Below are 70,594 nucleotides of genomic sequence, written 5' to 3'. Positions count from 1 at the left end.
CTACACCACAACGCACACGCAGGCTGGAGCTGCCCTGCCCGGCACACGCTGGCATCGCACGGTAAAGGTCCCCGGGCCCTTCACCCGCGCCAAGGGCACGGTTCCTGGACGGCCCTTGCCCTTAGCAGAGCTAAACCCCCCGTCCCTGCGATTCCCAGCCCCTTCCCAGCCCTCGCGCCTCCACTTAGCTTTCAGAGGGCCGAGGGACCGAACCCATCTTCAGCAGAGGAAAACGCCACGTGTGCCAACGGGCGTCTTCCCGCGTCGCCGGGTTCCTCTTCAGCGCCTGCAGAAACACGAGAAAGCACACGCTCGCTAAGCCGCGCTGGCACACGGCGCCGCGGGGCAAACGCCGACCCCTTCCGCAACACCCACCTCCTGCTGAGTTCCAGGGCGGTCCGGTCAGCGTGTCGTGGCGCGGGCGCGGTCACAAACCCTCATCGCCTGTGACGCCTAAGACGGCGAGAAACAAAGAACTGTAGCTCTTTGAACGAAACCCTGGCCCCACGCTCCTCCTCGCCCCTACCACGGCTCCGTGCTCACCTTGCCAGAGGAGCTGCGCTGCCGATACCCAGCTTTCCACTTTGCTTCACGCCTAGAAAGGAGAGAAACGACCAAACTTAGCTAGAGCCACACAGCACAGCTTCCTGCTCCCACCACGCACAGACCCACTTGCTTCCGGCGCTCGGCTCGCCTCCGCCGTCGCTCTTTCGTGCCAAGTTGTACCTCTGCATCTGAAACCAAGGTATTCAACAAGTTACCCAGGAGCTCATCAACAGCTTGACCATTCCACAGGTCTGCTTTCTATTCAGGAATCCCACAAGAAGGTCTAATTGAGTCCCAAAGACCACTGGGGAACGGACTGTCCGCTCCCCTGCCCACGGCTACTCCGTCCCAGATGACCGCACAACCTCTGCCTACGCAGGATAACATGTCCACAGATCAATCGTGGACTCCTAAACTCAGTCCGCCCGCTCCTAACTCTACACCTCCGGGCAGAGCAGCTCCGAGCCAAACGCGCACGTGCTTAGACAGACGCTCCACACAACATTATAGACGACCCCACAGCAATAACACCAAAAATGCTCCACAACAAAAATGACTCCGAACCAGAGACGGCAACAGCAAAAATAACCTGCGGGGAGGCAGTGGTGAGGCGAGGAGCCTCTACTGCAACCCCAGAAAAAAAAGGAGCCGAACGTCACGGCCCCTTACGAGAGGGCAGCTCTGGCGCAAACACGCAGAGACGGCGCAAATCTGAGAAGCTGCTACAAGACCTAAAACCTTCAAGATGCTGGGAAGAAGTGCCAGTCCCTTAGACTGGATGGGTAGAGAGCACAGCTGCCGGCACAGCCCAGGACAACGCCACAAACACCCCTGACCAGAAGCGGCCGAAAGGCAAGAACCCGCCACGCTTTCGGCTGCCGACACCAGAAAACCAGCGCCCAATCGGCGCTACGGCGATCGGCACCGGCGTTCCAGATGCCGGGATGGCACCCGAGATGCCTTTCGTGCCCCTTGAACGCAACGAGACCCCAGGATCGTCTGACAGGCGCAAGGCAGGCGTCCCGAACTACACCACAACGCAGACGCAGGCTGGAGCTGCCCTGCCCGGCACACGCTGGCATCGCACGGTAAAGGTCCCCGGGCCCTTCACCCGCGCCAAGGGCACGGTTCCTGGACGGCCCTTGCCCTTAGCAGAGCTAAACCCCCCGTCCCTGCGATTCCCAGCCCCTTCCCAGCCCTCGCGCCTCCACTTAGCTTTCAGAGGGCCGAGGGACCGAACCCATCTTCAGCAGAGGAAAACGCCACGTGTGCCAACGGGCGTCTTCCCGCGTCGCCGGGTTCCTCTTCAGCGCCTGCAGAAACATGAAAAAGCACACGCTCGCTAAGCCGCGCTGGCACACGGCGCCGCGGGGCAAACGCCGACCCCTTCCGCAACACCCACCTCCTGCTGAGTTCCAGGGCGGTCCGGTCAGCGTGTCGTGGCGCGGGCGCGGTCACAAACCCTCATCGCCTGTGACGCCTAAGACGGCGAGAAACAAAGAACTGTAGCTCTTTGAACGAAACCCTGGCCCCACGCTCCTCCTCGCCCCTACCACGGCTCCGTGCTCACCTTGCCAGAGGAGCTGCGCTGCCGATACCCAGCTTTCCACTTTGCTTCACACCTAGAAAGGAGAGAAATGACCAAACTTAGCTAGAGCCACACAGCACAGCTTCCTGCTCCCACCACGCACAGACCCACTTGCTTCCGGCGCTCGGCTCGCCTCCTCCGTCGCTCTTTCGTGCCAAGTTGTCCCTCTGCATCTGAAACCAAGGTATTCAACAAGTTACCCAGGAGCTCATCAACAGCTTGACCATTCCACAGGTCTGCTTTCTATTCAGGAATCCCACAAGAAGGTCTAATTGAGTCCCAAAGACCACTGGGGAACGGACTGTCCGCTCCCCTGCCCACGGCTACTCCGTCCCAGATGACCGCACAACCTCTGCCTACGCAGGATAACATGTCCACAGATCAATCGTGGACTCCTAAACTCAGTCCGCCCGCTCCTAACTCTACACCTCCGGGCAGAGCAGCTCCGAGCCAAACGCGCACGTGCTTAGACAGACGCTCCACACAACATTATAGACGACCCCACAGCAATAACACCAAAAATGCTCCACAACAAAAATGACTCCGAACCAGAGACGGCAACAGCAAAAATAACCTGCGGGGAGGCAGTGGTGAGGCGAGGAGCCTCTACTGCAACCCCAGAAAAAAAAGGAGCCGAACGTCACGGCCCCTTACGAGAGGGCAGCTCTGGCGCAAACACGCAGAGACGGCGCAAATCTGAGAAGCTGCTCCAAGACCTAAAACCTTCAAGATGCTGGGAAGAAGTGCCAGTCCCTTAGACTGGATGGGTAGAGAGCACAGCTGCCGGCACAGCCCAGGACAACGCCACAAACACCCCTGACCAGAAGCGGCCGAAAGGCAAGAACCCGCCACGCTTTCAGCTGCCGACACCGAAAACCAGCGCCAAATCGGCGCTACGGCGAGCGGCAGCGGCTTTCCAGATGCTGGGATGGCACCCGAGATGCCTTTCGTGCCCCTCGAACGCAACGAGACCCCAGGATCGTCTGACAGGCGCAAGGCAGGCGTCCCGAACTACACCACTACGCAGACGCAGGCTGGAGCTGCCCTGCCCGGCACACGCTGGCATCGCACGGTAAAGGTCCCCGGGCCTTTCACCCGCGCCAAGGGCACGGTTCCTGGACGGCCCTTGCCCTTAGCAGAGCTAAACCCCCCGTCCCTGCGATTCCCAGCCCCTTCCCAGCCCTCGCGCCTCCACTTAGCTTTCAGAGGGCCGAGGGACCGAACCCATCTTCAGCAGAGGAAAACGCCACGTGTGCCAACGGGCGTCTTCCCGCGTCGCCGGGTTCCTCTTCAGCGCCTGCAGAAACACGAGAAAGCACACGCTCGCTAAGCCGCGCTGGCACACGGCGCCGCGAGGCAAACGCCGACCCCTTCCGCAACACCCACCTCCTGCTGAGTTCCAGGGCGGTCCGGTCAGCGTGTCATGGCGCGGGCGCGTTCACAAACCCTCATCGCCTGTGACGCCTAAGACGGCGAGAAACAAAGAACTGTAGCTCTTTGAACGAAACCCTGGCCCCACGCTCCTCCTCGCCCCTACCACGGCTCCGTGCTCACCTTGCCAGAGGAGCTGCGCTGCCGATACCCAGCTTTCCACTTTGCTTCACGCCTAGAAAGGAGAGAAACGACCAAACTTAGCTAGAGCCACACAGCACAGCTTCCTGCTCCCACCACGCACAGACCCACTTGCTTCCGGCGCTCGGCTCGCCTCCTCCGTCGCTCTTTCGTGCCAAGTTGTCCCTCTGCATCTGAAACCAAGGTATTCAACAAGTTACCCAGGAGCTCATCAACAGCTTGACCATTCCACAGGTCTGCTTTCTATTCAGGAATCCCACAAGAAGGTCTAATTGAGTCCCAAAGACCACTGGGGAACGGACTGTCCGCTCCCCTGCCCACGGCTACTCCGTCCCAGATGACCGCACAACCTCTGCCTACGCAGGATAACATGTCCACAGATCAATCGTGGACTCCTAAACTCAGTCCGCCCGCTCCTAACTCTACACCTCCGGGCAGAGCAGCTCCGAGCCAAACGCGCACGTGCTTAGACAGATGCTCCACACAACATTATAGACGACCCGACAGCAATAACACCAAAAATGCTCCACAACAAAAATGACTCCGAACCAGAGACGGCAACAGCAAAAATAACCTGCGGGGAGGCAGTGGTGAGGCGAGGAGCCTCTACTGCAACCCCAGAAAAAAAAGGAGCCGAACGTCACGGCCCCTTACGAGAGGGCAGCTCTGGCGCAAACACGCAGAGACGGCGCAAATCTGAGAAGCTGCTACAAGACCTAAAACCTTCAAGATGCTGGGAAGAAGTGCCAGTCCCTTAGACTGGATGGGTAGAGAGCACAGCTGCCGGCACAGCCCAGGACAACGCCACAAACACCCCTGACCAGAAGCGGCCGAAAGGCAAGAACCCGCCACGCTTTCGGCTGCCGACACCAGAAAACCAGCGCCCAATCGGCGCTACGCCGATCGGCACCGGCGTTCCAGATGCCGGGATGGCACCCGAGATGCCTTTCGTGCCCCTCGAACGCAACGAGACCCCAGGATCGTCTGACAGGCGCAAGGCAGGCGTCCCGAACTACACCACAACGCAGACGCAGGCTGGAGCTGCCCTGCCCGGCACACGCTGGCATCGCACGGTAAAGGTCCCCGGGCCCTTCACCCGCGCCAAGGGCACGGTTCCTGGACGGCCCTTGCCCTTAGCAGAGCTAAACCCCCCGTCCCTGCGATTCCCAGCCCCTTCCCAGCCCTCGCGCCTCCACTTAGCTTTCAGAGGGCCGAGGGACCGAACCCATCTTCAGCAGAGGAAAACGCCACGTGTGCCAACGGGCGTCTTCCCGCGTCGCCGGGTTCCTCTTCAGCGCCTGCAGAAACACGAGAAAGCACACGCTCGCTAAGCCGCGCTGGCACACGGCGCCGCGGGGCAAACGCCGACCCCTTCCGCAACACCCACCTCCTGCTGAGTTCCAGGGCGGTCCGGTCAGCGTGTCGTGGCGCGGGCGCGGTCACAAACCCTCCTCGCCTGTGACGCCTAAGACGGCGAGAAACAAAGAACTGTAGCTCTTTGAACGAGACCCTGGCCCCACGCTCCTCCTCGCCCCTACCACGGCTCCGTGCTCACCTTGCCAGAGGAGCTGCGCTGCCGATACCCAGCTTTCCACTTTGCTTCACGCCTAGAAAGGAGAGAAACGACCAAAGTTAGCTAGAGCCACACAGCACAGCTTCCTGCTCCCACCACGCACAGACCCACTTGCTTCCGGCGCTCGGCTCGCCTCCGCCGTCGCTCTTTCGTGCCAAGTTGTCCCTCTGCATCTGAAACCAAGGTATTCAACAAGTTACCCAGGAGCTCATCAACAGCTTGACCATTCCACAGGTCTGCTTTCTATTCAGGAATCCCACAAGAAGGTCTAATTGAGTCCCAAAGACCACTGGGGAACGGACTGTCCGCTCCCCTGCCCAAGCCTACTCCGTCCCAGATGACCGCACAACCTCTGCCTACGCAGGATAACATGTCCACAGATCAATCGTGGACTCCTAAACTCAGTCCGCCCGCTCCTAACTCTACACCTCCGGGCAGAGCAGCTCCGAGCCAAACGCGCACGTGCTTAGACAGATGCTCCACGCAACATTATAGACGACCCCACAGCAATAACACCAAAAATGCTCCACAACAAAAATGACTCCGAACCAGAGACGGCAACAGCAAAAATAACCTGCGGGGAGGCAGTGGTGAGGCGAGGAGCCTCTACTGCAACCCCAGAAAAAAAAGGAGCCGAACGTCACGGCCCCTTACGAGAGGGCAGCTCTGGCGCAAACACGCAGAGACGGCGCAAATCTGAGAAGCTGCTACAAGACCTAAAACCTTCAAGATGCTGGGAAGAAGTGCCAGTCCCTTAGACTGGATGGGTAGAGAGCACAGCTGCCGGCACAGCCCAGGACAACGCCACAAACACCCCTGACCAGAAGCGGCCGAAAGGCAAGAACCCGCCACGCTTTCGGCTGCCGACACCAGAAAACCAGCGCCCAATCGGCGCTACGCCGATCGGCACCGGCGTTCCAGATGCCGGGATGGCACCCGAGATGCCTTTCGTGCCCCTCGAACGCAACGAGACCCCAGGATCGTCTGACAGGCGCAAGGCAGGCGTCCCGAACTACACCACAACGCAGACGCAGGCTGGAGCTGCCCTGCCCGGCACACGCTGGCATCGCACGGTAAAGGTCCCCGGGCCCTTCACCCGCGCCAAGGGCACGGTTCCTGGACGGCCCTTGCCCTTAGCAGAGCTAAACCCCCCGTCCCTGCGATTCCCAGCCCCTTCCCAGCCCTCGCGCCTCCACTTAGCTTTCAGAGGGCCGAGGGACCGAACCCATCTTCAGCAGAGGAAAACGCCACGTGTGCCAACGGGCGTCTTCCCGCGTCGCCGGGTTCCTCTTCAGCGCCTGCAGAAACACGAGAAAGCACACGCTCGCTAAGCCGCGCTGGCACACGGCGCCGCGGGGCAAACGCCGACCCCTTCCGCAACACCCACCTCCTGCTGAGTTCCAGGGCGGTCCGGTCAGCGTGTCGTGGCGCGGGCGCGGTCACAAACCCTCCTCGCCTGTGACGCCTAAGACGGCGAGAAACAAAGAACTGTAGCTCTTTGAACGAGACCCTGGCCCCACGCTCCTCCTCGCCCCTACCACGGCTCCGTGCTCACCTTGCCAGAGGAGCTGCGCTGCCGATACCCAGCTTTCCACTTTGCTTCACGCCTAGAAAGGAGAGAAACGACCAAAGTTAGCTAGAGCCACACAGCACAGCTTCCTGCTCCCACCACGCACAGACCCACTTGCTTCCGGCGCTCGGCTCGCCTCCGCCGTCGCTCTTTCGTGCCAAGTTGTCCCTCTGCATCTGAAACCAAGGTATTCAACAAGTTACCCAGGAGCTCATCAACAGCTTGACCATTCCACAGGTCTGCTTTCTATTCAGGAATCCCACAAGAAGGTCTAATTGAGTCCCAAAGACCACTGGGGAACGGACTGTCCGCTCCCCTGCCCAAGCCTACTCCGTCCCAGATGACCGCACAACCTCTGCCTACGCAGGATAACATGTCCACAGATCAATCGTGGACTCCTAAACTCAGTCCGCCCGCTCCTAACTCTACACCTCCGGGCAGAGCAGCTCCGAGCCAAACGCGCACGTGCTTAGACAGATGCTCCACGCAACATTATAGACGACCCCACAGCAATAACACCAAAAATGCTCCACAACAAAAATGACTCCGAACCAGAGACGGCAACAGCAAAAATAACCTGCGGGGAGGCAGTGGTGAGGCGAGGAGCCTCTACTGCAACCCCAGAAAAAAAAGGAGCCGAACGTCACGGCCCCTTACGAGAGGGCAGCTCTGGCGCAAACACGCAGAGACGGCGCAAATCTGAGAAGCTGCTACAAGACCTAAAACCTTCAAGATGCTGGGAAGAAGTGCCAGTCCCTTAGACTGGATGGGTAGAGAGCACAGCTGCCGGCACAGCCCAGGACAACGCCACAAACACCCCTGACCAGAAGCGGCCGAAAGGCAAGAACCCGCCACGCTTTCGGCTGCCGACACCAGAAAACCAGCGCCCAATCGGCGCTACGCCGATCGGCACCGGCGTTCCAGATGCCGGGATGGCACCCGAGATGCCTTTCGTGCCCCTCGAACGCAACGAGACCCCAGGATCGTCTGACAGGCGCAAGGCAGGCGTCCCGAACTACACCACAACGCAGACGCAGGCTGGAGCTGCCCTGCCCGGCACACGCTGGCATCGCACGGTAAAGGTCCCCGGGCCCTTCACCCGCGCCAAGGGCACGGTTCCTGGACGGCCCTTGCCCTTAGCAGAGCTAAACCCCCCGTCCCTGCGATTCCCAGCCCCTTCCCAGCCCTCGCGCCTCCACTTAGCTTTCAGAGGGCCGAGGGACCGAACCCATCTTCAGCAGAGGAAAACGCCACGTGTGCCAACGGGCGTCTTCCCGCGTCGCCGGGTTCCTCTTCAGCGCCTGCAGAAACACGAGAAAGCACACGCTCGCTAAGCCGCGCTGGCACACGGCGCCGCGGGGCAAACGCCGACCCCTTCCGCAACACCCACCTCCTGCTGAGTTCCAGGGCGGTCCGGTCAGCGTGTCGTGGCGCGGGCGCGGTCACAAACCCTCATCGCCTGTGACGCCTAAGACGGCGAGAAACAAAGAACTGTAGCTCTTTGAACGAGACCCTGGCCCCACGCTCCTCCTCGCCCCTACCACGGCTCCGTGCTCACCTTGCCAGAGGAGCTGCGCTGCCGATACCCAGCTTTCCACTTTGCTTCACGCCTAGAAAGGAGAGAAACGACCAAAGTTAGCTAGAGCCACACAGCACAGCTTCCTGCTCCCACCACGCACAGACCCACTTGCGTCCGGCGCTCGGCTCGCCTCCGCCGTCGCTCTTTCGTGCCAAGTTGTCCCTCTGCATCTGAAACCAAGGTATTCAACAAGTTACCCAGGAGCTCATCAACAGCTTGACCATTCCACAGGTCTGCTTTCTATTCAGGAATCCCACAAGAAGGTCTAATTGAGTCCCAAAGACCACTGGGGAACGGACTGTCCGCTCCCCTGCCCAAGCCTACTCCGTCCCAGATGACCGCACAACCTCTGCCTACGCAGGATAACATGTCCACAGATCAATCGTGGACTCCTAAACTCAGTCCGCCCGCTCCTAACTCTACACCTCCGGGCAGAGCAGCTCCGAGCCAAACGCGCACGTGCTTAGACAGATGCTCCACACAACATTATAGACGACCCGACAGCAATAACACCAAAAATGCTCCACAACAAAAATGACTCCGAACCAGAGACGGCAACAGCAAAAATAACCTGCGGGGAGGCAGTGGTGAGGCGAGGAGCCTCTACTGCAACCCCAGAAAAAAAAGGAGCCGAACGTCACGGCCCCTTATGAGAGGGCAGCTCTGGCGCAAACACGCAGAGACGGCGCAAATACGAGAAGCTGCTCCAAGACCTAAAACCTTCAAGATGCTGGGAAGAAGTGCCAGTCCCTTAGACTGGATGGGTAGAGAGCACAGCTGCCGGCACAGCCCAGGACAACGCCACAAACACCCCTGACCAGAAGCGGCCGAAAGGCAAGAACCCGCCACGCTTTCGGCTGCCGACACCAGAAAACCAGCGCCCAATCGGCGCTACGCCGATCGGCACCGGCGTTCCAGATGCCGGGATGGCACCCGAGATGCCTTCCGTGCCCCTCGAACGCAACGAGACCCCAGGATCGTCTGACAGGCGCAAGGCAGGTGTCCCGAACTACACCACAACGCAGACGCAGGCTGGAGCTGCCCTGCCCGGCACACGCTGGCATCGCACGGTAAAGGTCCCCGGGCCCTTCACCCGCGCCAAGGGCACGGTTCCTGGACGGCCCTTGCCCTTAGCAGAGCTAAACCCCCCGTCCCTGCGATTCCCAGCCTCTTCCCAGCCCTCGCGCCTCCACTTAGCTTTCAGAGGGCCGAGGGACCGAACCCATCTTCAGCAGAGGAAAACGCCACGTGTGCCAACGGGCGTCTTCCCGCGTCGCCGGGTTCCTCTTCAGCGCCTGCAGAAACACGAGAAAGCACACGCTCGCTAAGCCGCGCTGGCACACGGCGCCGCGGGGCAAACGCCGACCCCTTCCGCAACACCCACCTCCTGCTGAGTTCCAGGGCGGTCCGGTCAGCGTGTCGTGGCGCGGGCGCGGTCACAAACCCTCATCGCCTGTGACGCCTAAGACGGCGAGAAACAAAGAACTGTAGCTCTTTGAACGAGACCCTGGCCCCACGCTCCTCCTCGCCCCTACCACGGCTCCGTGCTAACCTTGCCAGAGGAGCTGCGCTGCCGATACCCAGCTTTCCACTTTGCTTCACGCCTAGAAAGGAGAGAAACGACCAAAGTTAGCTAGAGCCACACAGCACAGCTTCCTGCTCCCACCACGCACAGACCCACTTGCGTCCGGCGCTCGGCTCGCCTCCGCCGTCGCTCTTTCGTGCCAAGTTGTCCCTCTGCATCTGAAACCAAGGTATTCAACAAGTTACCCAGGAGCTCATCAACAGCTTGACCATTCCACAGGTCTGCTTTCTATTCAGGAATCCCACAAGAAGGTCTAATTGAGTCCCAAAGACCACTGGGGAACGGACTGTCCGCTCCCCTGCCCAAGCCTACTCCGTCCCAGATGACCGCACAACCTCTGCCTACGCAGGATAACATGTCCACAGATCAATCGTGGACTCCTAAACTCAGTCCGCCCGCTCCTAACTCTACACCTCCGGGCAGAGCAGCTCCGAGCCAAACGCGCACGTGCTTAGACAGATGCTCCACACAACATTATAGACGACCCGAAAGCAATAACACCAAAAACGCTCCACAACAAAAATGACTCCGAACCAGAGACGGCAACAGCAAAAATAACCTGCGGGGAGGCAGTGGTGAGGCGAGGAGCCTCTACTGCAACCCCAGAAAAAAAAGGAGCCGAACGTCACGGCCCCTTATGAGAGGGCAGCTCTGGCGCAAACACGCAGAGACGGCGCAAATCTGAGAAGCTGCTACAAGACCTAAAACCTTCAAGATGCTGGGAAGAAGTGCCAGTCCCTTAGACTGGATGGGTAGAGAGCACAGCTGCCGGCACAGCCCAGGACAACGCCACAAACACCCCTGACCAGAAGCGGCCGAAAGGCAAGAACCCGCCACGCTTTCGGCTGCCGACACCAAAAAACCAGCACCCAATCGGCGCTACGCCGATCGGCACCGGCGTTCCAGATGCCGGGATGGCACCCGAGATGCCTTTCGTGCCCCTCGAACGCAACGAGACCCCAGGATCATCTGATAGGCGCAAGGCAGGCTTCCTGAACTACACCACAATGCAGACGCAGGCTGGAGCTGCCCTGCCCGGCACACGCTGGCATCGCACGGTAAAGGTCCCCGGGCCCTTCACCCGCGCCAAGGGCACGGTTCCTGGACGGCCCTTGCCCTTAGCAGAGCTAAACCCCCCGTCCCTGCGATTCCCAGCCCCTTCCCAGCCCTCGCGCCTCCACTTAGCTTTCAGAGGGCCGAGGGACCGAACCCATCTTCAGCAGAGGAAAACGCCACGTGTGCCAACGGGCGTCTACCCGCTTCGCCGGTTTCCTCTTCAGCGCCTGCAGAAACATGAAAAAGCACACGCTCGCTAAGCCGCGTTGGCACACGGCACCGCGGGGCAAACGCCGACCCCTTCCGCAACAGCCACCTCCTGCTGAGTTCCAGGGCGGTCCGGTCAGCGTGTCGTGGCGCGGGCGCGGTCACAAACCCTCATCGCCTGTGACGCCTAAGACGGCGAGAAACAAAGAACTGTAGCTCTTTGAACGAAACGCTGGCCCCACGCTCCTCCTCGCCCCTACCACGGCTCCGTGCTCACCTTGCCAGAGGAGCTGCGCTGCCGATACCCAGCTTTCCACTTTGCTTCACACCTAGAAAGGAGAGAAATGACCAAACTTAGCTAGAGCCACACAGCACAGCTTCCTGCTCCCACCACGCACAGACCCACTTGCTTCCGGCGCTCGGCTCACCAGCTCCGTCGCTCTTTCGTGCCAAGTTGTCCCTCTGCATCTGAAACCAAGGTATTCAACAAGTTACCCAGGAGCTCATCAACAGCTTGACCATTCCACAGGTCTGCTTTCTATTCAGGAATCCCACAAGAAGGTCTAATTGAGTCCCAAAGACCACTGGGGAACGGACTGTCCGCTCCCCTGCCCACGGCTACTCCGTCCCAGATGACCGCACAACCTCTGCCTACGCAGGATAACATGTCCACAGATCAATCGTGGACTCCTAAACTCAGTCCGCCCGCTCCTAACTCTACACCTCCGGGCAGAGCAGCTCCGAGCCAAACGCGCACGTGCTTAGACAGATGCTCCACACAACATTATAGACGACCCGACAGCAATAACACCAAAAATGCTCCACAACAAAAATGACTCCGAACCAGAGACGGCAACAGCAAAAATAACCTGCGGGGAGGCAGTGGTGAGGCGAGGAGCCTCTGCTGCAACCCCAGAAAAAAAAGGAGCCGAATGTCACGGCCCCTTATGAGAGGGCAGCTCTGGCGCAAATACGCAGAGACGGCGCAAATACGAGAAGCTGCTACAAGACCTAAAACCTTCAAGATGCTGGGAAGAAGTGCCAGTCCCTTAGACTGGATGGGTAGAGAGCACAGCTGCCGGCACAGCCCAGGACAACGCCACAAACACCCCTGACCAGAAGCGGACGAAAGGCAAAAACCCGCCACGCTTCCGGCTGCCGACACCAGAAAACCAGCGCCAAATCGGCGCTACGCCGATCGGCAGAGGCGTTCCAGATGCCGGGATGGCACCCGAGATGCCTTTCGTGCCCCTCGAACGCAACGAGACCCCAGGATCGTCTGACAGGCGCAAGGCAGGCGTCCCGAACTACACCACAACGCAGACGCAGGCTGGAGCTGCCCTGCTCGGCACACGCTGGCATCGCACGGTAAAGGTCCCCGGGCCCTTCACCCGCGCCAAGGGCACGGTTCCTGGACGGCCCTTGCCCTTAGCAGAGCTAAACCCCCCGTCCCTGCGATTCCCAGCCCCTTCCCAGCCCTCGCGCCTCCACTTAGCTTTCAGAGGGCCGAGGGACCGAACCCATCTTCAGCAGAGGAAAACGCCACGTGTGCCAACGGGCGTCTTCCCGCGTCGCCGGGTTCCTCTTCAGCGCCTGCAGAAACACGAGAAAGCACACGCTCGCTAAGCCGCGCTGGCACACGGCGCCGCGGGGCAAACGCCGACCCCTTCCGCAACACCCACCTCCTGCTGAGTTCCAGGGCGGTCCGGTCAGCGTGTCGTGGCGCGGGCGCGGTCACAAACCCTCCTCGCCTGTGACGCCTAAGACGGCGAGAAACAAAGAACTGTAGCTCTTTGAACGAGACTCTGGCCCCACGCTCCTCCTCGCCCCTACCACGGCTCCGTGCTCACCTTGCCAGAGGAGCTGCGCTGCCGATACCCAGCTTTCCACTTTGCTTCACGCCTAGAAAAGAAAGAAACGACCAAAGTTAGCTAGAGCCACACAGCACAGCTTCCTGCTCCCACCACGCACAGACCCACTTGCTTCCGGCGCTCGGCTCGCCTCCTCCGTCGCTCTTTCGTGCCAAGTTGTCCCTCTGCATCTGAAACCAAGGTATTCAACAAGTTACCCAGGAGCTCATCAACAGCTTGACCATTCCACAGGTCTGCTTTCTATTCAGGAATCCCACAAGAAGGTCTAATTGAGTCCCAAAGACCACTGGGGAACGGACTGTCCGCTCCCCTGCCCAAGCCTACTCCGTCCCAGATGACCGCACAACCTCTGCCTACGCAGGATAACATGTCCACAGATCAATCGTGGACTCCTAAACTCAGTCCGCCCGCTCCTAACTCTACACCTCCGGGCAGAGCAGCTCCGAGCCAAACGCGCACGTGCTTAGACAGATGCTCCACACAACATTATAGACGACCCGACAGCAATAACACCAAAAATGCTCCACAACAAAAATGACTCCGAACCAGAGACGGCAACAGCAAAAATAACCTGCGGGGAGGCAGTGGTGAGGCGAGGAGCCTCTACTGCAACCCCAGAAAAAAAAGGAGCCGAACGTCACGGCCCCTTATGAGAGGGCAGCTCTGGCGCAAACACGCAGAGACGGCGCAAATACGAGAAGCTGCTACAAGACCTAAAACCTTCAAGATGCTGGGAAGAAGTGCCAGTCCCTTAGACTGCATGGGTAGAGAGCACAGCTGCCGGCACAGCCCAGGACAATGCCACAAACACCCCTGACCAGAAGCGGCCGAAAGGCAAGAACCCGCCACGCTTTCGGCTGCCGACACCAGAAAACCAGCGCCCAATCGGCGCTACGGCGATCGGCACCGGCGTTCCAGATGCCGGGATGGCACCCGAGATGCCTTTCGTGCCCCTCGAACGCAACGAGACCCCAGGATCGTCTGACAGGCGCAAGGCAGGCGTCCCGAACTACACCACAACGCACACGCAGGCTGGAGCTGCCCTGCCCGGCACACGCTGGCATCGCACGGTAAAGGTCCCCGGGCCCTTCACCCGCGCCAAGGGCACGGTTCCTGGACGGCCCTTGCCCTTAGCAGAGGTAAACCCCCCGTCCCTGCGATTCCCAGCCCCTTCCCAGCCCTCGCGCCTCCACTTAGCTTTCAGAGGGCCGAGGGACCGAACCCATCTTCAGCAGAGGAAAACGCCACGTGTGCCAACGGGCGTCTTCCCGCGTCGCCGGGTTCCTCTTCAGCGCCTGCAGAAACACGAGAAAGCACACGCTCGCTAAGCCGCGCTGGCACACGGCGCCGCGGGGCAAACGCCGACCCCTTCCGCAACACCCACCTCCTGCTGAGTTCCAGGGCGGTCCGGTCAGCGTGTCGTGGCGCGGGCGCGGTCACAAACCCTCATCGCCTGTGACGCCTAAGACGGCGAGAAACAAAGAACTGTAGCTCTTTGAACGAAACCCTGGCCCCACGCTCCTCCTCGCCCCTACCACGGCTCCGTGCTCACCTTGCCAGAGGAGCTGCGCTGCCGATACCCAGCTTTCCACTTTGCTTCACGCCTAGAAAGGAGAGAAACGACCAAACTTAGCTAGAGCCACACAGCACAGCTTCCTGCTCCCACCACGCACAGACCCACTTGCTTCCGGCGCTCGGCTTGCCTCCGCCGTCGCTCTTTCGTGCCAAGTTGTACCTCTGCATCTGAAACCAAGGTATTCAACAAGTTACCCAGGAGCTCATCAACAGCTTGACCATTCCACAGGTCTGCTTTCTATTCAGGAATCCCACAAGAAGGTCTAATTGAGTCCCAAAGACCACTGGGGAACGGACTGTCCGCTCCCCTGCCCAAGCCTACTCCGTCCCAGATGACCGCACAACCTCTGCCTACGCAGGATAACATGTCCACAGATCAATCGTGGACTCCTAAACTCAGTCCGCCCGCTCCTAACTCTACACCTCCGGGCAGAGCAGCTCCGAGCCAAACGCACACGTGCTTAGACAGATGCTCCACACAACATTATAGACGACCCGACAGCAATAACACCAAAAATGCTCCACAACAAAAATGACTCCGAACCAGAGACGGCAACAGCAAAAATAACCTGCGGGGAGGCAGTGCTGAGGCGAGGAGCCTCTACTGCAACCCCAGAAAAAAAAGGAGCCGAAAGTCACGCCCGCTTATGAGAGGGCAGCTCTGGCGCAAACACGCAGAGACGGCGCAAATACGAGAAGCTGCTACAAGACCTAAAACCTTCAAGATGCTGGGAAGAAGTGCCAGTCCCTTAGACTGCATGGGTAGAGAGCACAGCTGCCGGCACAGCCCAGGACAATGCCACAAACACCCCTGACCAGAAGCGGCCGAAAGGCAAGAACCCGCCACGCTTTCGGCTGACGACACCAGAAAACCAGCACCCAATCGGCGCTACGGCGATCGGCACCGGCGTTCCAGATGCCGGGATGGCACCCGAGATGCCTTTCGTGCCCCTCGAACGCAACGAGACCCCAGGATCGTCTGACAGGCGCAAGGCAGGCGTCCCGAACTACACCACAACGCACACGCAGGCTGGAGCTGCCCTGCCCGGCACACGCTGGCATCGCACGGTAAAGGTCCCCGGGCCCTTCACCCGCGCCAAGGGCACGGTTCCTGGACGGCCCTTGCCCTTAGCAGAGCTAAACCCCCCGTCCCTGCGATTCCCAGCCCCTTCCCAGCCCTCGCGCCTCCACTTAGCTTTCAGAGGGCCGAGGGACCGAACCCATCTTCAGCAGAGGAAAACGCCACGTGTGCCAACGGGCGTCTTCCCGCGTCGCCGGGTTCCTCTTCAGCGCCTGCAGAAACACGAGAAAGCACACGCTCGCTAAGCCGCGCTGGCACACGGCGCCGCGGGGCAAACGCCGACCCCTTCCGCAACACCCACCTCCTGCTGAGTTCCAGGGCGGTCCGGTCAGCGTGTCGTGGCGCGGGCGCGGTCACAAACCCTCCTCGCCTGTGACGCCTAAGACGGCGAGAAACAAAGAACTGTAGCTCTTTGAACGAAACCCTGGCCCCACGCTCCTCCTCGCCCCTACCACGGCTCCGTGCTCACCTTGCCAGAGGAGCTGCGCTGCCGATACCCAGCTTTCCACTTTGCTTCACGCCTAGAAAGGAGAGAAACGACCAAACTTAGCTAGAGCCACACAGCACAGCTTCCTGCTCCCACCACGCACAGACCCACTTGCTTCCGGCGCTCGGCTCACCAGCTCCGTCGCTCTTTCGTGCCAAGTTGTCCCTCTGCATCTGAAACCAAGGTATTCAACAAGTTATCCAGGAGCTCATCAACAGCTTGACCATTCCACAGGTCTGCTTTCTATTCAGGAATCCCACAAGAAGGTCTAATTGAGTCCCAAAGACCACTGGGGAACAGACTGTCCGCTCCCCTGCCCACGGCTACTCCGTCCCAGATGACAGCACAACCTCTGCCTACGCAGGATAACATGTCCACAGATCAATCGTGGACTCCTAAACTCAGTCCGCCCGCTCCTAACTCTACACCTCCGGGCAGAGCAGCTCCGAGCCAAACGCACACGTGCTTAGACAGATGCTCCACACAACATTATAGACGACCCGACAGCAATAACACCAAAAATGCTCCACAACAAAAATGACTCCGAACCAGAGACGGCAACAGCAAAAATAACCTGCGGGGAGGCAGTGGTGAGGCGAGGAGCCTCTACTGCAACCCCAGAAAAAAAAGGAGCCGAATGTCACGGCCCCTTATGAGAGGGCAGCTCTGGCGCAAATACGCAGAGACGGCGCAAATACGAGAAGCTGCTACAAGACCTAAAACCTTCAAGATGCTGGGAAGAAGTGCCAGTCCCTTAGACTGGATGGGTAGAGAGCACAGCTGCCGGCACAGCCCAGGACAACGCCACAAACACCCCTGACCAGAAGCGGACGAAAGGCAAAAACCCGCCACGCTTCCGGCTGCCGACACCAGAAAACCAGCGCCAAATCGGCGCTACGCCGATCGGCAGAGGCGTTCCAGATGCCGGGATGGCACCCGAGATGCCTTTCGTGCCCCTCGAACGCAACGAGACCCCAGGATCGTCTGACAGGCGCAAGGCAGGCGTCCCGAACTACACCACAACGCACACGCAGGCTGGAGCTGCCCTGCCCGGCACACGCTGGCATCGCACGGTAAAGGTCCCCGGGCCCTTCACCCGCGCCAAGGGCACGGTTCCTGGACGGCCCTTGCCCTTAGCAGAGCTAAACCCCCCGTCCCTGCGATTCCCAGCCCCTTCCCAGCCCTCGCGCCTCCACTTAGCTTTCAGAGGGCCGAGGGACCGAACCCATCTTCAGCAGAGGAAAACGCCACGTGTGCCAACGGGCGTCTTCCCGCGTCGCCGGGTTCCTCTTCAGCGCCTGCAGAAACACGAGAAAGCACACGCTCGCTAAGCCGCGTTGGCACACGGCGCCGCGGGGCAAACGCCGACCCCTTCCGCAACACCCACCTCCTGCTGAGTTCCAGGGCGGTCCGGTCAGCGTGTCGTGGCGCGGGCGCGGTCACAAACCCTCCTCACCTGTGACGCCTAAGACGGCGAGAAACAAAGAACTGTAGCTCTTTGAACGAGACTCTGGCCCCACGCTCCTCCTCGCCCCTACCACGGCTCCGTGCTCACCTTGCCAGAGGAGCTGCGCTGCCGATACCCAGCTTTCCACTTTGCTTCACGCCTAGAAAAGAAAGAAACGACCAAAGTTAGCTAGAGCCACACAGCACAGCTTCCTGCTCCCACCACGCACAGACCCACTTGCTTCCGGCGCTCGGCTCGCCTCCTCCGTCGCTCTTTCGTGCCAAGTTGTCCCTCTGCATCTGAAACCAAGGTATTCAACAAGTTACCCAGGAGCTCATCAACAGCTTGACCATTCCACAGGTCTGCTTTCTATTCAGGAATCCCACAAGAAGGTCTAATTGAGTCCCAAAGACCACTGGGGGACGGACTGTCCGCTCCCCTGCCCAAGCCTACTCCGTCCCAGATGACCGCACAACCTCTGCCTACGCAGGATAACATGTCCACAGATCAATCGTGGACTCCTAAACTCAGTCCGCCCGCTCCTAACTCTACACCTCCGGGCAGAGCAGCTCCGAGCCAAACGCGCACGTGCTTAGACAGATGCTCCACACAACATTATAGACGACCCGACAGCAATAACACCAAAAACGCTCCACAACAAAAATGACTCCGAACCAGAGACGGCAACAGGAAAAATAACCTGCGGGGAGGCAGTGGTGAGGCGAGGAGCCTCTACTGCAACCCCAGAAAAAAAAGGAGCCGAACGTCACGGCCCCTTATGAGAGGGCAGCTCTGGCGCAAACACGCAGAGACGGCGCAAATACGAGAAGCTGCTCCAAGACCTAAAACCTTCAAGATGCTGGGAAGAAGTGCCAGTCCCTTAGACTGCATGGGTAGAGAGCACAGCTGCCGGCACAGCCCAGGACAACGCCACAAACACCCCTGACCAGAAGCGGCCGAAAGGCAAGAACCCGCCACGCTTTCGGCTGCCGACACCAGAAAACCAGCGCCCAATCGGCGCTACGGCGATCGGCACTGGCGTTCCAGATGCCGGGATGGCAACCGAGATGCCTTTCGTGCCCCTCGAACGCAACGAGACCCCAGGATCGTCTGACAGGCGCAAGGCAGGCGTCCCGAACTACACCACAACGCAGACGCAGGCTGGAGCTGCCCTGCCCGGCACACGCTGGCATCGCATGGTAAAGGTCCCCGGGCCCTTCACCCGCGCCAAGGGCACGGTTCCTGGACGGTCCTTGCCCTTAGCAGAGCTAAACCCCCCGTCCCTGCGATTCCCAGCCCCTTCCCAGCCCTCGCGCCTCCACTTAGCTTTCAGAGGGCCGAGGGACCGAACCCATCTTCAGCAGAGGAAAACGCCACGTGTGCCAACGGGCGTCTTCCCGCGTCGCCGGGTTCCTCTTCAGCGCCTGCAGAAACACGAGAAAGCACACGCTCGCTAAGCCGCGCTGGCACACGGCGCCGCGGGGCAAACGCCGACCCCTTCCGCAACACCCACCTCCTGCTGAGTTCCAGGGCGGTCCGGTCAGCGTGTCGTGGCGCGGGCGCGGTCACAAACCCTCATCGCCTGTGACGCCTAAGACGGCGAGAAACAAAGAACTGTAGCTCTTTGAACGAAACCCTGGCCCCACGCTCCTCCTCGCCCCTACCACGGCTCCGTGCTCACCTTGCCAGAGGAGCTGCGCTGCCGATACCCAGCTTTCCACTTTGCTTCACGCCTAGAAAGGAGAGAAACGACCAAACTTAGCTAGAGCCACACAGCACAGCTTCCTGCTCCCACCACGCACAGACCCACTTGCTTCCGGCGCTCGGCTCGCCTCCGCCGTCGCTCTTTCGTGCCAAGTTGTACCTCTGCATCTGAAACCAAGGTATTCAACAAGTTACCCAGGAGCTCATCAACAGCTTGACCATTCCACAGGTCTGCTTTCTATTCAGGAATCCCACAAGAAGGTCTAATTGAGTCCCAAAGACCACTGGGGGACGGACTGTCCGCTCCCCTGCCCAAGCCTACTCCGTCCCAGATGACCGCACAACCTCTGCCTACGCAGGATAACATGTCCACAGATCAATCGTGGACTCCTAAACTCAGTCCGCCCGCTCCTAACTCTACACCTCCGGGCAGAGCAGCTCCGAGCCAAACGCGCACGTGCTTAGACAGATGCTCCACACAACATTATAGACGACCCGACAGCAATAACACCAAAAACGCTCCACAACAAAAATTACTCCGAACCAGAGACGGCAACAGGAAAAATAACCTGCGGGGAGGCAGTGGTGAGGCGAGGAGCCTCTACTGCAACCCCAGAAAAAAAAGGAGCCGAACGTCACGGCCCCTTATGAGAGGGCAGCTCTGGCGCAAACACGCAGAGACGGCGCAAATACGAGAAGCTGCTACAAGACCTAAAACCTTCAAGATGCTGGGAAGAAGTGCCAGTCCCTTAGACTGCATGGGTAGAGAGCACAGCTGCCGGCACAGCCCAGGACAATGCCACAAACACCCCTGACCAGAAGCGGCCGAAAGGCAAGAACCCGCCACGCTTTCGGCTGCCGACACCAGAAAACCAGCGCCCAATCGGCGCTACGGCGATCGGCACCGGCGTTCCAGATGCCGGGATGGCACCCGAGATGCCTTTCGTGCCCCTCGAACGCAACGAGACCCCAGGATCGTCTGACAGGCGCAAGGCAGGCGTCCCGAACTACACCACAACGCACACGCAGGCTGGAGCTGCCCTGCCCGGCACACGCTGGCATCGCACGGTAAAGGTCCCCGGGCCCTTCACCCGCGCCAAGGGCACGGTTCCTGGACGGCCCTTGCCCTTAGCAGAGCTAAACCCCCCGTCCCTGCGATTCCCAGCCCCTTCCCAGCCCTCGCGCCTCCACTTAGCTTTCAGAGGGCCGAGGGACCGAACCCATCTTCAGCAGAGGAAAACGCCACGTGTGCCAACGGGCGTCTTCCCGCGTCGCCGGGTTCCTCTTCAGCGCCTGCAGAAACACGAGAAAGCACACGCTCGCTAAGCCGCGCTGGCACACGGCGCCGCGGGGCAAACGCCGACCCCTTCCGCAACACCCACCTCCTGCTGAGTTCCAGGGCGGTCCGGTCAGCGTGTCGTGGCGCGGGCGCGGTCACAAACCCTCATCGCCTGTGACGCCTAAGACGGCGAGAAACAAAGAACTGTAGCTCTTTGAACGAAACCCTGGCCCCACGCTCCTCCTCGCCCCTACCACGGCTCCGTGCTCACCTTGCCAGAGGAGCTGCGCTGCCGATACCCAGCTTTCCACTTTGCTTCACGCCTAGAAAGGAGAGAAACGACCAAACTTAGCTAGAGCCACACAGCACAGCTTCCTGCTCCCACCACGCACAGACCCACTTGCTTCCGGCGCTCGGCTCGCCTCCGCCGTCGCTCTTTCGTGCCAAGTTGTACCTCTGCATCTGAAACCAAGGTATTCAACAAGTTACCCAGGAGCTCATCAACAGCTTGACCATTCCACAGGTCTGCTTTCTATTCAGGAATCCCACAAGAAGGTCTAATTGAGTCCCAAAGACCACTGGGGGACGGACTGTCCGCTCCCCTGCCCAAGCCTACTCCGTCCCAGATGACCGCACAACCTCTGCCTACGCAGGATAACATGTCCACAGATCAATCGTGGACTCCTAAACTCAGTCCGCCCGCTCCTAACTCTACACCTCCGGGCAGAGCAGCTCCGAGCCAAACGCGCACGTGCTTAGACAGATGCTCCACACAACATTATAGACGACCCGACAGCAATAACACCAAAAACGCTCCACAACAAAAATGACTCCGAACCAGAGACGGCAACAGGAAAAATAACCTGCGGGGAGGCAGTGGTGAGGCGAGGAGCCTCTACTGCAACCCCAGAAAAAAAAGGAGCCGAACGTCACGGCCCCTTATGAGAGGGCAGCTCTGGCGCAAACACGCAGAGACGGCGCAAATACGAGAAGCTGCTCCAAGACCTAAAACCTTCAAGATGCTGGGAAGAAGTGCCAGTCCCTTAGACTGCATGGGTAGAGAGCACAGCTGCCGGCACAGCCCAGGACAACGCCACAAACACCCCTGACCAGAAGCGGCCGAAAGGCAAGAACCCGCCACGCTTTTGGCTGCCGACACCAGAAAACCAGCGCCCAATCGGCGCTACGGCGATCGGCACTGGCGTTCCAGATGCCGGGATGGCAACCGAGATGCCTTTCGTGCCCCTCGAACGCAACGAGACCCCAGGATCGTCTGACAGGCGCAAGGCAGGCGTCCCGAACTACACCACAACGCAGACGCAGGCTGGAGCTGCCCTGCCCGGCACACGCTGGCATCGCATGGTAAAGGTCCCCGGGCCCTTCACCCGCGCCAAGGGCACAGTTCCTGGACGGTCCTTGCCCTTAGCAGAGCTAAACCCCCCGTCCCTGCGATTCCCAGCCCCTTCCCAGCCCTCGCGCCTCCACTTAGCTTTCAGAGGGCCGAGGGACCGAACCCATCTTCAGCAGAGGAAAACGCCACGTGTGCCAACGGGCGTCTTCCCGCGTCGCCGGGTTCCTCTTCAGCGCCTGCAGAAACACGAGAAAGCACACGCTCGCTAAGCCGCGCTGGCACACGGCGCCGCGGGGCAAACGCCGACCCCTTCCGCAACACCCACCTCCTGCTGAGTTCCAGGGCGGTCCGGTCAGCGTGTCGTGGCGCGGGCGCGGTCACAAACCCTCATCGCCTGTGACGCCTAAGACGGCGAGAAACAAAGAACTGTAGCTCTTTGAACGAAACCCTGGCCCCACGCTCCTCCTCGCCCCTACCACGGCTCCGTGCTCACCTTGCCAGAGGAGCTGCGCTGCCGATACCCAGCTTTCCACTTTGCTTCACGCCTAGAAAGGAGAGAAACGACCAAACTTAGCTAGAGCCACACAGCACAGCTTCCTGCTCCCACCACGCACAGACCCACTTGCTTCCGGCGCTCGGCTCGCCTCCGCCGTCGCTCTTTCGTGCCAAGTTGTACCTCTGCATCTGAAACCAAGGTATTCAACAAGTTACCCAGGAGCTCATCAACAGCTTGACCATTCCACAGGTCTGCTTTCTATTCAGGAATCCCACAAGAAGGTCTAATTGAGTCCCAAAGACCACTGGGGGACGGACTGTCCGCTCCCCTGCCCAAGCCTACTCCGTCCCAGATGACCGCACAACCTCTGCCTACGCAGGATAACATGTCCACAGATCAATCGTGGACTCCTAAACTCAGTCCGCCCGCTCCTAACTCTACACCTCCGGGCAGAGCAGCTCCGAGCCAAACGCGCACGTGCTTAGACAGATGCTCCACACAACATTATAGACGACCCGACAGCAATAACACCAAAAACGCTCCACAACAAAAATGACTCCGAACCAGAGACGGCAACAGGAAAAATAACCTGCGGGGAGGCAGTGGTGAGGCGAGGAGCCTCTACTGCAACCCCAGAAAAAAAAGGAGCCGAACGTCACGGCCCCTTATGAGAGGGCAGCTCTGGCGCAAACACGCAGAGACGGCGCAAATACGAGAAGCTGCTCCAAGACCTAAAACCTTCAAGATGCTGGGAAGAAGTGCCAGTCCCTTAGACTGCATGGGTAGAGAGCACAGCTGCCGGCACAGCCCAGGACAACGCCACAAACACCCCTGACCAGAAGCGGCCGAAAGGCAAGAACCCGCCACGCTTTCGGCTGCCGACACCAGAAAACCAGCGCCCAATCGGCGCTACGGCGATCGGCACTGGCGTTCCAGATGCCGGGATGGCAACCGAGATGCCTTTCGTGCCCCTCGAACGCAACGAGACCCCAGGATCGTCTGACAGGCGCAAGGCAGGCGTCCCGAACTACACCACAACGCAGACGCAGGCTGGAGCTGCCCTGCCCGGCACACGCTGGCATCGCATGGTAAAGGTCCCCGGGCCCTTCACCCGCGCCAAGGGCACGGTTCCTGGACGGTCCTTGCCCTTAGCAGAGCTAAACCCCCCGTCCCTGCGATTCCCAGCCCCTTCCCAGCCCTCGCGCCTCCACTTAGCTTTCAGAGGGCCGAGGGACCGAACCCATCTTCAGCAGAGGAAAACGCCACGTGTGCCAACGGGCGTCTTCCCGCGTCGCCGGGTTCCTCTTCAGCGCCTGCAGAAACACGAGAAAGCACACGCTCGCTAAGCCGCGCTGGCACACGGCGCCGCGGGGCAAACGCCGACCCCTTCCGCAACACCCACCTCCTGCTGAGTTCCAGGGCGGTCCGGTCAGCGTGTCGTGGCGCGGGCGCGGTCACAAACCCTCCTCGCCTGTGACGCCTAAGACGGCGAGAAACAAAGAACTGTAGCTCTTTGAACGAAACCCTGGCCCCACGCTCCTCCTCGCCCCTACCACGGCTCCGTGCTCACCTTGCCAGAGGAGCTGCGCTGCCGATACCCAGCTTTCCACTTTGCTTCACGCCTAGAAAGGAGAGAAACGACCAAACTTAGCTAGAGCCACACAGCACAGCTTCCTGCTCCCACCACGCACAGACCCACTTGCTTCCGGCGCTCGGCTCGCCTCCGCCGTCGCTCTTTCGTGCCAAGTTGTACCTCTGCATCTGAAACCAAGGTATTCAACAAGTTACCCAGGAGCTCATCAACAGCTTGACCATTCCACAGGTCTGCTTTCTATTCAGGAATCCCACAAGAAGGTCTAATTGAGTCCCAAAGACCACTGGGGGACGGACTGTCCGCTCCCCTGCCCAAGCCTACTCCGTCCCAGATGACCGCACAACCTCTGCCTACGCAGGATAACATGTCCACAGATCAATCGTGGACTCCTAAACTCAGTCCGCCCGCTCCTAACTCTACACCTCCGGGCAGAGCAGCTCCGAGCCAAACGCGCACGTGCTTAGACAGATGCTCCACACAACATTATAGACGACCCGACAGCAATAACACCAAAAACGCTCCACAACAAAAATGACTCCGAACCAGAGACGGCAACAGGAAAAATAACCTGCGGGGAGGCAGTGGTGAGGCGAGGAGCCTCTACTGCAACCCCAGAAAAAAAAGGAGCCGAACGTCACGGCCCCTTATGAGAGGGCAGCTCTGGCGCAAACACGCAGAGACGGCGCAAATACGAGAAGCTGCTCCAAGACCTAAAACCTTCAAGATGCTGGGAAGAAGTGCCAGTCCCTTAGACTGCATGGGTAGAGAGCACAGCTGCCGGCACAGCCCAGGACAACGCCACAAACACCCCTGACCAGAAGCGGCCGAAAGGCAAGAACCCGCCACGCTTTCGGCTGCCGACACCAGAAAACCAGCGCCCAATCGGCGCTACGGCGATCGGCACTGGCGTTCCAGATGCCGGGATGGCAACCGAGATGCCTTTCGTGCCCCTGGAACGCAACGAGACCCAAGGATCGTCTGACAGGCGCAAGGCAGGCGTCCAGAACTACACCACAACGCAGACGCAGGCTGGAGCTGCCCTGCCCGGCACACGCTGGCATCGCATGGTAAAGGTCCCCGGGCCCTTCACCCGCGCCAAGGGCACGGTTCCTGGACGGTCCTTGCCCTTAGCAGAGCTAAACCCCCCGTCCCTGCGATTCCCAGCCCCTTCCCAGCCCTCGCGCCTCCACTTAGCTTTCAGAGGGCCGAGGGACCGAACCCATCTTCAGCAGAGGAAAACGCCACGTGTGCCAACGGGCGTCTTCCCGCGTCGCCGGGTTCCTCTTCAGCGCCTGCAGAAACACGAGAAAGCACACGCTCGCTAAGCCGCGCTGGCACACGGCGCCGCGGGGCAAACGCCGACCCCTTCCGCAACACCCACCTCCTGCTGAGTTCCAGGGCGGTCCGGTCAGCGTGTCGTGGCGCGGGCGCGGTCACAAACCCTCATCGCCTGTGACGCCTAAGACGGCGAGAAACAAAGAACTGTAGCTCTTTGAACGAAACCCTGGCCCCACGCTCCTCCTCGCCCCTACCACGGCTCCGTGCTCACCTTGCCAGAGGAGCTGCGCTGCCGATACCCAGCTTTCCACTTTGCTTCACGCCTAGAAAGGAGAGAAACGACCAAACTTAGCTAGAGCCACACAGCACAGCTTCCTGCTCCCACCACGCACAGACCCACTTGCTTCCGGCGCTCGGCTCGCCTCCGCCGTCGCTCTTTCGTGCCAAGTTGTACCTCTGCATCTGAAACCAAGGTATTCAACAAGTTACCCAGGAGCTCATCAACAGCTTGACCATTCCACAGGTCTGCTTTCTATTCAGGAATCCCACAAGAAGGTCTAATTGAGTCCCAAAGACCACTGGGGGACGGACTGTCCGCTCCCCTGCCCAAGCCTACTCCGTCCCAGATGACCGCACAACCTCTGCCTACGCAGGATAACATGTCCACAGATCAATCGTGGACTCCTAAACTCAGTCCGCCCGCTCCTAACTCTACACCTCCGGGCAGAGCAGCTCCGAGCCAAACGCGCACGTGCTTAGACAGATGCTCCACACAACATTATAGACGACCCGACAGCAATAACACCAAAAATGCTCCACAACAAAAATGACTCCGAACCAGAGACGGCAACAGCAAAAATAACCTGCGGGGAGGCAGTGGTGAGGCGAGGAGCCTCTACTGCAACCCCAGAAAAAAAAGGAGCCGAACGTCACGGCCCCTTATGAGAGGGCAGCTCTGGCGCAAACACGCAGAGACGGCGCAAATCTGAGAAGCTGCTACAAGACCTAAAACCTTCAAGATGCTGGGAAGAAGTGCCAGTCCCTTAGACTGGATGGGTAGAGAGCACAGCTGCCGGCACAGCCCAGGACAATGCCACAAACACCCCTGACCAGAAGCGGCCGAAAGGCAAGAACCCGCCACGCTTTCGGCTGACGACACCAGAAAACCAGCGCCCAATCGGCGCTACGGCGATCGGCACCGGCGTTCCAGATGCCGGGATGGCACCCGAGATGCCTTTCGTGCCCCTCGAACGCAACGAGACCCCAGGATCGTCTGACAGGCGCAAGGCAGGCGTCCCGAACTACACCACAACGCACACGCAGGCTGGAGCTGCCCTGCCCGGCACACGCTGGCATCGCACGGTAAAGGTCCCCGGGCCCTTCACCCGCGCCAAGGGCACGGTTCCTGGACGGCCCTTGCCCTTAGCAGAGCTAAATCCCCCGTCCCTGCGATTCCCAGCCCCTTCCCAGCCCTCGCGCCTCCACTTAGCTTTCAGAGGGCCGAGGGACCGAACCCATCTTCAGCAGAGGAAAACGCCACGTGTGCCAACGGGCGTCTTCCCGCGTCGCCGGGTTCCTCTTCAGCGCCTGCAGAAACATGAAAAAGCACACGCTCGCTAAGCCGCGCTGGCACACGGCGCCGCGGGGCAAACGCCGACCCCTTCCGCAACACCCACCTCCTGCTGAGTTCCAGGGCGGTCCGGTCAGCGTGTCGTGGCGCGGGCGCGGTCACAAACCCTCATCGCCTGTGACGCCTAAGACGGCGAGAAACAAAGAACTGTAGCTCTTTGAACGAAACCCTGGCCCCACGCTCCTCCTCGCCCCTACCACGGCTCCGTGCTCACCTTGCCAGAGGAGCTGCGCTGCCGATACCCAGCTTTCCACTTTGCTTCACGCCTAGAAAGGAGAGAAATGACCAAAGTTAGCTAGAGCCACACAGCACAGCTTCCTGCTCCCACCACGCACAGACCCACTTGCCTCCGGCGCTCGGCTCGCCTCCTCCGTCGCTCTTTCCTGCCAAGTTGTCCCTCTGCATCTGAAACCAAGGTATTCAACAAGTTACCCAGGAGCTCATCAACAGCTTGACCATTCCACAGGTCTGCTTTCTATTCAGGAATCCCACAAGAAGGTCTAATTGAGTCCCAAAGACCACTGGGGAACGGACTGTCCGCTCCCCTGCCCAAGCCTACTCCGTCCCAGATGACCGCACAACCTCTGCCTACGCAGGATAACATGTCCACAGATCAATCGTGGACTCCTAAACTCAGTCCGCCCGCTCCTAACTCTACACCTCCGGGCAGAGCAGCTCCGAGCCAAACGCGCAGGTGCTTAGACAGACGCTCCACACAACATTATAGACGACCCGACAGCAATAACACCAAAAATGCTCCACAACAAAAATGACTCCGAACCAGAGACGGCAACAGCAAAAATAACCTGCGGGGAGGCAGTGGTGAGGCGAGGAGCCTCTACTGCAACCCCAGAAAAAAAAGGAGCCGAACGTCACGGCCCCTTACGAGAGGGCAGCTCTGGCGCAAACACGCAGAGACGGCGCAAATCTGAGAAGCTGCTCCAAGACCTAAAACCTTCAAGATGCTGGGAAGAAGTGCCAGTCCCTTAGACTGGATGGGTAGAGAGCACAGCTGCCGGCACAGCCCAGGACAACGCCACAAACACCCCTGACCAGAAGCGGCCGAAAGGCAAGAACCCGCCACGCTTTCGGCTGCCGACACCAGAAAACCAGCGCCAAATCGGCGCTACGGCGATCGGCAGAGGCGTTCCAGATGCCGGGATGGCAACCGAGATGCCTTTCGTGCCCCTCGAACGCAACGAGACCCCAGGATCGTCTGACAGGCGCAAGGCAGGCGTCCCGAACTACACCACAACGCAGACGCAGGCTGGAGCTGCCCTGCCCGGCACACGCTGGCATCGCACGGTAAAGGTCCCCGGGCCCTTCACCTGCGCCAAGGGCACGGTTCCTGGACGGCCCTTGCCCTTAGCAGAGCTAAACCCCCCGTCCCTGCGATTCCCAGCCCCTTCCAAGCCCTCGCGCCTCCACTTAGCTTTCAGAGGGCCGAGGGACCGAACCCATCTTCAGCAGAGGAAAACGCCACGTGTGCCAACGGGCGTCTTCCCGCGTCGCCGGGTTCCTCTTCAGCGCCTGCAGAAACACGAGAAAGCCCACGCTCGCTAAGCCGCGCTGGCACACGGCGCCGCGGGGCAAACGCCGACCCCTTCCGCAACACCCACCTCCTGCTGAGTTCCAGGGCGGTCCGGTCAGCGTGTCGTGGCGCGGGCGCGGTCACAAACCCTCCTCGCCTGTGACGCCTAAGACGGCGAGAAACAAAGAACTGTAGCTCTTTGAACGAAACCCTGGCCCCACGCTCCTCCTCGCCCCTACCACGGCTCCGTGCTCACCTTGCCAGAGGAGCTGCGCTGCCGATACCCAGCTTTCCACTTTGCTTCACGCCTAGAAAGGAGAGAAATGACCAAAGTTAGCTAGAGCCACACAGCACAGCTTCCTGCTCCCACCACGCACAGACCCACTTGCTTCCGGCGCTCGGCTCGCCTCCTCCGTCGCTCTTTCCTGCCAAGTTGTCCCTCTGCATCTGAAACCAAGGTATTCAACAAGTTACCCAGGAGCTCATCAACAGCTTGACCATTCCACAGGTCTGCTTTCTATTCAGGAATCCCACAAGAAGGTCTAATTGAGTCCCAAAGACCACTGGGGAACGGACTGTCCGCTCCCCTGCCCAAGCCTACTCCGTCCCAGATGACCGCACAACCTCTGCCTACGCAGGATAACATGTCCACAGATCAATCGTGGACTCCTAAACTCAGTCCGCCCGCTCCTAACTCTACACCTCCGGGCAGAGCAGCTCCGAGCCAAACGCGCAGGTGCTTAGACAGACGCTCCACACAACATTATAGACGACCCGACAGCAATAACACCAAAAATGCTCCACAACAAAAATGACTCCGAACCAGAGACGGCAACAGCAAAAATAACCTGCGGGGAGGCAGTGGTGAGGCGAGGAGCCTCTACTGCAACCCCAGAAAAAAAAGGAGCCGAACGTCACGGCCCCTTACGAGAGGGCAGCTCTGGCGCAAACACGCAGAGACGGCGCAAATCTGAGAAGCTGCTCCAAGACCTAAAACCTTCAAGATGCTGGGAAGAAGTGCCAGTCCCTTAGACTGGATGGGTAGAGAGCACAGCTGCCGGCACAGCCCAGGACAACGCCACAAACACCCCTGACCAGAAGCGGCCGAAAGGCAAGAACCCGCCACGCTTTCGGCTGCCGACACCAGAAAACCAGCGCCAAATCGGCGCTACGGCGATCGGCAGAGGCGTTCCAGATGCCGGGATGGCACCCGAGATGCCTTTCGTGCCCCTTGAACGCAACGAGACCCCAGGATCGTCTGACAGGCGCAAGGCAGGCGTCCCGAACTACACCACAACGCAGACGCAGGCTGGAGCTGCCCTGCCCGGCACACGCTGGCATCGCACGGTAAAGGTCCCCGGGCCCTTCACCTGCGCCAAGGGCACGGTTCCTGGACGGCCCTTGCCCTTAGCAGAGCTAAACCCCCCGTCCCTGCGATTCCCAGCCCCTTCCAAGCCCTCGCGCCTCCACTTAGCTTTCAGAGGGCCGAGGGACCGAACCCATCTTCAGCAGAGGAAAACGCCACGTGTGCCAACGGGCGTCTTCCCGCGTCGCCGGGTTCCTCTTCAGCGCCTGCAGAAACACGAGAAAGCCCACGCTCGCTAAGCCGCGCTGGCACACGGCGCCGCGGGGCAAACGCCGACCCCTTCCGCAACACCCACCTCCTGCTGAGTTCCAGGGCGGTCCGGTCAGCGTGTCGTGGCGCGGGCGCGGTCACAAACCCTCATCGCCTGTGACGCCTAAGACGGCGAGAAACAAAGAACGGTAGCTCTTTGAACGAGACCCTGGCCCCACGCTCCTCCTCGCCCCTACCACGGCTCCGTGCTCACCTTGCCAGAGGAGCTGCGCTGCCGATACCCAGCTTTCCACTTTGCTTCACGCCTAGAAAAGAAAGAAACGACCAAAGTTAGCTAGAGCCACACAGCACAGCTTCCTGCTCCCACCACGCACAGACCCACTTGCTTCCGTCGCTCGGCTCACCAGCTCCGTCGCTCTTTCGTGCCAAGTTGTCCCTCTGCATCTGAAACCAAGGTATTCAACAAGTTACCCAGGAGCTCATCAACAGCTTGACCATTCCACAGGTCTGCTTTCTATTCAGGAATCCCACAAGAAGGTCTAATTGAGTCCCAAAGACCACTGGGGAACGGACTGTCCGCTCCCCTGCCCAAGCCTACTCCGTCCCAGATGACCGCACAACCTCTGCCTACGCAGGATAACATGTCCACAGATCAATCGTGGACTCCTAAACTCAGTCCGCCCGCTAACTCTACACCTCCGGGCAGAGCAGCTCCGAGCCAAACGCGCACGTGCTTAGACAGATGCTCCACACAACATTATAGACGACCCGACAGCAATAACACCAAAAATGCTCCACAACAAAAATGACTCCGAACCAGAGACAGCAACAGCAAAAATAACCTGCGGGGAGGTGTGGGATGTCTGAATTTAGAGTTGATGAGTTAGTTTTCTGTATTTGGAGTTAATAGCCTAGTTTGCTGTATGAATAAAGTTAAGTGTTGCTGTAGTTGTGAGGCGACTTGGAGGCGGGGAGCTTGTGGTCGGTGGGGGTGCATGCGCCCTGGAGCGGGGGACAGCTTGTGACTACGAGATAACGATCTTGTTACCATGCGAACACTGCCTGACTAAGATTCCCGCCTTAGCTAGCTTAATGTCTGTTAAAGTGATTAGCCTATCAGCATGAAACATGTGTGCCTTAGACTATATAAATGTATGTTTGTCATACAATAAAGCGGACACCTTGCTTGCATCAAGCTGCGTCCCCGTCTCTCAATCGCGTCAAATTGGTGACCTCCAACGTGATCGTCAGCGACGAAACCACCGAGGATTGAAAAACCACCTACCTGGTGGCATGTCGTGAGTCCCGCAGAACGTGGAATGAGCTGCTGAAAGGAAGCAGGATAAGCCGGCCGGCCAAACAATCCCTCCGTCTGGAATGAGAGGTGAGCTGCGGGAAACTAGCAAAATGGCGAATCAAGAGTCTTCCCCTGAGAGAGACGTTTATGAGCTTATGAAAGCTCTACTTAAGAAGCATGGGAAAAAGACTCTTTCGGAACAAGATCTTAAGTTAATCCTTAAATGGGTGCAGGTTAAGATCCCCACGGTGACTGCTTCTTCTATTTTTACGTGTGAACTTTGGGACGATGTGGGGGTAAAGTTATGGGACGCCGCTATCTCAGGAGATGAGGAAGCGCAGTATATGCTCCCCAGTTGGAGAAAAATCTTTGAAACCATAAAGGCACAAGAGCAAAATCAGCGAGGCTCCGAGGAGGGAGCTCAGTCACCTCCCCCCTGCCCTTCTAAAATCGCTGGTGGGGTGGAACCCTCTGCGCCACCGTTAGCTTGTGCTGCTGGATATCCCCCGGAGGGTGATCCCTTTGACCCGGGTCCGATTGACCCTGAAAAGGAACCTGATCTTTTTCCCCCTGATCCTCATGAGGTTTGGGGAAAGATTAAGCGCCAAGCGATAAACGAGGGGGAGTTGGAAATAGCCAGAACTATAGTAGCCCCCGTTATATACCAAGGACGAGGGGGGGCTCGGTAATTAAGGAGTTGCGCCGTACAGTTACTGAGCATGGGTTGTCTTCCCCTTATTTTACAAGCCTCTTATCTTCTGTATTCGATACATATGTCATGACCCCACATGATTTAAAATCTCTCGCACGATTGTTATTAACCCCAACACAATATACAATGTGGGAGTCTCAATGGAGAACGGGATTGCAGACAGTTTTGCTGGGTTATGCAGGACATGCTAATGCCGCCTTAGCTGCATTGACTATAGAGCACCTCACAGGAACAGGGCAGTTTTCGGACCCGGCAGCCCAAGCTAGGGACATTCCTCGGGAGGCTTTGGAAGCAGGCAGAGAAGAAGCGAAAAGGGCCTTGTTGAGAGTTCCTGACTCTGGCAGACCCCAAAAAGCATTCACTAGTATCACTCAGGAACCCCGTGAGCCGTATATGCAGTTCATAGATAGATTAAAACAAGCCTTAGAGCGGCAAGTTGATAACGTACAGGCTCGGGAGATTTTACTCCTTAAACTGGCTGTGGAAAACGCTAACGCCGATTGTAAAAAGCTCTTAAAGTCTCTCTCAAATCAAAACCCTACCTTAATTGAAATGGTAGAAGCCTGTAATAGAATTGGCACTATGGATCATAAATATGAGGCCATGGTTGCTGCTTTTGCGGCCATGCACGACCCGATGGGCGCCGACCCACAGCGAAACTGCTATGGGTGTGGAAAACCGGGACACCTTAAAAAAGATTGCTTTAGTGCCAATGCTGGGAAACGACCCCAAATACCTGGAGTTTGTCCTAAGTGCCAAAAAGGGCGCCACTATGCTAGCCAATGTAGATCTAAATATGATTCCCAAGGACTCCCCATACAGGGAAACCAATTGCAGAGCGCGGGACCGCGGCGCGCACAGACACAAGTTCCGCGACCAGCGCCCCCACAAACGCCGGGGGGGGAAACAGGAGTGTTTCCAGTCTCCACCCAGCAACAGCAGGGAGCGCCGGCCTGGACCTGGCAACCGCCCACACAGTAACGCTACTTGATTCCTCTGTTCACTTACTACCTACCAAAATTGCAGGTCCTTTGCCCCCTCGAGCGCAGACTTTATTATTAGGAAGATCGTCCACCACTCTGTCAGGACTTTTTGTATTGCCTGGAGTAATCGATCCTGACAGTAATTCAGAAATTAAAATTATGGCCTGGACCCCGTTTCCTCCTTGCACAGTGCCAGAGGGAAGTTGTATCGCTCAATTGATACTGATCCCTAAGGAGGACTATGTCCCAATCCCTGACCAATTGCTCCCACAGAGACAGGGAAGTTTTGGATCTACGGGAGAACCACTAATTTTATGGGTTCAAGCCATCTCACAAAAACGTCCTATATGTCAATGCACCCTTATTCGCAGAGGTCAGCAAGTCATGTTAAGTGGAATTATTGATACAGGTGCAGATGTTACCGTTATTTCTCAAGCAAAGTGGCCTTCTAGGTGGCCTTTAGCTGATGTCTCTCAGACATTAGCAGGAATTGGGGGGTATGGAGCTAGCCGCCAAAGCGCAGAAATAATACAAGTTCAAAATTCAGAAGGACAAGTTGCCTCAGTCAAACCGTTTATCTTACCAGTACCTATGGTCTCATGGGGGCGTGATGTGTTGTCTCAGTGGGGGATGTCTATCCAGACACATTTTTAGGTGGGGCCATTGAGGGGCGTGAAACCCTAAAGTTAACTTGGAAAACAGATACTCCTATTTGGATTGATCAATGGTCCCTGCCGCTGGAAAAACTTCACGCCCTCCAAGAAATAGTTAATGAACAACTATCTATGGGACATATTGTACCCTCTACGAGTCCTTGGAACTCGCCTGTTTTTGTTATTAAAAAACTGACTGGCAAGTGGCGCTTGCTCCATGACCTCAGAAAAATTAATGACGCTATGGAAGACATGGGGGCCCTGCAACCTGGGCTTCCGTCACCCGCCATGATCCCTAGAGCCTTTAACCATCATAGACCTCAAAGATTGTTTTTTCAACATTCCATTGCATCCAGATGATGCTCCTAAATTTGCCTTTTCGGTTCCTAGCGTCAACATGCAAGCCCCTTTGCAAAGATACCAGTGGGTTGTGCTACCGCAGGGAATGAAAAATAGCCCTACAATATGTCAGTGGTATGTAGCAAAAATACTTAGTCCTGTCAGAACTCTAGTACCTGCTGCATTGTTATATCATTATATGGATGACATTCTAGTGGCAGCACAGCACCATGAAGTCATGGAGGAAGCTGTAGCCCTTGTCATGGCTGCTGTAAAATCAGCAGACCTCTGTATTGCACCAGAAAAAATTCAAAAAATACCACCTTGGAAATACTTAGGATGGCGTATAAGAGCTCAGACTATTGCTCCGCAACCTTTACAAATACAGGCGAATGTAAAGAATTTACATGACGTGCAAAAACTGTTAGGAACAATCAATTGGGTCAGACCATTGTTAGGAATCACTAATGCGGATCTTCGTCCCTTATTCGAAATGCTTAAAGGAAGCTCGGACTTAAACGCTCCGTGAACTCTTAGTCCTGAAGCCATAGCTTCCTTGCATAAAGCTGTGGCAGCGATTACCTCCAGACAAGCGCATCGATGGGAACCAGAATTGCCTTTTCAATTAATCATCCTTAACCCTGTTCGACAGCCTCATGCACTTATTTTCCAATGGGACTGCCAGAAAACGGACCCTTTACTGATCATTGAATGGATTTTTCTGCCTAACCAAGCCACAAAGACGATTTCTACCCAACATGAGATGTTTGCATCTTTAATCATCAGGGCCAGACAGCGATTACTTACCCTGGCGGGCACGGACTTTATCCTTATATGTATGCCAGTAACAAGTGTTTACCTGCAATGGTTACAACAACAATCAGATGCACTAGGCATAGCTCTAACTGGCTATGCAGGCCAACTCACTTCTCATCCGCCTTCTCACAAACTGTTAAGCGTTGATTTTCACCTTTTACCTATTCCAAAGCGGAGTGACCAGCCTTTACAAGCCCTCACTGTATTCACGGATGGGTCTGGCAAATCTCACAAGTATGTTATCCTTTGGTGGAATGACCATCGGGAACAGTGGAACTCAGATGTAGAGACTGTACAGGGTTCTCCTCAAATAGTAGAATTGTCTGCAGTTGTTCGAGTGTTTCGAAAATGGTCTATTCCTCTCAATATAATCACTGATTCTGCTTATGTTGCAGGAATTGTTAGCCGAGCAGAGACTTCTGTGCTATGAGATGTTTCTCATACGGCACTGTTTAATTTGTTACAAGAACTCATCTTTCTGTTAAATTCCCGTCTTCACCCTTATTTTATTATGCATGTTCGATCTCACACTTCTCTACCTGGTTTTATTGCAGAAGGGAACCGACAAGCGGATTTGCTTACGTTACTGGTGCAGGTGTTACCAGATCGATTAGCGCAAGCTAGACTCAGCCACTCCTTTTTTCATCAAAACGCTGCAGGCCTTAAGCGTCAATTTGACCTCACTATACAACAAGCCCATAATATCATTGCGGTGTGTCCTGATTGTCAAAGGCACTCTTTCCCTTCTATAGCAGAAGGAGTCAACCCCAGAGGGCTACAGAGCCTTCAACTCTGGCAAACAGATGTCACTCATTTTGCTGAATTTGGTCGTTTAAAGTTTGTTCATTGCTCTATTGATACATTTTCGGGAATGTTATTTGCCTCCTGTCATATAGGAGAAAAAGCACGTGATGTGCAAAAACATCTAACGTGCGCTTTTGCTACTTTAGGGGTACCCTCTCAAATTAAAACTGACAATGGCCCCGCATATGTATCTAAAACCTTAACAACCTTTTTTGCCTCTTGGGGTATATCACACATTACAGGTATCCCTCACTCTCCTACGGGACAAGCTTTAATAGAACGTTCCCACCAAACCTTAAAATGTCTGTTATTAAAACAAAAAGGGGGAATAGGAGCCGCTACGCCAGAGGAGCGAATACAGAAAGCCTTGTATGTTTTTAACTTTTTGAATTGTTCCCTATTAGACAGCAATCCTCCAGTAGTTCGTCATTTTAGCACAAACACCCTTTTTGAACACAAGATTAAGCCGCCAGTATTGATCCGGGACCCCGAAACAGGTAAGATAATGGGACCCTATCCCCTTGTCACGTGGGGAAGAGGCTATGCTTGTGTTTCCACAGAAAGAGGCCCCCGCTGGATCCCAGCTAAAAACGTGAGACCTTTTCGAGAGACACTGCAGCAGCCTCCTGAAGACATTCCTGGTCCTGATCCTGTGACTGATATAGAAGACACTACCGATCAATAATTGAATGAACTCTGTTCCAGAGGTTAACGAATGGGAGCTTAAATGTCTCCAATGTGAAAAATGTAATCCGTGGATTTGTAGAATTTGTGCTAATTGTGGAAAATCACAGTGGCTAAATCACCATACAGTAGGACACTGGTGTGATAACTGCCTAACAATTGAGTGGAATACAGTTCAGGTGTTATTGATAACAGGTAGAGAGACAGAATATTCTCCCCGGTATGATTATTATTCTAACGATTGGGGGAAAATTGTAGCACAAAGGTCTGGGGACATTTTATATTCTAAGATTGAATGCGCCAAAGACATTCAAATGAGTTTCTGTTCTTTTAATGATTTGTGCATTATTAATAGTAATCCCATGTGTGTTACAATGCTTGCAAAAATCAATAACTGCTTCAATGAACAAGATTTTCCTTGTGCAGCAAGGAGCGGACCAAGATCAGAAAGAAATTACAAAAACCCCCAGTACGGAGCTGTTAGTGAAACAAGATGTCCTCGAGTTGGTCGTTCGCCGACCTTGGGAGGGTCAGTTAATTAAAACAAAAAGGGGGAGATGTGGGTTGTCTGAATTTAGAGTTGATGAGTTAGTTTTCTGTATTTGGAGTTAATAGGCTAGTTTGCTGTATGAATAAAGTTAAGTGTTGCGGTAGTTGTGAGGCGACTTGGAGGCGGGGAGCTTGTGGTCGGTGGGGGTGCCTGCGCCCTGGAGACCTGGAGCGGGCGACAGCTTGTGACTACGAGATAACGATCTTGTTACCATGCGAACACTGCCTGACTAAGATTCCCGCCTTAGCTAGCTTAATGTCTCTTAAAGTGATTAGCCAATCAGCATGAAAATTGTGTGCCTTAGACTATATAAATGTATGTTTGTCATACAATAAAGCGGACACCTTGCTTGCATCAAGCTGCGTACCCGTCTCTCAAACGCGGCAGGGAGGCAGTGGTGAGACGAGGAGCCTCTACTGCAACCGCAGAAAAAAAAGGAGCCGAACGTCACGGCCCCTTATGAGAGGGCAGCTCTGGCGCAAACACGCCGAGACGGCGCAAATACGAGAAGCTGCTACAAGACCTAAAACCTTCAAGATGCTGGGAAGAAGTGCCAGTCCCTTAGACTGGATGGGTAGAGAGCACAGCTGCCGGCACAGCCCAGGACAATGCCACAAACACCCCTGACCAGAAGCGGCCGAAAGGCAAGAACCCGCCACGCTTTCGGCTGCCGACACCAGAAAACCAGCGCCCAATCGGCGCTACGGCGATCGGCACCGGCGTTCCAGATGCCGGGATGGCACCCGAGATGCCTTTCGTGCCCCTCGAACGCAACGAGACCCCAGGATCATCTGACAGGCGCAAGGCAGGCGTCCCGAACTACACCACAACGCAGACGCAGGCTGGAGCTGCCCTGCCCGGCACACGCTGGCATCGCACGGTAAAGGTCCCCGGGCCCTTCACCCGCGCCAAGGGCACGGTTCCTGGACGGCCCTTGCCCTTAGCAGAGCTAAACCCCCCGTCCCTGCAATTCCCAGCCCCTTCCCAGCCCTCGCGCCTCCACTTAGCTTTCAGAGGGCCGAGGGACCGAACCCATCTTCAGCAGAGGAAAACGCCACGTGTGCCAACGGGCGTCTTCCCGCGTCGCCGGGTTCCTCTTCAGCGCCTGCAGAAACACGAGAAAGCACACGCTCGCTAAGCCGCGCTGGCACACGGCGCCGCAGGGCAAACGCCGACCCCTTCCGCAACACCCACCTCCTGCTGAGTTCCAGGGCGGTCCGGTCAGCGTGTCGTGGCGCGGGCGCGGTCACAAACCCTCATCGCCTGGGATGTCTAAGACGGCGAGAAACAAAGAACTGTAGCTCTTTGAACGAAACCCTGGCCCCACGCTCCTCCTCGCCCCTACCACAGCTCCGTGCTCACCTTGCCAGAGGAGCTGCGCTGCCGATACCCAGCTTTCCACTTTGCTTCACGCCTAGAAAAGAAAGAAACGACCAAACTTAGCTAGAGCCACACAGCACATCTTCCTGCTCCCACCACGCACAGACCCACTTGCTTCCGGCGCTCGGCTTGCCTCCTCCGTCGCTCTTTCGTGCCGAGTTGTCCCTCTGCATCTGAAACCAAGGTATTCAACAAGTTACCCAGGAGCTCATCAACAGCTTGACCATTCCACAGGTCTGCTTTCTATTCAGGAATCCCACAAGAAGGTCTAATTGAGTCCCAAAGACCACTGGGGAACGGACTGTCCGCTCCCCTGCCCACGGCTACTCCGTCCCAGATGACCGCACAACCTCTGCCTACGCAGGATAACATGTCCACAGATCAATCGTGGACTCCTAAACTCAGTCCGCCCGCTCCTAACTCTACACCTCCGGGCAGAGCAGCTCCGAGTCAAACGCGCACGTGCTTAGACAGATGCTCCACACAACATTATAGACGACCCGACAGCAATAACACCAAAAATGCTCCACAACAAAAATGACTCCGAACCAGAAACGGCAACAGCAAAAATAACCTGCGGGGAGGCAGTGGTGAGGCGAGGAGCCTCTACTGCAACCCCAGAAAAAAAAGGAGCCGAACGTCACGGCCCCTTATGAGAGGGCAGCTCTGGCGCAAACACGCAGAGACGGCGCAAATACGAGAAGCTGCTCCAAGACCTAAAACCTTCAAGATGCTGGGAAGAAGTGCCAGTCCCTTAGACTGGATGGGTAGAGAGCACAGCTGCCGGCACAGCCCAGGACAACGCCACAAACACCCCTGACCAGAAGCGGCCGAAAGGCAAGAACCCGCCACGCTTTCGGCTGCCGACACCAGAAAACCAGCGCCCAATCGGCGCTACGGCGATCGGCACCGGCGTTCCAGATGCCGGGATGGCACCCGAGATGCCTTTCGTGCCCCTCGAACGCAACGAGACCCCAGGATCGTCTGACAGGCGCAAGGCAGGGTTCCCGAACTACACCACAACGCAGATGCAGGCCGGAGCTGCCCTGCCCGGCACACGCTGGCATCGCACGGTAAAGGTCCCCGGGCCCTTCACCCGCGCCAAGGGCACGGTTCCTGGACGGCCCTTGCCCTTAGCAGAGCTAAACCCCCCGTCCCTGCGATTCCCAGCCCCTTCCCAGCCCTCGCGCCTCCACTTAGCTTTCAGAGGGCCGAGGGACTGAACCCATCTTCAGCAGAGGAAAACGCCACGTGTGCCAACGGGCGTCTTCCCGCGTCACCGGGTTCCTCTTCAGCGCCTGCAGAAACACGAGAAAGCACACGCTCGCTCGCAAATGAACTGTAGTGCTTGGGACAAACCAGAAAGTTGCCACTTTCCCCTTCATCACCCACAACACAAAAACACATACACAATAATAAGCACTCATAATGGTTGTCCGTCGTAGTTCCCTAGCCATTGCTCTCCTTGACTGAGTTCTGGGAGTTAGATTTGAATGATCTACCAGGGTTCACCGCATACTGCAAAGGTTCTGTGGACAACACACTGTTCTGTGGGTGATCAGGGAGGCCATGAGCCACCCTGTAGCTTGAAAGACACTCTGCGTTATGGTCCTGCTGCTTCCTTCAGAAACGCTAAAACTCCACCTACAGATACGAGATGCTCATCCTAACCCCTGGTAGATAACCTGAGCATCCTAGGAGGAGAGATTATATCATTAACTTGTTACACACCAATACAAACCAAGAATTAACACCCCATCTCCATTGCAATCAGGAATTTAGGGAAAATAACAAGTACCAGGAATTGATTCAATAAATGAAAAATAGTTACAAACATACTTTCAACTACATCTGCTATTGAAACTTTTCTGATCCTGAAGGTCCTACCTCAAACAGACATCTCCACTTCTCCAAACACACCCACCCACGTAGCTTAAACAGCTCAAAAGCTGCTGACTGCTAAAGGAGCAGCAGAGAACCAGCACCCAAGCAACCCAGGAGCAGAATGAGCTTCCCTACCTAGGGACTGGGGCTCAAATACCCTGAGGCCCGCCCACCCCTTCCCACAATCCCCTGGGAAAGGGGAGGGGTCAATCACCCCAGGCCCCACCCACCACCCTTATCAAATCACCTGGACCCTCACTGGAAGTGACAGCACCTGCACTTCTGTCGGGCTCTGTCAGACACTGTTGGTTTTTGTGAAGCCCTGTGAGACCTCTTTGGGGTCTGTCAGGCTCTATCAGGTTTTGATGGGCTCTGTAGGGCTCTGTGGAGACCTGTTGGGGTCTGCTGAGCCCTGTCAAGATTTCTCAGGCTCTGTTGAGACCCCCAGGGCTCCGTCATACACATTGAGGCTCTATCAGGAACTGACAAGATTTGTCAGGCCCTGACGGGTCCTGTTGGGCTCTTCCAAGCTTTGTCAGGCTCTGTGAGGATCCGTCAAGCTCTCTCGGGCCCTGTCGGGCTCTGTTGGACTTTCTCAAGCTCTCTCAGGCCCTGCCTGGCTCTGTTGGTCTTTCTTGAGCTTTGTCTGCCCCTGTCATGCCCTGTCAGGTACATGGCTCGGCAGCGGAGGGGAAGGAGTTGTAGGTCTGTAGGCCACACCCCCTGCAGGGAGCCCACCAATGGGGGTGGAAGTGTGGGTCAAGTGGGAGGAGCCCAGCTGGGAGGGTGGGGTGCTTGGAAAGGGGGTGGGCCTGGTTGGGGCACACCCCTTCAAGAAGGCACATTGGGGAGAGCTTGGGAGGGAGGTGGGGTTGGCAGAGGCCCCGCCCACATCTTCAGCCCCACCCTCAACCCTAAACCCCACCCCCAAATCCTTCACTGGAAATGGAACAAACCACATGCTTAAGGTTTTTTTACATTATTTAATTTTATTGGGTGAGAATTGGCCCCAAAACCAGGTTAAATATCCCCCAACATGGCCCTGGGGGAGCAATGTCAGGATGGCAGCGGCACAGCGCTGATCTTTTCCAAGATGGCCATCAGGGGTAAACAGAGTCACAGGCCCCACCACCCACCTTGGGCCCCACCCCAGAATGGCTGCCCTAGGCAGGCCCCGCCCACCTCAGCCCCACCCTTCCAGCACAGGCTTAGCAGCCATGACAGTCATGGCCCCGCCCACCAGCAGGGACACAGCAGCCGAGATGGCCACGCCCATCAGGGCAGCCATCTTCTTCCCATGGGCAGGGTGCAGGGCCACAGGGCCAGCCATTGGGAGCAGCCAATACAGCCGGGAGCTGCCGCCTGAGCACGGCGCAGACCTACAGCCCCTCCGGCAGTGCCAGCATGGCTGCCAGCCCTCCCCCCCCCCCAAACCATCTTGGATTCCAAGCAGGGTGGAGCCCAGCAGCCATGCTGTCCTCATTTTGTTGTGCACAGGGCCCCGTGCAGCATCGTAACCCAGGACATCTGGTGGGGTGAGGGGACCCAGGAATGTCGATCTATGGGCAGAATGCAGAAGCTGTGGGATGCTACATATCAATGGGGCAGAGTGCTGAAAGTATATGGTGCTGCAGAGCAGTGCTGTGGATGTATAGGGCAGACCAGATGTGTGGGGCACTGTGGGACACTGCTGTGGGTCTATGGGGCAGGGTGCAGGAGCTACAGTGTGCTATAGGGCAGAACTGCTGGCCTATGGGCTAGTGGGAAGAAGCTATGGTGTTTTCTGGGACAGTGTTGTTGATCTATAGGGCAGAGGAACTATGTGGTGCTGTAGGGTTACACTGTGGGTCTATAGGGCAAAGTGAACAAGATATGGGGTGCTGTGGGACAGCACTGTGTGTCTACGGGGCAGAGTGGAGATACAGGGTGCTGTGGAGCAGTGCTGTCCATTTATGTGGCAGAGTAAAAGCAGCTATGGGGTGCAGTGACTCTATAGGGCAGAGGGGCTATGAGCTGCTGTGGGTCACTGTGTGGGTCACTCACCTGTAAGGGGTTCACCCTCTTCAGGGGTGTTTCACCCCACAACAACCCCATTGACCCCACAGCCCCCTGACCCCCACACCCACCCCATAGACCCTTGTGACCCACCCATAGTGGGCAGTGCAGGCGTAGTCAGGAGGGAAGGGTGGTCAGGTGGGCAGAGGTGTAGGGTGCTGTGGGGCAGCACTTTGCACCAATGGGGCAGAACACAGCACCTACAGGTTGCTGTGGGGCAGCTCTCTGGGTCTAAGGGGCAGAGTAGAGTCCTGTGGGGCAGCACTGTGGGTCTATGGGGAAGAGTAGAGTCACTATGGGGTGCTGTGGGGCACTCCTGTGGATGTATGGGGCAGAGTACAGGAGCTATATGGTGCTGTGGGGCAGTACTGGGCATCTACAGCAGAGTGCAGGAACCAAGGGGTGCTGGGGGGGTACTACTGTGGATGTATGGGGCAGAGTACAGGAGCTATATGGTGCTGTGGGGCAGTACTGGGCATCTACAGAGCAGAGTGCAGAAGCCATGGGGTGCTGTGGGGCACTCCTGTGGATGTATGGGGCAGAGTACAGGAGTTATATGGTGCTGTGGGGCAGTACTGGGCATCCATGGGGCAGAGTGCAGGAGCAATGGGATGTTGTGAGGCAGTGTTGTGGGTCTATGGAGCAGAGTGTAGGAGCTATGGGGCATTGTGGGGCAGTACAGTGGGTCTATAGGCCAGAGGAACTATAGGGTGCTGTGGGACAGCACTGTGGATCTGTGGGGCAGAGTACAGGAGCTATAGGGTGCTGTAGGGCAGCACTCTGCATCCATGGGGCAGAGTGGAAGACATATGAGGTACTCTGTGGTACTGCTGTAGACATATGGGGCAGAGTGGAGAAGCCATGGGGTGCTGTGGGATAGCAAGCAGGAGCTATAGGGTGCTGTGTGGCAGTGTTGTGGATCCATAGGGCAGAGTGGAGGTGCTATGGGGCACTGTGGGTCAGCGTGTGGTTCACTCACCTGCAGGGCGTTCAGCCTCTTCAGGGGTGTTTCACCCCACAACAACCCCATTGACCCCACAGCCCCCCTGACCCCTACACCGCCCCATAGACCCTTGTGATCCCCCCCCCCCCGCCCCATCCCCGCCATGGTGTGCAGTGGAGATGTGGCCAGCCGGAGGAGGTGGGGGGGGTCTCACGGTCAGCAGGAGTGCAGTGGGAGGGCACGCGGTCAGCCGGGGGGCCAGGGGGGCACAGTCAGCCGGAGTTGGGGTGGGCACGCGGTCAGCCGGAGTTGGGGGGGGGGAGTGTCCATCAGCCAAACGTGGGGGCGGGGGGGGGGGGCACGCGGCCAGCCAGAGTTGGGGAGGCGGTCAGCCGGAGCGGGGGGCGCAGTCAGCCGCAGGGGGCGTTGTTGGGGATTGACTCAAGGAGCATGGACATGAGTCCACCAAGCAACTGTACAAGCAGAGCCCATTTTAGTTGACATGAGTAGGCCTCAGTTAGCATGAGTCTGGTGTAGCACAGTGGAAAAGTACTGAGCGGTTGCTCTCTGGTTCAGCTGAGCGTTTAGATAAACAAGCTGGGGAATTATCTCTAGCAGGGTGAGGAGGTTGCATTCCAGAGAAACCACAAGAAGGTTGAGCTCATTATGTATACTATCCAATCAATAGAAGACGAGTAGGCATAATTACTGTATACTATCCAATTAATAGATGACGAGTATGCATAATTATTGTAAGTCTTATATAAACCAGCTTAGTGCATCAATGAAGTTGAAGTATGCTTTATCACTCATATTGAGTCGGCTGCATTTCTTCCTCCGTCCGCTCGGGTCTGGAACTCTGCTGGGACTTTTCTCTGCAATTGGCGCCCGAACCGGGGATCCGAAGCGGCAGATAGAAGCAAAAGGCGCCGGGAGAGCAGCGACCGGCGGGCAAGAGCGACCGAACACTGTGCTGCAGTGTGTCATCTCCGAAGCCTGAACCGACTGAAGTTCGCCAGTGCTGGGCTACAGGAAACAAGGGCTGCAAGAGGTCTCTTAATTTAGCAAGAGGTACCGTACTATAATGAAGAATAACGGAGAAATAGATTAAAAATGATGAATAACGGAGAAATAGATAACAGAGAAACGGATTAAAAGTGATAGATAACGGAGAAACGGATTAAAAGTGATAGATAATAGAGAAACGGATTAAAAGTGATAAATAACGGAGAAACGGATTAAAAGTGATGAATAACGGAGAAACGGATTAAAATGATGAATAACAGAGAAATGGATTTAGAAGTAGCCCTAGATTTATTACAAAGCTTTTTAGAAAAGCGGGGGGTTGATTATAGTTGCGTTAAAGAGCTAGCTGGTCTGGTAGCAACGGGGAAAACTAAGGGGTGTTTTCAGGATCCTGATTTATTGTTTGATGAAGGAGAGTGGAGGAAATTGGGGGATGTGTTGTGGGATATGGTCATAGACGAGGATAAAACAGCTAAGAAACTGATGAAACCGTGGAGGGAAGTGATTAATAATATTAAGCGTCATAAAGTGAAAAAGAATTTAGCCGCGGTAGCTTCACAGAAACTCGGCAAAATGGAGCCTTCCGCTCCGCCGATCGAAACGGGCATATCTGCGTTATCAGCGAAGAACCTTAAAAGACTATTAACTTGGTGCAGAGGCAATAGGTATCCTGCTGACCTGTCAGGAGTTTTTCAAATAGAGACTTGGAAAAAGATGGGAACTGTGTTGTGGAAGGCAATTAGTCACCGCGAAAGATATATTCTCGGCCTTGTAACCATCTGGAAACTGATAAATACTACAGTGAAGCAATTAAAACCTGAAAAGACTGTTACGAGCATTAGTGACTCAAAACTTGAACTTTGGGACAGTATAGAGCAGAAATTATGGGATAAAGTCAGCAATGGAGATACACAAGCTAAATCATTAGTAACTACACGGAAGCTTGAACGGTCTGCTGCTGCCGGAATTTTTGCAGCGTTGCAGCCTGATGCATTTTAACCCTCTAACTTCCACAAGAGAACAGAAGAAGTCACTGAAAATAGAACTGGACAACAGAACTGTGTGACAGATTAGATCAATTAACAGCAAGTGAATCTGACAGTCAACAATGTGGTCATGATAATCGTTACGGGAAAGGGGGTGCTTCTGGGGACTCAGGGTATAAAACTTAGAAGTTAAGGAAGCACTGGTTTTGGAATTGGCAGTAGAGAATGCTAAAGTTTGCTATCAACATGTTATTTGCGAGTTTTACAGTGCATATTATGTGCTGCTGTTTATTGCCTCTCTGAAAGTCAAGCAGCTTGTCAGGAATGTGAGTTAATTGTTTCAGTGGTTGTTGTTAGAATTGTTTCTTTGTGGTATAAGTGCACCGTAAAACTTTCTCTCCACTTTTCCTACTCACGCTGCAAGCAGCCCTGTGCTTTTCCGCGGGGTCAGAAATTACTGTTTTCAGTCGTGTTCATAAAAAATCGGTATTGGGAGGTGTTTCAAAACATAGGGAAGCACTTGGAAATATGAGGAAAGAAGATCTTGTAAAATATTGTAATTAATGGTGGCTGCTGTATAAGTTAAATGATTGGGAAAAGTGTCTGGGGAATAGAATCTTGAAGTATAACACCTTATTGCAATTAATGTTGTTTTTAGGGCGAGAAGAGTAAGACAAAATAAATCCCTACAAGAGATCATTAAATCATTTCAGACAGCTGAGAGAGAGTTAACTGATAACACGCAGGTCACAGTAAACTTGCCGAAGTCTGCACAATGTTTTCCTTATTAGCCTGTTTTCTTTGTGGGTATCTGTTTAAGCATGTTGCAATTTTGGTAGGTCTTTGTTATATGGTAGAGTAAGTTCACAGACTGTTAAATCATGAGAATCGGTTGACTCAAAAGGTGCGTTTTGTGATAGTACAAAAGATCATGAGTAATTTAGTTCCTTACTGCGTGAACGTGATGTTAAGATTTTATGTGTAGTAGCTGTTATATTTTTTTTTTCTAGCGTACTAGCTTTATTCCAATATCCAGACTTGCGCAACTCTGTGACAGGCTGTCTCTCATCTCGGTGCACTAAATTTGGCCTTTTTGTATGCACATCAAGTGAAGAATCATGGTTTTAGAATAACAGTTGTAGCACACCAGATGAGACACTCAAAAAAAAAAAAAAAAAAAAAAAAAAAGGCCTTGCCCAGTCCAGCTTGCTGCGGGGGGGGCGGATGCCAAATGGGCCTCCAGCGCGCACTGACCCATTTTGTCAGGGAGACCCAGAGGTATCTCCACCTGGCTGAGCAGTAAGCGGTTCAAGGTGCAATGCAAAAAATTGAGTTATTGTCTTAAATTGGTGTAAGTGTGATCCATCTGCCTATTTGAACTTGGTATATGGTTTTCGTATCTGAGCTCAGTATTTTAGTTTGTATATTCATATTTGGTACCAAAAGAATCTTGTTTGGGGAGATAATTACAAAATGGGAACCAGTTCCACTGTTAAAATTCCACCTTGCTCCCCCTTAGGATGCATCCTTACACATTAAAGTAATCGCTTATATTGTTAGAAAAGCATTTAAATTGTTAAAATACTATGATAGATGTGAACTTGGGGTATTGTATGAAGTTATGAAGTTGTATTTAAAGGTTGCTGGAATGTGAACTGATTTGGATCTAGGAAAATAGAATAATGGATTTATGTTTATTATACTGGTTTATACTCTAAATTGTAAAAGGTAAATGAAGCTAAGGAATGTGACTATTGCTGAGCTACTTGAAATTGCATATAAAGTGTATTATGGCTGAAATGAAATGGGAAAACAAAAGAGCAAAATATCCCAGGCCTGTGTGCAGCTCATTGTAACTGAGAAGTTTCCCAGAGCCTCCTACTTCGTACCAGCCAGTATGCCAGCTGTGTGACCTTGGTTATATCTACACTGCACAGAAAGAAAAAACAACTGGAAAAACCTGGCTGCCCGCTTTTAAAGCAGAGAAAGGGGGGTTCTCTCTCCCCCCCACTGCAGCAATGTAATACTGAATGGAGCAGTCCGAGGGTGAAGTTTAAAGGCATCCTGAGCAGACCTGTAGTTCTAATGAAACTGGACAATTAAACCAAAAATTTGTTGGTAGACTTATCCTATGGTAATTAATTGTACGAGACTTCTTAGTAAATTCACCATGCTAGTTTTTGAGGGCATGGGAGACAACGAAAGAAAGGCCGTTTTTTGAGACAAACGGAATGCCAGATTTGGAACAAAGTTTTAATACATGAATTCTTGTATTTGCCTAAAAGTCCTATACCTCTCTTGGGTCAGGATTTGTTAAGTAAATTGTAAGCTCAAATAACGTTTTCTGAGAATTCTGTTTAGTTGCATATCCTACAAGAAGGTGCTTGGATGGTGCAGATCTGCTTGTGCAAGTGAGAAATCTTCAAGGAACTTAACAGCCAATGTTTTTGATAAAGCAAATACTACACTGAGAAATCTGAAACAGGACTTCAATCTGGTAAGGGAAAGCAATATCCAATAAATATGACAGCCAAAATGGAGTTAGAAACTTTGAGGGATGAATTTATGACAACTTTACAGGATGACTGCATTTGATTGGACTTACAGATTTGTCTATGAAACAACCTGTGGATATTGTGGGACAGTATGATGAGAATGCTAACAGACTAATATACCAATTGTCACTCTGATCAAGAAAATGCAGGGAATGAATTTAAGGCCATGATCCTTTTGTCATATATGTACCATTTGCGAAATTTAAGGAACCTCTGAATTTGATTTGCGATTTTGAGTACGTAGTCAAGATCCAACGCACGTATCTGATTCTGAACTGTGTTTTTGTTTTGTTTTGTTTGTTTTGTTTTGTTTTGTTTTTTAAACAAAAAGGGGAATTGTCAAAAGGATTGTATGTGATGAATCACTTGTATCTAAGCGGTACAGCCTAAATTTGCCCTGTGATGAAACACTTTGTAACTATGACCCAAAACCATGCTAAATCAGAAAGAACCTGCATTAGTTATGGTCAAATCACTAGTTAACGTTCAATGGAAAAGGCCACACCAATTGATAACCTGGGGGAGAGGTTATGCTTATGTTTTTACAGATCAAGAGCTGCAATGGTTGCCAGCACGAAACGTGAAACCTGTGTTATCTTCCTGACAATGATTGTTGCAGCTGCTGTGTTTTGGATGCCTGCACAGACAAAGACTAACATGTGGATTACTTTAGCCAACATGACTGACCATCTATATGCCTAACTACGATGTCTCTGGAAAAAACGTTCCACACATGCTTGGTTGGTGTCTTCCTTGATGACTACAGCAGCATCACACGACTGTTTCAAATAGTGGTTGATGCAGAGGCATTGCAACGAACTGTAATAATACTAACACGGCACTTTGGATTAATTGCCACCTGGAAGCAGACATCGAACCAAAGGGACTGGAATTGCTGGCATCTATGCCCATGGATGCTTGTATTCAGCCGATTTGTGAAAAGTGTCAGAACAGTATACAAGAACATGAATGGACAAAACTACAAAATGTTAATGCTACCCTTGGTGACTACAGAAATGAAACTCGACGGTGTAATGCTTCACAGAAGAATGCAAGGGATGTCATTGACAGCGACCCTAAAACCTCCTGTATGGTGTATTCTTGATCTGTGAAGATAGAGCCTGACCAGGAATTCCTTCTAACGCTGTTGGAGGACTGTGTATTTTGGGACTATTAACTCTCTTAACTCCCAATGTATCTATGATAATAGATCACAAAAGAGCAAGACGAGAAAAACACTTTTATGGATTTACAGAATAAGTCGAGATCCATCCACGAGGAGATTAAACAACTTACGGACCATTCACAGAAGATCAGAGAGGATGAGGGCCTCTTTGGCTTAGAGGGCCTCATGAACTGGTTTGGACTAGGAGGATGGGTAAAAGGGCTTTTGCAGAGTGCTCTGGGTCTCTTAATCATAGTAGTAGTTGCATTAATATGCTTGAGTTGTGCTATATCATGTATTAAGAAGATTTTAGAGCAGACACTTGGGCAGGCTCTGCTCATTAAAAAAAAAGAAAAAGGGGGAGATGTCGGGGATTGGCTCAAGGAGCACAGACATGAGTTCACCAAGCAACTGTACGAGCAGAGCCCATTTTAGTTGACATAAGTAGGCCTTAGTTAGCTTGTCTATTAGGCCGTGGGAAAGGGGGGAACGGAAAAGTACTAACTAAGGCAGGGTTAGGATATTTTTGAAGAGATAAGAGTCAGAAGAATGTGGGATGCGCATAGCTAGCTAAACCCAAGTAGGTGGAGTAAGTAAATGTGCTTAGCCTATTAGATAGAGACAAGTATGCATAATTATGGTATTTGGTATAAATGCACGCTATCTCGGGCAATAAAGTTGAAGTATGCTTTATCACTCATATTGAGTCGGCTGCATTTCTTCCTCCGTCCGCTCGGGTCTGGAACTCTGATGGGACTTTTCTCTGCACATGGCAATGCAAGGGAAGGCAAAAGGGCAAAGCAAGACAAGGCAAGTCAGAAGGGCCAAGCAAAGCAAGGCAAGGCAAGGCAAAAAGGCAAAGCAAAGCAAGGCAAGGCAATGCAAAAGGGGAAAGGAAGACAAGGCAAGTCAAGGAAAAAGGGCAAAGCAAGGCAAAGCAAGACAAGGAAAAAGGGAAAGCAAGGCAAGGCAGGGCAAGACAGAAGGGCAAAGTACAGGGAGGCAAGGCACGGCAAAAGGGCAAAGCATGGCAATGCAAGGCAAGGCAAAAGGCAAAGAAATGCATGGCAAGGCAAAACAGAAGGGCAAAGCAAGGAAAGGCAAGGCATGGCAAAAGGGAAAGCAAGGCAAGGCAAGGCAAAAGGGCAAAGCAAGGCGAGAAAAGGAATTGCAAAAGGGCAAATCAAGACAAGGCAATGCAAGGCAAAATGGTAAAGCAACGAAACGCAAGGCAAGACAAAAGGGCAAAGCAAGGCAAGGCAAGGCATGGAAAAGGGTAATGCAAGGAAAGGCAAGGCAAAAGGGCAAACAAGGCAAGAAAAGGAAATGCAAAAGGGCAAATCAAGGCAAGGCAATGCAAGGCAAAAGTGCAAAGCAACGAAAGGCAAGGCAAGGCAAGGCATGGAAAAGGGTAATGCAAGGCAAGGCATGGAAAAGGGTAATACAAGGCAAGGCATGGAAAAGTGTAATGCAAGGCAAGGCAAGGCAAATGGGCAAAGCAAGGGAAGGCAAGGCACGGCAAAAAGGCAAAGCAAGGCAAGGCAAGGCAAAAGGGCAAAGAAAGGCAAGGCAAGGCACGGCAAAAGGGAAAGCAAGGCAAGGAAAGGCAAGAGGGCAAAGCAAGGCATGGCAAAAGGGGAAAGCAAGGCAAAGCAAGGCAAGGCAAAAGGGTAAAGCAAGGGAAGGCAAGGCACGGCAAAAGGGGAAAGCATGGCAATGCAAGGCAAGGCAAAACGGAAAAGCAAGGCAAGGCAAGGCAAGACAGAAGGACAAATAAAGGCAAGGCAAGGCAAGGCAGAAGGGCAAAGCAAGTCAAGGCAAGGAAAATGGGCAAAGCAACGCAAGGCAAGGCAAACGGGCATGGCAAGTCAGGTCAAGGCACGGCAAAAGGGCAAAGCAAGGCAAGGCAACACAAAAGGACATGGCAAGGCAAGGCAAGGCAAAAGGGCAAAGCAAGGGAAGGAAGACAAAAGAGCAAAGCAAGGCAAGGCAAGGCAAGGTAAAAGGGCAAAGCAATGCAACGCAAGGCATGGCAAGGCAAGGAAAAAGGGCAAGGCAACGCAAGGAAAAAGGGCAAAGCAAGGCAAGGCAAGGCAAAATGGCAAAGCAAGGCAAGGTAAGGCAAGACAGAAGGACAAAGAAATGCAAGGCATGGCAAGGCAAAAGGGCAAAGCAAGGCAAGGCAAGGGAAGGCAAAAGTGCAAAGCTGGCAAGGCAAGGCAATGCAAAAGGGAAGTGCAAGACAAGGCAAGTCAAAGAAAAAGGGCAAAGAAAGGTAATGCAAGGCAAGGCAAAAGGGCAAAGCAAGGCAGTGCAAGTCAACGCAAAAGGGCAAAGCAAGGCAAGGCAAGGCAAGGAAAAGGCCAAAGCAAGGCAAAGCAAGGCATGGCAAAAGGGCAAAGCAAGGCAAGGCAAGGCAAGGCAAAAGGGCAAAGCAAGGCAAGGCAAGGGAAGGCAAAAGGGCAAAGCTGGCAGGGCAAGGCAATGCAAAAGGGAAAAGCAAGACAAAGCAAGTCGATGAAAAAGGGCAAAGCAAGGCAATGCAAGGCAAGGCAAAAGGGCAAAGCAAGGCAAGGCAAGGCAAGCGAAAGGGCAAAGCAACACAAGTCAAGGCAAAAGGGCAAAGCAAGGCAAGGCAAGGGAAGTCAAGGCAAAAGGGCAAAGCAAGGCGAGGCAAGTGAAGGAAAAAAGGGCAAAGCAAGGCAATGCAAAATGGCAAAGCAAGGCAAGGCAAGGCAAAAGCGCAAAGCAAGGCAAGGAAAGGCAAGGCAAAATGGCAAAGCAAGGCAAGGCAAGGGAAGGCAAAAGGGGAAAGAAAGGCAAAGCAAAAGGGCAAAGCAAGGCAAGGCAAGGCAAGACAGAAGAGCAAAGCAAGGCAATGCAAGGCATGGCAAAAGGGCAAAGCAAGGCATGTCAAGGCAAAAGGGCAGAGCAAGGCAAAGCAAGACAAGGCAAAAGGGCAAATAAAGGCAAAACAAGGCAATGAAAAAGGCCAAAGCAAGGCAAGAAAAGGAAATGCAAAAGGGCAAATCAAGGCAAGGCAATGCAAAGCAGAAGAGAAAAGCAAGGCAAGGCAAGGCAAAATGGAAATGCAAGGCAAGGCAAGGGAAGGAAAAAGGGGAAAGAAAGGCAAGGCAAAAGGGCAAAGGAAGGCAAGGCAAGGCAAGGCAAAAGGGCAAAGCTAAGCAAGGCAAGGCAAGGCAAGGCAAGAGGGCAAAGCAAGGCAAACCAAGGAAAGGCAAAAGGGCAAAGCAAAGCAAGGCAAGGCAATGCAAAAGGGAAAAGCAAGACAAGGCAAGTCAATGAAAAAGGGCAAAGCAAGGCAATGCAAGGCAAGGCAAAAGGGCAAATCAAGGCAAGGCAAGGCAAAAGGGCAAAGCAAGGCAAGGCAAGGCAAAAGAGGAAAGCAAGGCAAGGCAAGTCAAGGCAAAAGGGTAAAGCAAGGCAAGGCAAGGCAAGGAAAAAGGCCAAAGCCAGGCGAAGCAAGGCAAGGCAAAAAGGGCAAAGCAAGGCAAGGCAAAAGGGTAAAGCAAGGCAAGGCAAGGCAAAAGGGCAAAGCAAGGGAAGGCAATGTATGGCAAAAGGGCAGAGCATGGCAATGCAAGGCAAGGCAAAAGGGCAAAGCAATGCAAGGCAAGGAAAATGGGCAATGCAAGGCAAGGCAAGGCAGAGGGCAAAGCAAGGCAAGACAGGGCATGGCAAAAGAGGAAAGCAAGGGAAGGCAAGGAAAGAAGGGTAAAGCAAGACGAGTTAAGGCAAAACGTAAAGCAAGACAAGGGAATGCAAGGCAAAAGGGCAAAGCAAGGTAAGGCAAGGAAAGGCAAAAGAGGAAAGCAAGGCAAGGCAAGGAAAGAAGTGTAAAGCAAGACAAGTTAAGGCAAAAGGTAAAGCAAGACAAGGCAGGGCAAGGCAAAAGGGCAAAGCAAGGTAAGGCAAGGCAAGGCAAAAGGGCAAATCAGGGCAAGGCAAGGCAAAAGGGCAAAGCAAGACCAGGTAATTCAAGGAAAAAGGGCAAAGTAAGGCAAGTCAAGGCAAAAGGGCAAAGCAAGGCAAAGCAAGACAAGGCAAAAGGGCAAAGAAAGGCATGGCAAGGCAATGAAAAAGGCCAAAGCCAGGCAAGGCAAGGCAAAAGTCCAATGCAAGGCAAGGCAAGGCAAGGCAAATGTGGAAAGCAAGGCAAGGCAAGGCAAAATGGCAAAGCACAGCAGTGCAAGTCAACGCAAAAGCGCAAAGCAAGGCAAGGCAAGGCAAGGAAAAGGCCAAAGCAAGGCAAGGCAAGGCATGGCAAAAGGGCAAAGCAAGGCAAGGCAAAAGGACAAAGCAAGGCAAGGCAAGGCAAGGCAAAAGGGCAAAGCAAGGTAATGCAAGGCAAGGCAAAAGGGCAAAGCAAGGCAGTGCAAGTCAACGCAAAAGGGCAAAGCAAGGCAAGGCAAGGAAAAGGCCAAAGCAAGGCAAGGCAAGGCATGGCAAAAGGACAAAGCAAGGCAAGGCAATGCAAGGCAAAGCGGCAAAGCAAGGAAAGGCAATGAAGGCAAAAGGACAAAGCTGGCAAGGCAAGGCAATGCAAAAGGGAAAAACAAGACAAGGCAAGTCAATGAAAAAGGACAAAGCAAGGTAATGCAAGGCAAGGCAAAAGGGCAAAGCAAGGCAGTGCAGGTCAACGCAAAAGGGCAAAGCAAGGCAAGGCAAGGAAAAGGCCAAAGCAAGGCAAGGCAAGGGAAGGCAAAAGGAAAAAGCTGGCAAGGCAAGGCAATGCAAAAGGGGAAATCAAGGCAAGGCAAGTCAATGAAAAAGGGCAAAGCAAGGTAATGCAAGGCAAGGCAAAATGGCAAAGCAAAGCAAGGCAAGGCAAAAGGGCAAAGCAAGGCAAGGCAAGGCAAGGCAAAAGGGCAAAGCCAGGCGAGGCAATGCAAGGCAAAAAGGGCAAAGCAAGGCAAGGCAAAATGGCAAAGCAAGGCAAGGCAAGGCAAAAGCGCAAAGCAAGGCACGGCAAGGCAAGACAAAATGGCAAAGCAAGGCAAGGCAATGCAAGGCAAAAGGGCAAAGCAACGAAAGGCAAGGCAAGACAAAAGGGCAAAGCAAGGCAAGGCAAGGCATGGAAAAGGGTAATGGAAGGCAACGCAAGGCAAAAGGGCAAAGCAAGGCAAGGCAAGTCAAGGCAAAAATGCAAAGCAAGGAAAGGCAAGGCAAAAGGGCAAAGCAAGGCAAGGCAAGTCAAGGCAAAAGGGCAAAACAAGGCAAGGCAAGGCAAGGAAAATGGCCAAAGCTAGACGAGGCAAGGCAAGGCAAAAATGCAAAGCAAGGAAAGGCAAGGCAAAAGAGCAAAGCAAGTCAAGGAAAGGCAAGGCAAAAGCGTAAAGCAAGGCAAGGCAAGGCAAGGCAAAATGGCAAAGCAAGGCAAGGCAAGGGAAGACAAAAGAGCAAAGAAAGGCAAGGCCAAAGGGCAAAGCAAGGCAAGGCAAGGCAAGGCAAAAGGGCAAAGCAAAGCACGGCAAGGCAAGGCAAATGGGCAAAGCAAAGCAAGGCAAGGCAATGCAAAAGGGGAAAGGAAGACAAGGCAAGTCAAGGAAAAAGGGCAAAGCAAGGCAACGCAAGGCAAGGCAAAATGGAAAAGCAAGGCAAGGCAAGGCATGGGAAAAGCGCAAAATAAGGAAAGGCTAGGCAAAAGGGAAAAGCAAGGCAAGGCAAGACAATGCAAAAGGGAAAGCAAGGCAAGTTAAGGCAATAGAGTAAAGCAAGACAAGGCAACGCAAGACAGAAGGGCAAAGTAAGGGAAGGCAAGGCACGGCAAAAGGAAAGAGCAAGGCAAGGCAAGGCAAGGGAAAAGGGCAAAATAAGGCAAGGCTAGGCAAAAGGGCAAAGAAAGGCAAAGCAAGTAAAGGCAAAAGGGCAACGAAAGGCAAGGCAAGGCAATGAAAAAGGCCTAAGCAAGGCAAGGCAAGGCAAAACGGCAAAGCAAGGCAGTGCAAGTCAACGCAAAAGGGCAAAGCTGGCAAGACAAGGCAATGCAAGAGGGAAAAAACAGGACAAGGCAAGTCAAGGCAAAAGGGCAAAGCAAGGCAAGGAAAGGCAAAGAAAAAGGCCAAAGCCAGGTGAGGCAAGGCAAGGCAAAAAGGGCAAACCAAGGCAAGGCAAAAGGGCAAAGCAAAGCAAGGCAAGGCAAGGCAAAAGGGCAAGGCAAGGCAAGGCAAGGTAATGCAAAAGGGGAAAGGAAGACAAGGCAAGTCAAGGAAAAAGGGCAAAGCAAGGCAATGCAAGGCAAGGCAAAAGGGAAAGCAAGACAAGGCAAGGCAAGACAGAAGGGCATAGCAAGGGAAAGCAAGGCAAGGCAAAAGGGAAAAGCAAGGCAAGGCAAGGAAAATGGGCAATGGAAGGCAAGGCAAGGCAAAAGGGCAAAGCAAGGCAAGGCAGGGCATGGCAAAAGAGGAAAGCAAGGCAAGGCAAGGAAAGAAGGGTAAAGCAAGACATGTTAACGCAAAAGGTAAAGCAAGACAAGGCAAGGCAAGGCAAATGTGCAAAGCAAGGCAAGGCAAGACAAAAGGGCAAAGCAAGGCAGTGCACCTCAACGCAAAAGGGCTAAGCAATGCAAGGCAAGGCAAGAAAAAGGCCAAAGCAAGGCCAGTCAAGCCATGGAAAAAGGGCAAAGGAAGGCAAGGCAACGCAAGGCAAAAGAACAAAGCAAGGCAAGGCAAGGGAAGGCAAAAGGGCAAAGCAAGGCAATGCAAGGCAAAAGGGCAAAGCAAGGCAAGGCAAGGCAAAAAGGGCAAAGCAAGGCAAGGCAAAAGGGCAAAGCAAGGCAAGGCAAGGGAAGGCAAAATGGCAAAGCATGGCAAGGCAAGGGAAGGCAAAACGGCAAAGAAAGGCAAGGCAAAAGGGCAAAGCAAGGCAAGGCAAGGCAAGACAAAAGGGCAAAGCAAAGCAAGGCAAGGCAATGCAAAAGGGGAAAGGAAGACAAGGCAAGTCAAGGAAAAAGGGCAAAGCAAGGCAACGCAAGGCAAGCCAAAAGGGAAAGGCAAGGGAAAAGGGAAAAGCAAGGCAATGCAAGGCAAGGGAAAAGGGCAAAATAAGGCAAGGCTAGGCAAAAGGGCAAAGTAAGGCAAGGCAAGACAAGGCAAAAGGGAAAGCAAGGCAAGGCAGGGCATGGCAAAAGGGGAAAGCAAGGCTAGTTAAGGCAATAGGGTATAGCAAGACAAGGCAACGCAAGACAGAAGGGCAAAGCAGGGGAAGGCAAGGCACAGCAAAAGGGCAAACCATGTCAATGCAAGGCAAGGCAAAAGGGCAAAGCAAGGCACGGCAAGGCAAGTCAGAATGGCAAACCAAGGCAAGGCAAGGCACGGCAAAACGGCAAAGCATGGCAATTCAAGGCAAGGCAAAAGGGCAAAGCAAGGCAAGGCAAGACAGAAGGGCAAAGCAAGGCAAGGCAAGGCAAGGCAAAAGGGAAAAGCAAGGCAAGGCAAGGCAAGGGAAAAGGACAAAATAAGGCAAGGCTAGGCAAAAGGGCAAAGCAAGGCAAAGCAAGTCAAGGTAAAAGGGTAAAGAAAGGCAAGGAAAGGCAATGAAAAAGGCCAAAGCAAGCCAAGGCAAAGCAAAAGGCCAAAGCAAGGCAAGGCAAGGCAAAAGGCCAAAGCAAGGCAAGGCAAGGCAAGGCAAGGCAAATGTTAAAAGCAAGGCAAGGCAAGGCAAAAGGGCAAAGCAAGTCAGTGCAAGGCAAGGAAAAGGCCAAAGCAAGGCAAGGCGAGGCATGGCAAAAGGGCAAAGCAAGGCAAAGCAAGGCAATGCAAACGGGCAAAGCTGGCAAGGCAAGGCAATGCAAAAGGGGAAAGGAAGACAAGGCAAGTCAAAGAAAAAGGGCAAAGCAAGGCAATGAAAGGCAAGGCAAAAGGGCAAAGCAAGGCAAGACAAGGCAAGGCAAAAGGGCAAAGCAAGGCAGTGCAAGTCAACGCAAAAGGGCAAAGCAAGGCAAGGCAAGGCAAGGAAAAGGCCAAAGCAAGGCAAGGCAAGGCAAGGCAAAAGGGCAAAGCAAGGCAAGACAAGGCAAGGCAGAAGGGTAAAGCTGGCAAGGCAAGGCAATGCAAAAGGGAAAAGCAAGACAAGGCAAGTCAATGAAAAAGGGCAAAGCAAGGCAGTGCAAGTCAACGCAAAAGGGCAAAGCAAGGCAAGGCAAGGCAAGGAAAAGGCCAAAGCAAGGCAAGGCAAGGCATGGCAAAAGGGCAAAGCAAGGCAAGGCAAGGCAATGCGAAATGGCAAAGCTGGCAAGGCAAGGCAATGCAAAAGGGGAAAGGAAGACAAGGCAAGTCAATGAAAAAGGGCAAAGCAAGGCAATGCAAGGCAAGGCAAAAAGGGCAAAGTAAGGCAAGGCAAGGCAAGGCAAAAGGGCAAAGCAAGGCAAGGCAAGGCAAGGAAAAGGCCAAAGCAAGGCAAGGCAAGGCAAGGCAAAAGGGCAAAGCAAGGCAAGGCAATGCAATGCAAACGGGCAAAGCTGGCAAGGCAAGGCAATGCAAAAGGGAAAGGAAGACAAGGCAAGTCAATGAAAAAGAGCAAAGCAAGGCAATGAAAGGCAAGGCAAAAGGACAAAGCTAGGCAAGGCAAGGCAAGGCAAAAGGGCAAAGCAAGGCAGTGCAAGTCAACGCAAAAGGGCAAACCAAGGCAAGGCAAGACAAGGAAAAGGCCAAAGCAAGGCAAGGCAAGGCATGGCAAAAGGGCAAAGCAAGGCAAGGCAAGGCAAGGCAGAAGGGTAAAGCTGGCAAGGCAAGGCAATGCAAAAGGGAAAAGCAAGACAAGGCAAGTCAATGAAAAAGGGCAAAGCAAGGCAATGCAAGGCAAGGCAAAATGGCAAAGCAAGGCAAGGCAAGGCAAATGGGCAAAGCAAGGCAGTGCAAGTCAACGCAAAAGGGCAAAGCAAGGCAAGGCAAGGCAAGGAAAAGGCCAAAGCAAGGCAAGGCAAGGCATGGCAACAGGGCAAAGCAAGGCAAGGCAAGGCAAGGCAGAAGGGTAAAGCTGGCAAGGCAAGGAAATGCAAAAGGGAAAAGCAAGACAAGGCAAGTCAATGAAAAAGGGCAAAGCAAGGCAATGCAAGGCAAGGCAAAAGGGCAAAGCAAGGCAAGGCAAAGCAAAAGGGAAAAGCAAGGCAAGGCAAGGCAAAAGAGGAAAGCAAGGCAAGGCAAGTCAAGGCAGAAGGGCAAAGCAATGCAAAGCAAGGCAAGGTAAAAGGCCAAAGCCTGGCGAGGCAAGGCAAGGCAAAAAGGGCAAAGCAAGGCAAGGGAAGGCAAGGCAAAAGGGCAAAGAAAGGCAAAGCAAAAGGGAAAAGCAAGGCAAGGCAAAAGGGCAAAGCAAAGCAAGGCAAGGCAAGGCAAAAGGGCAAAGCAAAGCAAGGCAAGGCAATGCAAAAGGGGAAAGGAAGACAAGGCAAGTCAAGGAAAAAGGGCAAAGCAAGGCAAGCCAAGACAAGGCAAAAGGGAAATCAAGGCAAGGCAGGGCATGTCAAAACGGGAAAGCAAGGCAAGTTAAGCCAAAAGGGTAAAGCAAGACAAGGCAAGGCAAGACAGAAGGGCAAAGCAAGGGAAAGCAAGTCATGGCAAAAGGGCAAAGCAAGGTAAGGCAAGGCAAGGCAAAAGGGCAAAGCAAGGGAAGGCAAGGCACGGCAAAAGGGCAGAGTATGGGAATGCAAGTCAACGCAAAAGGGCAAAGCAAGGCAAGGCAAGACAAGGAAAAGGCCAAAGCAAGGCAAGGCAAGGCATGGCAAAAGGGGAAAGGAAGGCCAGGCACGGCAAAAGGGAAAGCAAGGCAAGGCAAGGAAAAAGGGCAAGGCAACGAAGTGAAAAAGGGCAAAGCATGGCAATGCAAGGCAAGGCAAAAAGGCAATGCAAGGCAAGGCAATGCAAGGAAAGTCAGAAGGACAAAGAAAGGCAAGGCAGGGCAAGGCAAAAGGGCAAAGCAAGGCAAGGCAAAATGGCAAAGCAAGGCAAGGCAAGGCAAAAGCGCAAAGCAAGGCAAGGCAAGGCAAAATGGCAAAGCAAGGCAAGGCAAGGCAAGGCCAAAGGGGAAAGAAAGGCAAGGCAAGTCAAGGAAAAAGGGCAAAGCAAGGCAAGCCAAGACAAGGCAAAAGGGAAAGCAAGGCAAGGCAGGGCATGTCAAAAGGGGAAAGCAAGGCAAGTTAAGCCAAAAGGGTAAAGCAAGACAAGGCAAGGCAAGACAGAAGGGCAAAGCAAGGGAAAGCAAGGCATGGCAAAAGGGCAAAGCAAGGTAAGGCAAGGCAAGGCAAAAGGGCAAAGCAAGGGAAGGCAAGGCACGGCAAAAGGGCAGAGCATGGCAATGCAATTCGAGGCAAAAGGCCAAAGCAAGGCAAGTCAAGGAAAATGGGCAATGCAAGGCAAGGCAAGGCAGAGGGCAAAGCAAGGCAAGACAGGGCATGGCAAAAGAGGAAAGCAAGGCAAGGCAAGGAAAGAAGGGTAAAGCCAGACAAGTTAAGGCAAAAGGTAAAGCAAGACAACGCAAGGCAAGGCAAATGTGCAAAGCAAGGCAAGGCAAGACAAAAGGGCAAAGCAAGGCAGTGCAAGTCAACGCAAAAGCGCTAAGCAATGCAAGGCAAGGCAAGAAAAAGGCCAAAGCAAGGCAAGGCAAACCATGGAAAAAGGGCAAAGGAAGGCAAGGAAACGCAAGGCATAAGGACAAAGCAAGGCAAGAGGGCAAAGCAAGGCAAGGCAAGGCAAAAAGGGCAAAGCAAGGCAAGGCAAAAGGGCAAAGCAAGGCAAGGAAAGGCAAGGCAAAAGCGCAAAGCAAGGCAAGGCAAGGGAAGGCAAAACGGCAAAGCATGGCAGGGCAAGGGAACGCAAAAGGGCAAAGCAAAGCAAGGCAAGGCAAGGCAAAAGGGCAAAGCAAAGCAAGGCAAGGCAAGGCAAAAGGGCAAAATAAGGCAAGGCTAGGCAAAAGGGCAAAGCAAGGCAAGGCAAGACAAGGCTAAAGGGAAAGCAAGGCAAGTTAAGGCAATAGGGTAAAGCAAGACAATGCAACGCAAGACAGAAGGGCAAAGCAAGGGAAGGCAAGGCACTGCAAATTGGCAAAGCATGGCAATGCAAGGCAAGGCAAAAGGGCAAAGCAAGGCACGGCAAGGCAAGTCAGAATGGCAAAGCAAGGCAAGGCAAGGCACGGCAAAAGGGCAAAGCATGGCAATGCAAGGGAAGGCAAAAGGGCAAAGCAAGACAAGGCAAGACAGAAGGGCCAAGCAAAGCAAGGCAAGGCAAGACAATGCAAAACGGGAAAGGAGGAAAAGGCAAGTCAAGGATAAAGGGCAAAGCAAGGCAAGGCAAGGCAAGGCAAAAGGAAAAAGCAAGGCAAGGCAAGGCAAGGGAAAAGGACAAAATAAGGCAAGGCTAGGCAAAAGGGCAAAGGAAGGCAAAGCAAGTCAAGGCAAAAGGGCAAAGAAAGGCAAGGCAAGGCAATGAAAAAGGCCAAAGCAAGGCAAGGCAAGGCAAAAGGACAAAGCAAGGGAAGGCAAGGCAAAAGGCCAAAGCAAGGCAAGGCAAGGCAAGGCAAATGTTAAAAGCAAGGCAAGGCAAGGCAAAAGGGCAAAGCAAGTCAGTGCAAGTCAATGAAAAAGGGCAAAGCTGGCAAGGAAAGGCAATGCAAAAGGGGAAAGGAAAACAAGGCAAGTCAATGAAAAAGGGCAAAGGACGGCAATGCAAGGCAAGGCAAAAGGGCAAAGCAAGGCAAGGCAAGGCAAAAGGGCAAAGCAAGGCAGTGCAAGTCAATGCAAAAGGGCAAAGAAAGGCAAGGCAAGGCAAGGAAAAGGCCAAAGCAAGGCAAGGCAAGGCATGGCAAAAGGGCAAAGCAAGGCAAGGCAAGGCAAGGCAGAATGGTAAAGCTGGCAAGGCAAGGCAATGCAAAAGGGAAAAGCAAGACAAGGCAAGTCAATGAAAAAGGGCAAAGCAAGGCAATGCAAGGTAAGGCAAAAGGGCAAAGCAAGGCAAGGCAAGGCAAAAGAGGAAAGCAAGGCAAGGCAAGTCAAGGCAAAAGGGCAAAGCAATGCAAGGCAAGGCAAGGAAAAAAGCCAAAGCCAGGCGAGGCAAGGCAAGGCAAAAAGGGCAAAGCAAGGCAAGGCAAAAGGGTAAAGCAAGGCAAGGCAAGGCAAGGCAAAAGCGCAAAGCAAGGCAAGGCAAGGAAAGGCAAAATAGCAAAGCAAGGCAAGGCAAGGAAAGGCAAAAGGGCAAAGAAAGGCAAGGCAAAAGGGAAAAGCAATGCAAGGCAAGGCAAAAGGGCAAAGCAAAGCAAGGCAAGGCAAGGCAAAAGGGGAAAGAAAGGCAAAGCAAAAGGCCAACGCAAGGCAATGCAACACAAGGCAAAAGGGCAAAGCTAAGCAAGGCAAGGCACGGCAAAAGGGCAAAGCAAAGCAAGGCAAGGCAATGCAAAAGGGGAAAGAAAGACAAGGCAAGTCAAGGAAAAAGCGCAAAGCAAGGCAAAGCAAGACAAGGAAAAAGGGAAAGGAAGGCAAGGCAGGGCGTGTCAAAAGGGGAAAGCAAGGCAAGTTAAGGCAAAAGGGTAAAGCAAGACAAGGCAAGGCAAGACAGAAGGGCAAAGCAAGGCAAGGAAAGGCACGGCAAAAGGGCAAAGCATGGCAATGCAAGGCAAGGAAAAAGGGCAAAGCAATGCATGGCAAGGCAAAACAGAAGGGCAAAGCAAGGCAAGGCAAGGCATGGCAAAAGGGAAAGCAAGGCAAGGCAGGGAATGGCAAAAGGGGAAAGCAAGCCAATGCAAGGCAAAAGTGCAAACCAAGGCAAGAAAAGGAATTGCAAAAGGGCAAATCAAGGCAAGGCAATGCAAGGCAAAATGGTAAAGCAACGAAACGCAAGGCAAGGCAAAAGGGCTAAGCAAGGCAAGGCAAGGCATGGAAAAGGTTAATGCAAGGCAAGGCAAGGAAAAGGGCAAACAAGGCAAGAAAAGTAAATGCAAAAGGGCAAGTCAAGGCAAGGCAATGCAAGGCAAAAGTGCAAAGCAACGAAAGGCAAGGCAAGGCAAAAGGGCAAAGCAAGGGAAGGCAAGGCATGGAAAAGGGTAATGCAAGGCAAGGCAAGGCAAAAGGGCAAAGCAAGGGAAGGCAAGGCACGGCAAAAAGGCATAGCAAGGCAAGGCAAGGCAAAAGGGCAAAGCAAGGCAAGGCAAGCCACGGCAAAAGGGAAAGCAAGGCAAGGCAAGGCAAGATGGCAAAGCAAGGGAAAGCAAGACATGGCAAAAGGGCAAAGCAAGGCAAGGCAAGGCAAGGCAAAAGGGCAAAGCAAGGCAAGGCAAGGCAAGACAGAAGGACAAACACAGGCAAAGCAAGGCAAGGCAGAAGGGCAAAGCACGGCAAGGCAAGGAAAATGGGTAACGCAACGCAAGGCAAGGCAAACGGGCATGGCAAGGCAAGTCAAGGCACGGCAAAATGGCAAAGCAAGGCAAGGCAACACAAAAGGGCATGGCAAGGCAAGGCAAGGCAAAAGGGCAAAGCAAGGGAAGGAAGGCAAAAGAGCAAAACAAGGCAAGGCAAGGGAAGGTAAAAGGGCAAAGCAATGCAGGGCAAGGCATGGCAAAAGGGAAAGCAAGGCAAGGCAAGGCAAGGAAAAATGGCAAGGAAACGCAAGGAAAAAGGACAAAGCAAGGCAAGGCAAGGCAAGGCAAAAGGGCAAAGCAAGGCAAGGCAAGGCAAGAAAGAAGGACAAAGAAAGGCAAGGCAAGGCAAGGCAAAAGGACAAAGCAAGGCAAGGCAAGGGAAGGCAAAAGTGCAAAGCTGGCAAGGCAAGGCAATGCAAAAGGGAAATGCAAGACAAGGCAAGTCAAAGAAAAAGGGCAAACCAAGGTAATGCAAGGCAAGGCAAAAGGGCAAAGCAAGGCAGTGCAAGTGAACGCAAAAGGGCAAAGCAAGGCAAGGCAAGGCAAGGCAAAGGCCAAAGCAAGGCAAGGCAAGGTATGGCAAAAGGGCAAAGCAAGGCAAGGCAAGGCAAGGCAAAAGGGCAAAGCAAGGCAAGGCAAGGGAAGGCAAAAAGGCAAAGCTGGCAAGGCAAGGCAATGAAAAAGGGAAAAGCAAGACAAAGCAAGTCAATGTAAAAGCGCAAAGCAAGGCAATGCAAGGCAAGGCAAAATGGGAAAGCAAGGCAAGGCAAGGCATGCAAAAGGGCAAAGCAAGGCAAGGCAAGGCAAGGCACGTCAAAAGGGCAAAGCAAGGCAAGGAAAGGCAAGGAAAAAGGCCAAAGCCAGGCGAGGCAAGGGAAGGCAAAAAGGGCAAAGCAAGGCAAGGCAAAAGCGCAAAGCAAGGCAAGGAAAGGCAAGGCAAAATGGCAAAGCAAGGCAAGGCAAGGGAAGGCAAAAGGGGAAAGAAAGGCAAGGCAAAAGTGCAAAGGAAGGCAAGGCAAGGCAAGACAGAAGGGCAAAGTAAGGGAAGGCAAGGCACGGAAAAAGGGCAAAGCATGGCAATACAAGGCAAGGTAAAAGGGCAAAGCAAGGCAAGGCAAGGCAAAAAGGGCAAAGCAAGGCAAGGCAATGCAAGGCAGAAGAGAAAAGCAAAGCAAGGCAAGGCAAGGCAAAATGGAAAAGCAAGGCAAGGCAAGGGAAGGCAAAAGGGGAAAGAAAGGCAAGGCAAAAGGGCAAAGGAAGGGAAGGCAAGGCAAGGCAAAAGGGCAAAGCTAAGCAAGGCAAGGCAAGGCAAGAGGGCAAAGCAAGGGAAAGCAAGGAAAGGCAAAAGGGCAAAGCAATGCAAGGCAAGGCAATGCAAAAGGGGAAAGGAAGACAAGGCAAGTCAAGGAAAAGGCCAAAGCAAGGCAAGGCAAGGCATGGCAAAAGGGCAAAGCAAGGCAAGGCACTGCAAAAGGGAAAGCAAGGCAAGGCAAGGCAAGGAAAAAGGGCAAGGCAACGAAGGGAAAAAGGGCAAAGCAAGGCAAGGCAAGGCAAGAGGGCAAAGCAAGGGAAAGCAAGGCACGGCAAAAGGGCAAAGCAAGGCAAGGCAGGGTAAGGCAAAAGGGCAAAGCAAGGCAAGGCAAAATGGCAAAGCAAGGCAAGGCAAGGCAAGGCAAATGCGCAAAGCAAGGCAAGGCAAGGCATGGCAAAATGGCAAAGCAAGGCAATGCAAGGCAAGGCAAAAGGGGAAAGAAAGGCAAGGCAAAAGGCCAAAACAAGGCAAGGCAAGGCAAGGCAAAAGGGCAAAGCTAAGCAAGGCAAGGCAAGGCAAAACGGCAATGCAAAGCAAGGCAAGGGAATGCAAAAGGGGAAAGGAAGACAAGGCAAGTCAAGGAAAAAGGGCAAAGCAAGGCAAAGCAAGACAAGGAAAAAGGGAAAGCAAGGCAAGTTAAGGCAAAAGGGTAAAGCAAGGCAAGGCAAAGCAAGACAGAAGGGCAAAGCAAGGCAAGGCAAGGCACGGCAAAAGGGCAGAGCATGGCAATGCAAGGCAAGGCAAAAGGCAAAGAAATGCATGGCAAGGCAAAACAGAAGGGCAAAGCAAGGAAAGGCAAGGCATGGCAAAAGGGAAAGCAAGGCAAGGCAGGGAATGGCAAAAGGGGAAAGCAAGGCAACGCAAGGCAAAAGGGCAAAGCAAGGCAAGAAAAGAAATTGCAAACGGGCAAATCAAGGCAAGGCAATGCAAGGCAAAATGGTAAAGCAACGAAACGCAAGGCAAGACAAAAGGGCAAAGCAAGGCAAAGCAAGGCATGGAAAAGGGTAATGCAAGGCAAGGCAAGGCAACAGGCCAAAGCAAGGCAAGGCCAGGCAAGGCAAAAGGGCAAAGCAAGGCAAGGCAAAGCAAAAGAGGAAAGAAAGGCAAGGCAGGTCAAGGCAAAAGGGCAAACTAAGGAAAGGCAAGGCAAAAGGGGAAAACAAGGCAAGGCAAGGCAAGGCAAATGTGCAAAGCAAGGCAAGGGAAGGCAAAAGGGCAAAGCAAGGCAGTGCAAGTCAACGCAAAATGGCAAAGCAAGGCAAGGCAAGGCAAGGAAAAGGCCAAAGCAAGGCAAGGCAAGGCAAGAAAGAAGGACAAAGAAAGGCAAGGCAAGGCAAGTCAAAAGGACAAAGCAAGGCAAGGCAAGGGAAGGCAAAAGTGCAAAGCTGGCAAGGCAAGGCAATGCAAAAGGGAAAAGCAAGACAAGGCAAGTCAATGAAAAAGGGCAAAGCAAGGCAATGCAAGGCAAGGGAAAAGGGCAAAGCAAGGCAAGGCTAGGCAAAAGGGCAAAGCAAGGCAAGGCAAGACAAGGCAAAAGGGAAAGCAAGGCAAGGCAGGGCATGGCAAAAGGGCAAAGCAAGGCAAGGCAAGGTGAAAGAGGAAAGCAAGGCAAGGCAAGTCAAGGCAAAAGGGCAAAGCAATGCAAGGCAAGGCAAGGAAAAAGGCCAAAGCCAGGCGAAGCAAGGCAAGGCAAAAAGGGCAAAGCAAGGCAAGGCAACAGGGCAAAGCAAGGCAAGGCAAGACAAGGCAAAAGCGCAAAGCAAGGCAAGACAAGGCAAGGCAAAATAGCAAAGCAAGGCAAGGGAAGGCAAGGCAAAAGGGCAAAGAAAGGCAAGGCAAAAGGGAAAGGCAAGGCAAGGCAAGGCAAAAGGGCAAAGCAAAGCAAGGCAAGGCAAGGCAAATGGGGAAAGAAAGGCAAGGCAAAAGGCCAAAGCAATGCAAGGCAAGGCAAGGCAAAAGGGCAAAGCTAAGCAAAGAAAGGCAAGGCAAAAGGGAAAAGCAATGCAAGGCAAGGCAAAAGGGCAAAGCAAAGCAAGGCAAGGCAATGCAAAAGGGGAAAGGAAGACAAGGCAAGTCAAGGAAAAAGGGCAAAGCAAGGCAACGCAAGGCAAGGCAAAAGGGAAAGGCAAGGCAAAAGGGAAAAGCAAGGCAATGCAAGGCAAGGGAAAAGGGCAAAATAAGGCAAGGCTAGGCCAAAGGGCAAAGCATGGCAAGGCAAGACAAGGCAAAAGGGAAAACAAGGCAAGGCAAGGCAAAAGGGCAAAGCAAAGCAAGGCAAGGCAATGCAAAAGGGGAAAGGAAGACAAGGCAAGTCAAGGAAAAAGGGCAAAGCAAGGCAACGCAAGGCAAGGCAAAAGGGAAAAGCAAGGCAATGCAAGGCAAGGGAAAAGGGCAAAATAAGGCAAGGCTAGGCCAAAGGGCAAAGCAAGGCAAGGCAAGACAAGGCAAAAGGGAAAACAAGGCAAGGCAGGGCATGGCAAAAGGGGAAAGCAAGGCAAGTTAAGGCAATAGGGTATAGCAAAACAAGGCAACGCAAGACAGAAGGGCAAAGCAAGGGAAGGCAAGGCACGGCAAAAGGGCAAAGCATGGCAATGCAAGGCAAGGCAAAAGGGCAAAGCAAGGCACGGCAAGGCAAGTCAGAATGGCAAACCAAGGCAAGGCAAGGCACGGCAAAAGGGCAAAGCATGGCAATGCAAGGCAAGGCAAAAGGGCAAAGCAAGGCAAGGCAAGGCAAGACAGAAGGGCAAAGCAAAGCAAGGCAAGGCAATGCAAAAGGGGAAAGGAAGACAAGGCAAGTCAAGGATAAAGGGCAAAGCAAGGCAAGGCAAGGCAAGGCAAAAGGGAAAAGCAAGGCAAGGCAAGGCAAGGGAAAAGGACAAAATAAGGCAAGGCTAGGCAAAAGGGCAAAGCAACGCAAAGCAACTCAAGGTAAAAGGGCAAAGAAAGGCAAGGCAAGGCAATGAAAAATGCCAAAGCAAGACAAGGCAAGGCAAAAGGCCAAAGCAAGGCAAGGCAAGGCAAAAGGCCAAAGCAAGGCAAGGCAAGGCAAGGCAAATGTTAAAAGCAAGGCAAGGCAAGGCAAAAGGGCAAAGCACGTCAGTGCAAGTCATGGCAAAAGGGCAAAGCAAGGCAAGGCAAGGCAAGGAAAAGGCCAAAGCAAGGCAAGGCAAGGCATGGCAAAAGGGCAAAGCAAGGCAAGGCAAGGCAATGCAAACGGGCAAAGCTGGCAAGGCAAGGCAAGGCAAAAGGGGAAAGGAAGACAAGGCAAGTCAAGGATAAAGGGCAAAGCAGGGGAAAGCAAGTCACGGCAAAAGGGCAAAGCAAGGTAAGGCAAGGCGAGGCAAAAGGGCAAAGCAAGGCAAGTCAAGGAAAATGGTCAATGCAAGGCAAGGCAAGGCATAGGGCAAAGCAACGCAAGGCAGGGCATGGCAAAAGACGAAAGCAAGTCAAGGCAAGGAAAGAAGGGTAAAGCAAGACAAGTTAAGGCAAAAGGTAAAGCAAGACAAGGCAAGGCAAGGCAAAAGGGCAAGGCAAGGCAAGGCAAAAGGGCAAAGCTAGGCCAGGCAAGGCAAAAGGGCAAAGCAAGGTAAGGCAATTCAAGGAAAAAGGGCAAAGCAAGGCAAGGCAAGGCAAGGCAAAAAGGCAATGCAAGGCAAGGCAATGCAACGCAAGACAGAAGGACAAAGAAAGGCAAGGCAGGGCAAGGCAAAAGGGCAAAGCAAGGCAAGGCAAAATGGCAAAGCAAGGCAAGGCAAGGCAAGGCAAAAGCGCAAAGCAAGGCAAGTCAATGAAAAATGGCAAAGCAAGGCAAGGCAAGGCAAGGAAAAAGGGGAAAGAAAGGCAAGGCAAGTCAAGGAAAAAGGGCAAAGCAAGGCAAGCCAAGACAAGACAAAAGGGAAAGCAAGGCAAGGCAGGGCATGTCAAAAGGGGAAAGCAAGGTAAGTTAAGCCAAAAGGGTAAAGCAAGACAAGGCAAGGCAAGACAGAAGGGAAAAGCAAGGGAAAGCAAGGCATGGCAAAAGGGCAAAGCAAGGTAAGGCAAGGCACGGTAAAAGGGCAAAGCAAGGGAAGGCAAGGCACGGCAAAAGGGCAAAGCAAGGCAACGCACGGCATGGCAAAAGGGAAAAGCAAGGCAAGGCAAGGCAAAAGGGCAAAATAAGGCAAGGCTAGGCAAAAGGGCAAAGCAAGGCAAGGCAAGACAAGGCAAAAGGGAAAGCAAGGCAAGTTAAGGCAATAGGGTAAAGCAAGACAATGCAACACAAGACAGAAGGGCAAAGCAAGGGAAGGCAAGGCGCGGCAAAAGGGCAAAGCATGGCAATGCAAGGCAAGGCAAAAGGGCAAGGCAAGGTAAGGCAAGGCAACTCAGAATGGCAAAGCAAGGCAAGGCAAGGCACGGCAAAAGGGCAAAGCATGGCAATGCAAGGCAAGGCAAAAGGGCAAAGCAAGGAAAGGCAAGACAGAAGGCCAAAGCAAAGCAAGGCAAGGCAAGGCAAAAAGGCAAAGCAAAGCAAGGCAAGGCAATGCAAAAGGGGAAAGGAAGACAAGGCAAGTCAAGGATAAAGGGCAAAGCAACGCAAGGCAAGGCAAAAAGGAAAAGCAAGGCAAGGCAAGGCAAGGGAATAGGACAAAATAAGGCAAGGCTAGGCAAAAGGGCAAAGGAAGGCAAAGCAAGTCAAGGCAAAAGGGCAAAGAAAGGCAAGGCAACGCAATGAAAAAGGCCAAAGCAAGGCAAGGCAAGGCAAAAGGCCAAAGCAAGAGAAGGCAAGGCAAAAGGCCAAAGCAAGGCAAGGCAAGGCAAGGCAAATGTACAAAGCAAGGCAAGGCAAGGCAAAAGGGCAAAGCATAGCAATGCAAGGCAAGGCAAAAGGGCAAAGCAAGGCAAGGCAAGGCAAGGAAAAGGCCAAAGCAAGGCAAGGCAAGGCATGGCAAAAGGGCAAAGCAAGGCAAGGCAAGGTAAGGCAGAATGGTAAAGCTGGCAAGGCAAGGCAATGCAAAAGGGAAAAGCAAGACAAGGTAAGTCAATGAAAAAGGGCAAAGCAAGGCAAGGCAAGGCAAGGGAAAAGGGCAAAGCAAGGCAAGGCAAGGCAAAAGAGGAAAGCAAGGCAAGGCAAGTCAAGGCAAAAGGGCAAAGCAATGCAAGGCAAGGCAAGGAAAAATGCCAAAGCCAGGCGAGGCAAGGCTAGGCAAAAAGGGCAAAGCAAGGCAAGGCAAAAGGGTAAAGCAAGGCAAGGCAAGGCAAGGCAAGACAAAAGGGCAAAGCAAAGCAAGGCAAGGCAATGCAAAAGGGGAAAGGAAGACAAGGCAAGTCAAGGAAAAAGGGCAAAGCAAGGCAACGCAAGGCAAGCCAAAAGGGAAAGGCAAGGGAAAAGGGAAAAGCAAGGCAATGCAAGGCAAGGGAAAAGGGCAAAATAAGGCAAGGCTAGGCAAAAGGGCAAAGTAAGGCAAGGCAAGACAAGGCAAAAGGGAAAGCAAGGCAAGGCAGGGCATGGCAAAAGGGGAAAGCAAGGCTAGTTAAGGCAATAGGGTATAGCAAGACAAGGCAACGCAAGACAGAAGGGCAAAGCAGGGGAAGGCAAGGCACAGCAAAAGGGCAAACCATGTCAATGCAAGGCAAGGCAAAAGGGCAAAGCAAGGCACGGCAAGGCAAGTCAGAATGGCAAACCAAGGCAAGGCAAGGCACGGCAAAACGGCAAAGCATGGCAATTCAAGGCAAGGCAAAAGGGCAAAGCAAGGCAAGGCAAGACAGAAGGGCAAAGCAAGGCAAGGCAAGGCAAGGCAAAAGGGAAAACCAAGGCAAGGCAAGGCAAGGGAAAAGGACAAAATAAGGCAAGGCTAGGCAAAAGGGCAAAGCAAGGCAAAGCAAGTCAAGGTAAAAGTGTAAAGAAAGGCAAGGAAAGGCAATGAAAAAGGCCAAAGCAAGCCAAGGCAAAGCAAAAGGCCAAAGCAAGGCAAGGCAAGGCAAAAGGCCAAAGCAAGGCAAGGCAAGGCAAGGCAAGGCAAATGTTAAAAGCAAGGCAAGGCAAGGCAAAAGGGCAAAGCAAGTCAGTGCAAGGCAAGGAAAAGGCCAAAGCAAGGCAAGGCGAGGCATGGCAAAAGGGCAAAGCAAGGCAAGGCAAGGCAATGCAAACGGGCAAAGCTGGCAAGGCAAGGCAATGCAAAAGGGGAAAGGAAGACAAGGCAAGTCAAAGAAAAAGGGCAAAGCAAGGCAATGAAAGGCAAGGCAAAAGGGCAAAGCAAGGCAAGACAAGGCAAGGCAAAAGGGCAAAGCAAGGCAGTGCAAGTCAACGCAAAAGGGCAAAGCAAGGCAAGGCAAGGCAAGGAAAAGGCCAAAGCAAGGCAAGGCAAGGCAAGGCAAAAGGGCAAAGCAAGGCAAGACAAGGCAAGGCAGAAGGGTAAAGCTGGCAAGGCAAGGCAATGCAAAAGGGAAAAGCAAGACAAGGCAAGTCAATGAAAAAGGGCAAAGCAAGGCAGTGCAAGTCAACGCAAAAGGGCAAAGCAAGGCAAGGCAAGGCAAGGAAAAGGCCAAAGCAAGGCAAGGCAAGGCATGGCAAAAGGGCAAAGCAAGGCAAGGCAAGGCAATGCGAAATGGCAAAGCTGGCAAGGCAAGGCAATGCAAAAGGGGAAAGGAAGACAAGGCAAGTCAATGAAAAAGGGCAAAGCAAGGCAATGCAAGGCAAGGCAAAAAGGGCAAAGTAAGGCAAGGCAAGGCAAGGCAAAAGGGCAAAGCAAGGCAAGGCAAGGCAAGGAAAAGGCCAAAGCAAGGCAAGGCAAGGCAAGGCAAAAGGGCAAAGCAAGGCAAGGCAATGCAATGCAAACGGGCAAAGCTGGCAAGGCAAGGCAATGCAAAAGGGAAAGGAAGACAAGGCAAGTCAATGAAAAAGAGCAAAGCAAGGCAATGAAAGGCAAGGCAAAA

Source organism: Columba livia, chromosome 1, assembly GCF_036013475.1.
Source record: "Columba livia isolate bColLiv1 breed racing homer chromosome 1, bColLiv1.pat.W.v2, whole genome shotgun sequence".
Classification (NCBI taxonomy): domain Eukaryota; kingdom Metazoa; phylum Chordata; class Aves; order Columbiformes; family Columbidae; genus Columba; species Columba livia.
Note: the sequence above shows the minus strand (reverse complement) of the source record.